Raw genomic sequence first — 72,089 nt, forward strand, 5'->3', positions numbered from 1 at the left:
AAACTGGCTCTAACGAGAATAGAAAGAGGAGTGGGAGGCCCCGGTGCACAACCGAGCAAGAGTACAAGTACATTAGAGTGTCTAGTTTGAGAAACAGACTCTTAACAAGTCCTCAACTGGCAGCTTCATTAAATAGTACCCGCAAAACACCAGTCTCAACGGCAGGCAGAGTTGCAAAGAAAAAGCCATATCTCAGACTGGCCAATAAAAATAAAAGATTAAGATGGACAAAAGAACACAGACACACAGTGGGGGAGAGGTTGTTGCTTCAGCATCACACTGCCAGGTCTCTGACATCCTCCCTGTAGGCTGACTCATCATCGCCAGTGATCAGGCCAACCACCGTCAAGTCATCAGCGAACTTGATAATGGTGTTGGAGTTGTGCGTGGCCACGCAGTCATGGGTGAACAGGGAGTACAGGAGGGGAGTAAGCACACACCCCTGTGGTGGCCTCTGTGTTAAGGGTAAGCGTGGCGGAGGTGATGTTGCCTACCCTTCCTACTTGGGGTCGGTCCGTCAAGATGTCCAGGGTCCAGTTGCAGAGGGAGGTGTTCAGACCCAGTCCTAAGCTTGGTGACAAGCTTGGAGGGGACAATGGTGTTGAACGCTGCGCTGTAGCTAATGGACAGCATTCTCACATAGGTATTCCTCTTATCTAGGTGGGCGAGGGCAGTGTGGAGAGCAATTGAGATTGCATCATCTATGTTGGGGTGGTATGCAAATTGGAGTGGGTCTGGGATGGTGGAGTTAATGTGTTGTCATAAACCAGCCTCTCAAAGCACTTCATGACTACAAAGGTGAGTGCTACAGGATGGTAGTCATTGTGGCATGAAACCTTAGAGTTCTTGGGAACAGAAATTATGGTAGTCAATTTATAACATGTGGGGATTACAGACTGGGAGTTGAAAATGACTGTGAATATGCATGCCAGCTGTTTTGCACCTACTCTGAGAATGTGCCCTGAAATCCGTCGGGGCCCTCGGCCTTGCCGGTGTTGACCTTATTAAAGACCCTTCTCACGTCGGCCTCGGAGAGTGAGATCACCCAATCCTCTGGGTCGGTGATGGCCCTCACACCGGCTTGATGTTGTTGTTTTCAAAGCATGCATAAAATGCGTTGAATTCGCCTGGGAGAGGCATTGTTAGGTAGATCACGGTTGGGTTTGTAAATCCATAATGGAATGTAGCCCCTGCCACATTTGGCGAGCGGTGGAGCCTGTGTAGTATGATTCCACCTTGTTACTATATTGTCCTTTTACTCGTTTGTTGACTCGGCAGCAGTCATAGCGGGACTTCTTGTACGTATTCCTGTCTTCGGGTCGTAGCCTTAGGGTTGTTTACAATAGTTCTGTGTGCGGTAGCCCTGTTCTTTAGTTTAGTGCCAATCTCTGTGTTAATCCAGGACTTCTGATTGGGGAAGCAGCGAACCCTCACCGTTGGGACAACGTAGCCGATACATTTTTTTAATGAAGTCGGTGACGGAGGTGGTTAGCTCGTCGATGTTATCGGGGGAGTCTCGAAACATATTCCAATCAACGCTAGCAAAGCAGTCCTGTAGCATAACCTCTGATTCTAGAGACCATTTCTAAATAGAGCTTATGCTTGTAAACAGGAAGCAAGAGTACTGAGTCATGATCTGATTTGCATCTGATTTGCTGAATGACGGACGAGGGAGGGCCTTGTATGCTTGCTTGTGGGCAGAATAGAAGTGGTCTAGGACTTTATCGCCCCCTAGTGGTGATGGAGACATGTTGATGGAAGTTGAGCATCAAGTGTCTTAGTGACGCCAAATTAAAATCACTGACAATCAGAAAGGCAGCCTCTGGATGTAGGTGTATCTTGTCCGAGAAAGCCGTGTTTCTGAAAAGCAAAGAATATTGCGGTTTTGAGAGTCCCGTTTGTAGCAGATCCCCGATCGGAAGTCATCCATCTTATTATCAAGGGACTTGGCCAGTAGAATGGAGGGAAGAGGTGACCGGTTTTCACCCTAATCTCACCAGGATCTTCCCTCTCTTGCCTCTGTAACGCCGACGTTTTTCTCTTGGGTTGGAATTTATAAAGATAGCCCAGGGCAGATGAGTGGAAGTCGAAGCCAGATTTCGGGGTTTAATAACTACCGATCTACTGATCAAAAGTTCTTGTTGGTTGTAAGAAAAATAATAGCATGAAAATAGAGTAACACTAAATGACCAAGTAATCATAAAGTTGGATCGGAGCAAAACGGCGACAAACCTTTTTTCCCATTTTCTTACGTTTACAACCTTATTCAAAAAATGGATTAAATCGTTTTTTTCTCTCTCATCAATCTACACACAATACCACATAATGACAAAGCAAAAACAGGTATTTAGACATTTTTGCAAATGTATGAAAAACTAAAAACTGAAATATCAAATTTACATAAGTATTCAGACCCTTTACTCAGTACTTTGTTGAAGCACCTTTGGCAGTGATTACAAGTCTTCTTGGGTATGACGCTACAAGCTTGGCACGCCTGTATTTGTGGAGTTTCTCCCATTCTTCTCTGCAGATCCTCTCAAGCTCTGTCAGGTTGGATGGGGAGCGTCGCTGCACAGCTATTTTCAGGTCTCTCCAGAGATGTTCGATCGGGTTCAAGTCCGGCCTCAAACAAAGCATTTGTGTTTCGTAAGTCCGCCAGATCAGAGGCAGTAGGGATGACCAGGGATGTTCTCTGTTTAGTGAGTCCTCCAGATCAGAGGCAGTAGGGATGACCAGGGATGTTCTCTGTTTAGTGAGTCCTCCAGATCAGAGGCAGTAGGGATGACCAGGGATGTTCTCTGTTTAGTGAGTCCTCCAGATCAGAGGCAGTAGGGATGACCAGGGATGTTCTCTGTTTAGTGAGTCCTCCAGATCAGAGGCAGTAGGGATGACCAGGGATGTTCTCTGTTTAGTGAGTCCTCCAGATCAGAGGCAGTAGGGATGACCAGGGATGTTCTCTGTTTAGTGAGTCCTCCAGATCAGAGGCAGTAGGGATGACCTTCTCTTGACAAGTGCCTGAATTGATCCATTTTCCTGTCCCGCTAAGCATTGAAAATGTAACTAGTACTTTGGGTTGTCAGGGAAAATGTATGTAATAAAAAGTACATTATTTTCTTTCGGGAATGTAGTGAAGTAAAAGTAAAAGTTGTCAAAAATATAATTAGTAAAGTAAAGTACAGATACTCCATTAAAACTACTTAAGTAGTACTTTAAAGTATTTTTTACTTAAGTACTTTACACCACTGAACATAGGTAACATCCAAAATGACGCCCTATCCACCTTAGTACTTCCTGGTTAAAAGTAGGGCACTCTAAAGGGAATAGGGTGGCATTGCAGACGCAACATTTATTTTTTTACTGTATGTATATTTCACTGTGACGTTATTTTGTATCTTTCTTTGTATTGATTTGAATGTACTGAATGTAACGATAAAAAACAAACAAAAAAATGACTAAATCAATTATTATTTTATTTTCTGTTCATATTTACCCGTTTAACAATCAATCGGGTGCAGGTGGAAAAGGTTTAACAATAATGTTCTGAGAGACGTGAGGAAACAAAAGGGTTAATATCAGAGCGATGTAGATTACCCTGGATGGTTGGTTGAATGTTTACATGCCATCATTCCATGCCCATAATTAGGAATATGGATAATGAAATCTGATCTGAAGGCAACATGTGCCTCAAAGGGAGAGATGGAGGATAACGTTCATAGCAGCTCGCTGGCTCCATCTAGTGGATGGACACGGTTATTTAATGGTTGTTTATTTAAAGGCAAACACATACACACACAGAGAGAGAGAGAGTGGTTAGGTTAGTATCTAATGCTTATGCAGAATAAAATATCCATATTAGAGGCGACTTTGCTGATAGCTACTTTGAGGGAAAATGTTTTTACTATGACTGATATGGTTGTTCCACCTAGCTATTACATTTACATTTTAGTAATTTAGCAGACGCTCTTATCCAGAGCAACTTACAGTAGAGTGTATACATTTTTATTACATTTTTACATACTGAGACAAGGATATCCCCTACCGGCCAAACCCTCCCTAACCCGGACGACGCTATGCCAATTGTGCGTCGCACCACGGACCTCCCGGTTGCGGCCGGCTGCGACAGAGCCTGGGCGCGAACCCAGAGACTCTGGTGGCGCAGCTAGCACTGCGATGTAGTGCCCTAGACCACTGCGCCACCCGGGAGCTATCGTAACATGAATGCACTGACTGTACGATGCTCTAGATAACAGCATCTATTAAATGACTAAAATATCAATGTAAAAATGGGTAGGTACAAGGTTCGAGAAATCTGATCCTAGATCTGTGGATAGGTTAGTATCTAACGCTAGTGACAGAGCGACAGATACAATATAGACAGCTACTGGAGATGCACCTTGCACAGTTCAATCGAGACCGCTGAATCTGGCATCGAGACCGCTGAACTGAAGCTGGCATCGAGACCGCTTAACCGAAGCTGGCATCGAGACCGCTTAACAGAAGCTGGCATCGAGACCGCTTAACAGAAGCTGGCATCGAGACCGCTTAACTGAAGCTGGCATCGAGACCGCTGAACCGAAGCTGGCATCGAGGCCGCTTAACCGAAGCTGGCATCGAGACCGCTGAACTGAAGCTGGCATCGAGACCGCTTAACTGAAGCTGGCATCGAGACCGCTTAACCGAAGCTGGCATCGAGACCGCTTAACCGAAGCTGGCATCGAGACCGCTTAACCGAAGCTGGCATCGAGACCGCTTAACTGAAGCTGGCATCGAGACCGCTTACCCGAAGCTGGCATCGAGACCGCTGAACCGAAGCTGGCATCGAGACCGCTGAACCGAAGCTGGCATCGAGACCGCTTAACCGAAGCTGGCATTGAGACCGCTTAACTGAAGCTGGCATCGAGACCGCTGAACTGAAGCTGGCATCGAGACCGCTGAACCGGAGCTGGCATCGAGACCGCTGAACCGAAGCTGGCATCGAGACCGCTTAACCGAAGCTGGCATCGAGACCGCTTAACCGAAGCTGGCATCGAGACCGCTTAACTGAAGCTGGCATCGAGACCGCTTAACTGAAGCTGGCATCGAGACCGCTTAACCGAAGCTGGCATCGAGACCGCTTAACTGAAGCTGGCATCGAGACCGCTTACCCGAAGCTGGCATCGAGAATGCTTACCCGAAGCTGGCATCGAGACCGCTGAACTGAAGCAGGCATCGAAACCGCTTAACCGAAGCTGGCATCGAGACCACTTAACCGAAGCTGGCATCGAGACCGCTTAACTGAAGCTGGCATCGAGACCACTGAACCGAAGCTGGCATCGAGACCGCTTAACTGAAGCTGGCATCGAGACCGCTTAACCGAAGCTGGCATCGAGACCGCTTAACTGAAGCTGGCATCGAGACCGCTGAACCGAAGCTGGCATCGAGACCGCTTAACAGAAGCTGGCATCGAGACCGCTTAACTGAAGCTGGCATCGAGACCGCTGAACTGGAGCTGGCATCGAGACCCCTTTGTCCTAAAAATGCTTTCCAGTTTCACTGACTCACCCAATGACGCGCAGCTCACTCGCTTGTGATGGCTGATGCGCCAAAAGCCTAACAAGGAACTTGTTCCCGACCGAAGGCTGTTCCTTGTTGTTGGGATACAATTCACAGCTACGCTATTTAAAAAAAAGCCTTATCGTGGTGTAGTAGGCTATTCTGAATTATTTCTGAACAGACAGCAGTAATTATATAACTTTGGCAAATGTATTTACATTTATCAGTGGTGATGCAGTTCCTTCAGAACCCTTCGCGCGATTATATAAGGAAATAAATGACGAAGTGCAACGCTGGAGAGATGAGAGTTGCAGGCTGATGTCTATCAGAGCAGAGAGATGAGAGTTGCAGGCTGATGTCTATCAGAGCAGAGAGATGAGAGTTGCAGGCTGATGGCTATCAGAGCAGAGAGAGGGAGAGAGATCATAGAAAAAGTGAATCTCATGTTTGTTATGTGAGAGATATTGGCGCGCTTGGTCTCACACATAAGTTACAATGTTGCGCAAACCAAATAGGCTCCGGAACAAAACAGTCCAAAACGGAGAGGATCCGGCTCAAATTAAGCACTGATGACGAGACTTCAGATGGTGGTGGTGGGGAGATTTTTAGTCGTCGGCAACTGTTGCTGTACCACAGCAAGTGAGCGAATGAGGGGTAAGTTGAAATAGATTTACATTTTAAGATGCATTGTTATAAAGAGAAGAAATGGATTATTGCAAAGAGTGCTAATGAACGAGTAATCGCTGCGTTGTTTGAATTTGGTCAGTAACCGAAAAGTTGCTGGATCGAATCCTCGAGCGCACAAAGTAAACATCTGTCGTCCTGCCCCACTGTTCACAATTTCCGTTTTATGGCATTTGTGTCATGTATTAAAGTCTCACCTTGGTTAAATGACCACATTTGGTTTTGTTTAAAAAGTGAATTTATGAAAGGCTGAACGTCAACGGAAGGCCTGCAAACGTCAATTATTCTATGATGAGAAATCACAACGTTGCGGACTACGCCTCTACCTTGATCTCAGAAAACGGCCACAACTTGAACAGTCTGTTTTAAAACAATTGATCGTGTTGTTTTTGCCCCTCCAATAGTGATATTATTGATCCTCAGATCTATTTGAACAGTTTTCACGATTCTTTACAGAAAATATAGACATATTGAATCCCAGATTGACAGTAGCCAACCCACACCAGTATTTCTGGTCAGGGGACACTTCAGGCAACTATTCCGAGATGTCCACTGCTTCCTTTTGCACGTTTGAGTCTCTCCTTGATAGTGTAGCTCACCATGAAGACCTCCTCCTGCCCCTTAGATGTGGTCCCTACTAGACTACTCAGAGGTTATGCCTACTGTTGGCCCCAACATTGTGTCTATTGTTAAAATCTCCCTGACCTCTGGTTCCTTTCCAGCCTATTTTAAAACTGCTCTGCTCCAACATCTTCTTAAAAAGCATAGACCCCCTACTCACTGAATAATTGACAGACCAAACTCTAAACTTCCTTTATTTTATCCAATAGTTCAGAAAAAAGTTGTTTTCGAACAATTGGTGCCTTTTTTGTTGTTGTTGTTGCTTATTTTTTTTAAATCGTCGGGCTTCCACTCACTTCACAGCACACAAACTGCTTCATTAAAAGTCAGTAATGACTGCTAATGCCTTGGAATGCTCTATCCTAGTTCTCTAACCTAGTTCTCTATCCTAGTTCTCTATCCTAGTTCTCTATCCTAGTTCTCTATCCTAGTTTTCTATCCTAGTTTTCTATCCTAGTTTTCTATCCTAGTTCTCTATCCTAGTTCTCTATCCTAGTTCTCTATCCTAGTTCTCTATCCTAGTTCTCTATCCTAGTTTTCTATCCTAGTTCTCTATCCTAGTTCTCTATCCTAGTTCTCTATCCTAGTTCTCTATCCTAGTTCTCTATCCTAGTTCTCTATCCTAGTTCTCTATCCTAGTTTTCTATCCTAGTTTCTATCCTAGTTCTCTATCCTGGTTTTCTATCCTAGTTCTCTATCCTAGTTCTCTATCCTAGTTTTCTATCCTAGTTTTCTATCCTAGTTCTCTATCCTAGTTCTCTATCCTAGTTCTCTATCCTGGTTTTTTATCCTAGTTCTCTATCCTAGTTCTCTATCCTAGTTTTCTATCCTAGTTTTCTATCCTAGTTCTCTATCCTAGTTCTCTATCCTAGTTCTTTTGGATTTCAGTGGTGTGTTTTGATACTATTTATCATAACATTCTTGTCGACTGGCTGGAGAGGTGGGTGGGAATCTCTGGCATTGCCATCGATTGGTTCAGGTCATGTTTATGTGGCAGACGATTCTCACTGAGCATGGGCGGATCAGTATCGTCCCCAGCACCTATTTTGGGCACCATAATTTTTTCCCTGTGTATGTTTCCCCTTGGTGACATCATCCTCAATCATGATTCCGTTTCACTGCTATGCGGATGACAAGCAGCTTTATTTACCAATCAGACCCCATGATCAAGCTAATTAAATCACATTTTATTGGTCACATACGCATGGTTAGCAGATGTTAATGTGAGTGCAGCGAAATGCCTTTGCTTCTAGTTCTGACAGTGCAGTAATATCTAACAAGTAATCTAACAATTGCACAACACCTACCTTATACATGTTTTTGTTTTATTATTTCACTGCCGTACTGTGTTGGATCTTGTATAGCCATCTTGTCTCAAGAGGACCACAATGGAAATAAGTCCCAGACTTTATTGTGTGTTATCCTTGATGATTTTATTCATGTGCATGTATGGCTTTTAAGTTTTATGTGTGCTTGTTTTTTTAAATGGTCGAATTAATAAACTAAACTAATAAACTAAACTAATACACACAAATCTAAGTAAAGGAATGGAATAAGAATATGTACATATAAGTATGCAGATGAGTAATGACAGAGCGGCCTAGGCAAGATGCAGTAGATGGTATAAAATACACTATATACATATGAGATGAGTAATGTAAGATATGTAAACATTATTAAAGTGACTAGTGATCCATTTATTAAAGTGGCCAATGATTTCAAGTCTGTATGTAGGCAGCAACCTCTCTGTGTTAGTGATGGCTGTTTAACAGTCTGATGGTCTTGAGATAGAAGCTGATTTTCAGTCTCTCGGTCCCTGCTTTGATGCACCTGTACTGACCTCGCCTTCTGGATGGTACAGGTGTGAACAGGCAGTGGCTCGGGTGGTTGATGTCCTTGATGATCTTTTTGGCCTTCCTGTGACATTGGGTGGTGTAGGTGTCCTGGAGGGCAGGTAGTTTGCACCCGGTGATGCGTTGTGCAGATCGCACCACCCTCTGGAGAGCCTTGCGATTGAGGAAGGTACAGTTGCTGTACCAGGCGGTGATACAGCCCGACAGGATGCTCTCAATTGTGCATCTGTAAAGGTTTGTGAGGGTTTTAGGTGACAAGCCACATTTCTTCAGCCTCCTCTGTGATGTATACGCCGAGGAACTTTCCACCTTCTCCACTGCTGTCCCGTCAATGTGGATAGGGGGATGCTCCTGTTTCCTGGAGTCCACGATCATCTCCTTTGTTTTGTTGACGTTGAGTGAGAGGTTGTTTTCCTGACACCACACTCCGAGGGCCCTCACCTCTTCCCTGTAGGCCGTCTCGTTGTTGTTGGTAATCAAGTCTACCACTGTAGTGTCGTCTGCAAACTTGATGATTGAGTTGGAGGCATTCATGGCCACGCAGTCGTGGGTGAACAGGGAGTACAGGAGAGGGCTGAGCACGCACCCTTGTGGGGCCCCTGTGTTGAGGATCAGCGAAGTGGAGATGTTTCCTACCTTCACCACCTGGGGTCGGCCCGTCAAAGTCCAGGACCCAATTTAGCTACAAGTGTCTTGCTGACATCAGCCTACCACCCTGCATCCCAATGCTGGCTGGCCTCTGAAGCTAAGCAGGGTTGGTCCTGGATGGGATACCAGATGATGCTGGAAGTGGTGTTGGAGGCACTCTTTCCTCTGGTATAGAAAAAATATCCCGATGCCCCAGGGCAGTGACATTTCCTTGTGTAGGGTGCCATCTTTCGAATGGGACGTTGAACTGGTGTCCTGACTCTCTGTGGTCACTAAAGATCCCAATTGAACTGGTGTCCTGACTCTCTGTGGTCACTAAAGATCCCAATTGCACTTATTGTTAGAATAGGGGTGTTAACCGCGTGTCCTGGCAACAAACAAAAAAAATCATGGCCACCGAATCATCCCCAGCTTCCAATTGGCTCATTCATCCCCCTTCCTCTCCCCTGTAACTATTCCCCAGGTGGTTGCTGTACATTCAAATGTGTTCTGAGTCACCTGGTAAAATAAGGGTTAAATAAACATCAAATATTGGATGTGTGACAACTTCGTCATTGATAAGAAATCAGAGGTTGTTTGTCCACCACCATGCAAGAGCCCAGGTTGAAATAACTTTGGTCCTTTGTCCACCAATGTAAAGCCTACGGCCAGAAACGTCTTCTTTGACCCTGACCTCAATGTCGAGCTGTAAAGAAGGTTGTCCAGGCCTGCTTTTATCCTCAAAGAAATATAGCTCAGGTCAAGTATTTTATTTAATTCACTGATTCACTGAGTGCCTTTGGAAATGTTTCAGACCCCTTGACTTTTTTCCCACATTTTGTTACAGAATTCTTCAGCAAACTAAACACAATACCCCATAATGACAAAGCGAAAAGTTTTTGAATTTTTTGCAAATTTAATACAGATTAAAAAAAAAAGAAAAAAAAGAAAAACCTTTATTTACATACAGTTGAAGTCGGATGTTTACATACACTAAGTAGACTGTGCCTTTAAACAGCTTGGACAATTCCAGAAAAGACGTCATGGCTTTAGAAGCTTCATGCTAATTATAAATACATTTGATTGAGTTCAGTAGAGAATCTCTATGGATAATGATTTTTAGCCCTGGGCTAGGTTTAGTCTGTGTCTGGGAAACTGGCTCTCGAGTGGTATAACTGTATCAGTACACCCTTAGCACTTATCTTTCTATCTAGAACCAAAAAGGGTTCTTCGTACGTGCTTCTACACCTGCATTGCTTGCTGTTTGGGGTTTTAGGCTGGGTTTCTGTACAGCACTTCGAGATATTAGCTGATGTACGAAGGGCTATATAAAATAAACTTGATTTGATTTGATTCAGCTGTCCCCATAGGAGAACCCTTTTGAAGAAACCCTTTTGGTTCCATGTAGAACCATTTCTGCAGAGAGTTCTACATGGAACCCAAAAGAGTGTAACCTGGGGAACAAAAAAGGGTTCACCTGTGTAGACTTTTGGAACACTTTAGAGGACAGAGTAGAGTGTAGAGGACAGAGTAGAGTGTAGAGGACAGAGTAGAGTGTAGAGGACAGAGTAGAGTGTAGAGGACAGAGTAGAGTGTAGAGGACAGAGTAGAGTGTAGAGGACAGAGTAGAGTGTAGAGGACAGAGTAGAGTGTAGAGGACAGAGTAGAGTGTAGAGGACAGAGTAGAGTGTAGAGGACAGAGTAGAGTGTAGAGGACAGAGTAGAGTGTAGAGGACAGAGTTCGGGAGTGCAGTTCACACAGACAGACACCAGGGGGAGACATTGTCCTGCTCTATTGGACGGAACACTGCAGGCTTTTGTTCCGGTCCAGCACTAACACACTTGATGCTAACATAACTAATTAAATTATCAGACAGACATTGGTTAGTTGAGGGGGGCTGGAACAAAAACCTAGTTAATAGAAGAAATAGGCTACGTACTGATATTCTACCCTTTTCAGAAGTGTACACTCATACACTCCCTCGGACTGGTGTGAGGAATATGGGGGAGGGTCTGTTTAGAAGTTAGTATGGGACTAGGGTGGAACCTCCCTCCAGCCATGCTTGTACCAATCCAATACTTTATGCCTGCTTGAGTAGAGTGAACAAGTGCATACTTCTGGAGAGAGGAAAGCTCGATGGAACATTTATTTGTACAGTGACGGGTATAGACCGTTACTGTAGATTATACTGTACATTCAACTGGGACCAGGTGATTTTCAGGAACATCAGTCAAAATGCCTAGAAGTGAGTACAATTGAAAAAGCAAGTCACTTAAAAGAAATAAGTACTTAGATGTCATTGGGTCTACATGTAGATATAAAAAGTGATGTGATTTAGTAGATAAGATGGTTAAGACTTGTGTAATGAGTTGGCGTTTTTTGTGTTTTTAAAATCTTTTTCATTTAATTGTATTTTGAAGAAGCGAACTCCCGTCGCGAACGCGCATGATTTAATTCCCCTTCTAAATGGCTTGGCGCGTTCATGTTTCCCCCCCCTATATGTAGTATTTAATTTCTACAAAATGTATATCTTGTTGTTGTTTAAACTCGTTCGCAAATATCGTCAGTATTTACTGTGAGCAAGGCTAATCAGGTGTCGAGGAAATGTTTGGTCCAGTCGTAATATGGTGCAATATGTGCCCTCTTGATTTAAAGGTTACCTAAGTTGGTTTCAACACTCTGAGATTAGGAAAAACTTTTGAAATATTTTCATTTTTTTTGTAATTACTGTTTGGTCCACAAGGAATCACAAAGAAATACACAGTGTGACACAATAAGGCGAATGTCAACTATGATGTAATGTTGCGTTTTTGAATGGCTTTATCACGCTATCGGCTCGGGGGCAGGAACATTTGTCATGAAAGTCTGGTTTGAGGCACGTTGTCACACTGATTTCGGGGGCATGTTGTCATGTGAAACCTATTGAAGCCTCTGTATATCCATCACATGGGACAGAAGGCTCACATTTTAACTAATGTGAAAACACTCATTTACACACACATACACATTTATGAATTAATGGCTAACATGTTCTTAAAGGCCGGTATATCCTTTATTTTCATCAGTATGTTGTTTTACTACATTTATTTATTTTTATTTAACCTCAGTTAAATAAAAAAAAGTCAGTTAAGAACAAATTCTTATTTACAATGACTGCCTACCAAAAGGCAAAAGACCTCCTGCGGGACGGAGTTGAGGTTAATTATTATTAAAAAATAATAATAACATACACGTAGGCTACACACACACACACACACACACACACACACACACACACACACACACACACACACACACACACACACACACACACACACACACAGCTTTTTAAATGATGAATGTTTTGTCAAACCAAAGTTTGTATTCTAATATGTTCTAATAAAGACCCGATGACGTTGTATAAGGATGTTACACAATCAAGTGCAATTTATCTCCAATAAGCATTGACATTTAGATATACTTACAATCTGCTTTAAATATATATATATATATAGTTGTCATGATAAATGTAAGCGAAACGTGTGACAACATGCCCTTTGTCTCCCCTACTGATGACAGATCAGCTCCTAGAGAGATATTACCGACTATGGCTGCAAGTATTTAGGCGGCCTGTTCTAATGCTTACCCCCCCCCCCCTCTCCCCCCGTTTCCTCCTCCTGCCTTCTCCCCGTTTCCTCCTCCCCCCCCGTCCCCCCCCCCGTTTCCTCCTCCTGCCTTCTCCCCGTTTCCTCCTCCCCCCCGCTCCCCCCCCCCCCCCGTTTCCTCCTCCTGCCTTCTCCCCGTTTCCTCTTCCTCCCTTCCCCATGGGCTAGGTCTGTCTTCTGTGCGTGACTCTGGCGGCCCATTCCGTGCCCTCTGCCCTCTGAACCTCCTCGCTTTCAGAGGATGTAGCTGGAGAACTGTGCACCACTCAGGAGCCATGACCAGTATGACCAATGTATATTGTCCTGCTAATAACAGGGTTAATAATATATCTGTGAGAATATCAAATGGGCGTTTTAATAATAATAATAATAATAATAATAATAATCGCTTTATAAAAAAATTAAAAATAAATAATATTTTGGAGATAAAATGAAGCGAGGGGGGAAAAAAGTCCATTCTTGAACATGGGGTGAGACATTGTTACTAATTTGTAAATAAAGCCGGTTTGTTATTTTTGGGTCTCCCAGTCCAGTCCGGCACGGGTATTGAACCAGCATCTGGGAAAACACAGCTTGCAGTGTCTTAGACCGTTGCACCACTCAGGCGCTGAATAACGTGACCGGTCGGGAGTGTCAGTAAGAGCAAAATAAAATAATAAAAACCGTTTTAGTAAGTAATACTGAAGTCATGCACAATTATCAGTTTCTATTTAGGTTTACGCCGCCCATTCATTGTCAGTTAGACACACAGTAGGACCCAAAAGCATAATCAGTGCTCTAACTCCCCCTTGTGGTGGTCTGGAGCAATGAAGTGGTGACGCAGGGCACCGTACTAAACCACAAATTACCTCGAAGTCCCGCAGCATAATCACAAAACTTTTTGTGGAGCAACCACTGTACCACTGTTGTGTCATCGGGCACACTTAATGATGGTGTTGGAGTCACGCTTGGCCATGCAGTACAGTAGGGGACTGAGCAAGCTCTCCTGAGGTGCCCCCGTGTTGAGGATCAGTGTGGCAGATGTGTTGTTACCTACCCTCACCACCTAGGGGCGGCCCATCAGGAAGTACAGGATCCAGTTGCAGAGGGAGGTGTTTAGTCCCAGGGTCCTTAGTGATGAGCTTTGAGGGCACTATGGTGTTGAACGCTGAGCTGTAGTCAATGAACAACATTCTCATGTAGGTGTTCCTTTTGTCCAGGTGGGAAAGGGCAGTGTGGAGTGCGATTGAGATTGCATCATCTGTTGGGGTAGTATGCAAATTGGAGTGGGTCTAGGGCAAGTGTGCCAAGACTTTAGTTACATTTTATACATAAATACTTTTCCACCTTCTTCCTAATGCGGTCTACCCCCCCCCCCCCCCCCCTGCCAATATTTCATGTATCCTTATTGATTGCATGATTTGCACTGCATGCTGTCAGCTAGCTTAGCATGGTCTGGGTTGTAGCTACTGATCGCTAGCCTCAAGCAGGTGTCCAGGTGATCCTCTGTTAGAGTGGACTGGTATTTTGACTTGATGATCTTCATGTCTGAAACTTGCAAAGGTAGGTAGATCCCCCCCCCCAAAAAAATGCTGTCAACTTTTCTCACGTTTTGGATATTTCTCCTCCACGACAAGGTTCAAAAAGTGTTCCCCTGATGAGGTCACTTTTGCCAGAGTCAAAGTTTAACTCTTGACGGGCTGATGTCTCCATGTGAAACAATGATGGGCAATAAACCCATTGACGCGGCCAGTAATGGCTGGTGCTCCATCTGTAGTTATGGACACACGTTTGTAAATGGGTAACTGAGTGCTATTATTAATAAAGTAATTGAATGCCACAAAAAATGTCCTCCCCTCGAGTTTTTCCTTTCAACAATATGATTGTGAGCAGTTCCTCTTTGGCAGTCATATCATCAAACACCATTCTGATGAAAATTGCACAACTGAGATCAAATCAGATGTTATTGGTCACAGACACATGGTTAGCAGATGTTATTGGTCACATACACATGGTTAGCAGATGTTATTGGTCACATACACATGGTTAGCAGATGTTAATGCGAGTGTAGCGAAATGCTTGTGCTTCTAGTTCCGACAATGCAGTAATATCCAACGAGTAATCTAACCTAACAATTTCACAACAATTACCTTATACACACACACAAGTGTAAAGGAATGAATAAGAATATGTACATTAAAAAAAATATATGAATGAGTGATGGTATAGAACAGCTGAGATGTCGATCACGTCTGTCGACTCGTCAAATTGAAGTGAAAAGAACACGCGCTCATTTGTCCTCATCCATCATTTTATGCCGTGTAACAGTATTTCTGGATAGCTGAACATCTTTAATAGCGGAAATGATTTCTGATTTATTTTTGAAATCATCAAACAATTATTCTGCTCCCCCTATAAAGGCCTCTTACAATTTCTCTGGAACGGTTTCTTGTGCTTTGCTAGGAATGATGTTGAGCTGGGCCTTGTAAAGGTCTGATTGTTGGGCAGCTAGTTGAGACTTCAACTCTTTTTTTACTTTTCACTTACGTAGTTCACTTTTAGCTGGAAAGTCACTTCCATATTTCTTGTGAACAGTTTTGAAATGTGCAGTTGTGCAGTTGCAAACCGTAGTCTGGCTTATTTATGGCGGTTTTGGAGCAGTGGCTTCTTCCTTGCTGAGCAGCCTTTCAGGTTATGTCGTAATATGACTCGGTTCAGTGTGGATATCGATACTTTTGTACCCGTTTCCTCCAGCATCTTCACAAGGTCCTTTTGCTGTTGTTTTGGGAATTACTTTTCACACTTTTCTCTCCAAAGTACGTTCATCTCTAGGAGACAGAATGCGTATCCTTCTTGAGCAGTTTGACGGCTGTCTGGTCCCATGGTGTTTATACTTGCATACTATAGTTTGTACATATGAACGTGGTACCGTCAGGCGTTTGGAAATTGCTCCCAAGGATGAACCAGACTTGTGGAGGTCTACATTTCTTTTCTGAGGTCTTGGCTGATTTCTTTTGATTTTCCCATGATGTCAAGCAAAGAGGCACATAGTTTGAAGGTAGGCCTTGAAATACATCCACAGGTACACCTCCAATTGACTCATGATGTCAATTAGCCTATCAGAAGCTTCTAAAGCCATCACATCATTTTCTGGAGTTTTCCAAGCTGTTTCATGGCACAGTCAACTTAGTGTATGTAAACTTCTCACCCACTGGAATTGTGATACTGTGAATTATAAGTGAAATAATCTGTCTGTAAACAGATAGCGATGTCATGCACAAAGTAGATGTCCTAACCGACTTGCCAAAACTATAGTTTGTTAACAAGAACTTTGTGGAGTGGTTGTAAAAACGGGTTTTAATGACTCCAACCTAAGTATATGTAAACTTCCGACTTCAACTGTATATAATTCTGTTTAAGAAATAAGGCAAAATTAGCAGATCTGTATCATGAATACAGTCACAGGTAAATGGCATTGTTTGGCCGGACTCGATAGTACTTTTAAATGCTTTTATAAAACTGTTACTAACATATTAAAAATAACAATGAATTACATATTTTCATTAAAATGTTATTTTGATAAGTAAATTCATACAATGTCATTCTTCCATCATTAGTCCGGACTCTAAAAATCAAGTTGTTAGTTCTTTTGGTCATGTTGCTACAGACAGACCCAGTCGTTAATATCATTTTGCATAGTTTCTGGTCGTCTGTTTTTAAATAAAATGGTTACTATGCAGGCTGGTTAACGTTCTTGTCACTTACTAGCTAACTTCAGTTAACTCAAGTCAGACATTGAACCTGGAATGACTAACTGCACTTTGTGTTTGTTAGAGCTTTTTTTTTCTATTGGCATTTACTTGGATATTTCCATGATAATGACAATGAAGTGTGTTTTTTTTGCCTGGCTCAGACAAAAGTTGCCTAGGCACCATTCACTCTACGTATGGTACAGAGATCAAAATTCAAAACTGAAACACTTTTTCTGAGGTTGAACACAGCGAAGCTCCCACACAGTATACCAAACATTAGGAACACCTTCCTAATATTGAGTTGCACCCCCCCCCCCCCCCCTTTTTGCCCTCAGAACATCCTCAGTTCGTTGGGGCAAGGACTCTACAAGAGTGGGGGGGGGGGACAAGGTCGAATCAGGATGACATCAGAGATCTTCAGGTCGTAGCTCTAGAAAGAGGCCCAAGTTCCCGACTTGGAATTCTGAGTTGGATGACCGTTCAAAACGTATTTTCCCTTCTGAGCTCGTTTTTTCCCCGAATTTCCAGTTTTGAACTCGCAGAAGTATAGATTTCCCAGATGTTTTGATCGCTGCAGAAGTCATGCTGGATTGACAGCATGGCCAATGTATTCATCCTTTTCTGGTCCATGGTGTTGCATGTAAATGGGAAAAGAGACCCTTAAACCCAGACTTGGACCACACACCCTCTCCACTGAATAGTAGGATAGTGATTGTTTTGAAATGCTTGCAGTTAGTCACTGATTCCTTTACAAACCAGTCATTGTTGAATTTGCAATTTCCAACGTATTGTGTAATGTTTATGCCCAATGGCCCGATGAGCACCGATACGTTTTTATCTATAGTTTCTCTTCATATGACAAAGGTTGAAAAGGATTTGTCAGTAAATTGTTGAATTTATTCATGACGATGACTGCTTGTCCTAGCTTGCTAGCTAAGATTTTGAAACTATGGTATTGACATGGTCCAATCAAATCAGTCCAATCAAAGATACTGTAGATATAACGTGATGTGACATCATTCTGTCTGTGACCAATGAACTTGAGCCTTCTTGGATGGGCACTTCTAATGTAACTCGATAACATCACCCAAGGGGCTTGAATGTTCGAGCTCTACCCGTAGATTTTGTGGTGACGTAGTGTCCCCATGAGTGACAGAACACTGAGCCGGGGAAAAAAAAACAATGTCAAAATAAAACATTACAAAAAAGTAAGTTTGAATGACACTGAGGGGCAGTGTTTTTACAGCTAATGCTGGTTTGCCTGAGGCTGATGCCGTGCAGGTGTTTGTACACATGCATATACACACACTCTCAAATGCTCATACACGGACACACACACATGTAAAAAGTGCCATACATGCACTCCAACATATTCAGTTGGCCTTGCTGTTATGATTTTTGTTTTCCTCGATGTCTATGTTAGTTATTGAAGAGACTTGGTTTGGGGCAAAGTCTGGCCCCATGACTTGGTTTGGGGCAAAGTCTGGCACCATGTTTACGCATATTTTTTTTTAATCATAAAGTTTAACTTTATGGGTCTTGTGACATGAGTTTGAAATTGTAATTCCGGTTGTTTTAATGTTTTACGGACTCCTGAAACAACCAGCAAACCAGGCTGTCGTCTTGTGTTACAGTGGATGTAAATAATCTAGCTAGCTAAGGCATTTACCTCAAATTTAATGTACATTTTGTATGCTTGCCTTGCTGGTATTTGCCATGACATGCAGCTGAAGTAATGTAGCTAGCTAACCATTTTCTTGATTATTGTGTAGTGGAGGATACAAATACCTGTATGCCTATGGATGTGTAGCTAGCTATGTAGCCGATCTGTGTATGGACCCAAACGTTTGGTATAAATATTAGTTCAGAACCTAGCTATGAACCTCAGCTATCATAGCCGGCTTTATCCACTGCAAAACAGTCTGAATGGCATTAATGAAGCCTACGGATGGAGTAGAATACAGTTTAACTTTATTGTGCTAAGGATTAGAAGGCATACAGTGGGGAGAACAAGTATTTGATACACTGACAATTTTGCAGGTTTTCCTACTTACAAAGCATGTAGAGGTCTGTCATTTTTATCATAGGTACACTTCAACTGTGAGAGAAGGAATCTAAAACAAAAATCCAGAAAATCACATTGTATGATTTTTAAGTAATTAATTTGCATTTTATTGCATGACATAAGTATTTGATACATCAGAAAAGCAGAACTGAATATTTGGTACAGAAACCTTTGTTTGCAATTACAGAGATCATACGTTTCCTGTAGTTCTTGACCAGGTTTGCACACACTGCAGCAGGGATTTTGGCCCACTCCTCCATACAGACCTTCTCCAGATCCTTCAGGTTTACGGGGCTGTCGCTGGGCAATACGGACTTTCGGCTCCCTCCAAAGATTTTCTATAGGGTTCAGGTCTGGAGACTGGCTAGGCCACTCCAGGACCTTGAGATGCTTCTTACGGAGCCACTCCTTAGTTGCCCTGGCTGTGTGTTTCGGGTCGTTGTCATGCTGGAAGACCCAGCCACGACCCATCTTCAATGCTCTTACTGAGGGAAGGAGGTTGTTGGTCAAGATCTCGCGATACATGGCCCCATCCATCCTCCCCTCAATACGGTGCAGTCGTCCTGTCCCCTTTGCAGAAAAGCATCCCCAAAGAATGATGTTTCCACCTCCATGCTTCACGGTTGGGATGGTGTTCTTGGGGTTGTACTCATCCTTCTATTCCTCCAAACACGGCGAGTGGAGTTTAGAGCAAAAAGCTCTATTTTTGTCTCATCAGACCACATGACCTTCTCCCATTCCTCCTCTGGATCATCCAGATGGTCATTGGCAAACTTCAGACGGGCCTGGACATGCGCTGGCTTGAGCAGGGGGACCTTGCGTGCGCTGCAGGATTTTAATCCATGACGGCGTAGTGTGTTACTAATGGTTTTCTTTGAGACTGTGGTCCCAGCTCTCTTCAGGTCATTGACCAGGTCCTGCCGTGTAGTTCTGGGCTGATCCCTCACATTCCTCATGATCATTGATGCCCCACGAGGTGAGATCTTGCATGGAGCCCCAGACCGAGGGTGATTGACCGTCATCTTGAACTTCTTCCATTTTCTAATAATTGTGCCAACAGTTGTTGCCTTCTCACCAAGCTGCTTGGCTATTGTCCTGTAGCCCATCCCAGCCTTGTACAGGTCTACAATTTATCCCTGATGTCCTTACACAGCTCTCTGGTCTTGGCCATTGTGGAGAGGTTGGAGTCTGTTTGATTGAGGTTGTGGACAGGTGTCTTTTATACAGGTAACGAGTTCAAACAGGTGCAGTTAATACAGGTAATGAGTGGAGAACAGGAGGGCTTCTTAAAGAAAAACTAACAGGTCTGTGAGAGCCGGAATTCTTACTGGTTGGTAGGTGATCAAATACTTATGTCATGCAATAAAATGCAAATTAATTACTTAAAAATCATACAATGTGATTTTCTGGATTTTTGTTTTAGATTCCGTCTCTCACAGTTGAAGTGTACCTATGATAAAAATGACAGACCTCTACATGCTTTGTAAGTAGGAAAACCTGCAAAATCGGCAGTGTATCAAATACTTGTTCTCCCCACTGTATATACATGAGATCCACACATTGTAGCCTGTACATTGAATATATTCACTGATCATGTGCTCTACCTTGGCAAGTAAAGGTGCGGTTCAGGTATGAATGTCTGTGACATTCTTTTGCAGTCATATCCAACAACAAGAGTATCAAACTCCAGTCTTTGAATGATGCTGTGTCTGCATGTATGTATACATACAATTATACACTTCAACAGTGTTTACCAATCCTGGTCCTGGGACATCTACGGTTACACATTGTAAATATGCAATAGACTAGAAACATGATTTTAACTAGTTAAAGGCTGATTTGTAATTCATATATACATAAATAGAATTTAAAAAACAGTACACTACATTTCCTATGCATTATGTAAAATACTCATCTGCATTGAGCTGATAAACACAGGATAGGTGTAGTATTTCATCAAATGAGACTTAATTTCAATCAGTGGAGAATGTGAAACGCTTTATTGAAAGAAGTTAATTATCCAGGTGTTATAAATACATAATACATGCATTATAAATATTATAATTGTAATATAAATAAAAGTTACATCTGTACTTCATTGGATATCTGGTGTGCATTATAAAAACAGGAAGAAAGAGGTGGGGAGAGAGGTGTGAGAGTGTAAAAGACAGGAAGTGGTAAGAACAGAGGAGCAGGGAAGACAGCATATGATTAATGAATTACAGTGCTACTTAACTTAATATTCTATCAGTTCATCACAGTTACATAATACTGTCTCTAGTCCCGTGTGGCTCAGTTGGTAGAGCATGGCGCTTGCAATGCCAGGGTTGTGGGTTCATTCCCCACGGGGGGACCAGGATGAATATGTATGAACTTTCCAATTTGTAAGTCGCTCTGGATAAAAGCGTCTGCTAAATGACTTAAATGTAATGTAAATGTAAATGTCTAGTTGTGTCTCCTAACCAGCCTTGGGCTCCCAGTTGGCCCAAATGGTATCTTAAGAGCGGGTGATGTGGCGATGACGGGAATGGGGGTTGGCATCCTCTCTCACATCAAAACAAAGCTGCAGATGAGACAGATGGAGAGATAGAGCATGTTTAAGCCTTGTCATTTTTTATTCTAACACTGTCAGTCATTATCAGGAGGTGAAATGCAAAAAATGACCAAGGATCATTACCTCTGGGACTACTAGTTATCTGTATTTCAATGTAAAGCATCTCTTTAATAATACTTCCTATTGACCTGACCATGTGACCTCTCACCTCTGATCATGCTGTGCCCTCTATGGAGCCAGTTCAGATGCAGGAGGGGTTCACCGACACAGCTGATAACCGACAAGATTTAGGGAGAAGGGGGAGAGAAGGATGAAGTGAAGAAAGAGACCGTTATTGAGAAAATAAGGTAGTTGAAGAGACGCTGTTCAACAGGAATCTGTGTGTGGCCTCACCTGGTGTCCACACTAAGTGGCTGCAGAGTACTTTATGCTGAAAAACATGCACAGACACACGAGGACAAACAATATAGCGTAGTTATATAAATAATGAAGTTTCCTCTTGCCTATTCTGATGAAGGTCAAAGGAGCCACAGTTATACATCTGAGCTTGCTTTTACTGCACAACACAATCCATCAAACATATTGATAAATGAATGTGTGGGTTATAAGGTGTCTAATTGTTTTAAATATGGGTGACTTAAAATAGCCTGTTTTGTTTTTGTACAGACATCACACCCTTAAACAGCACCTTCACCTGAGAAGTAGAAATCAAAGGGAGAGAAACTGGGAATTGAATAACTGCAGTTGACATTAGCTAAGTAAATGGAAGAATACTCTTAGAAAGAGGAGGATGGGAAGCGCTACTAAGGTCCACAATAGTACATTTAGGTAGACAGAAGGGGCTCTTTGGTAAAAGAGGTAAATTGTTCATCAAAAAGGAGGACCAAGGCACTCTTCATATAATGAATTCAAATTCCTTTATTTGTATGGCATGTTCAATAGAAACAAAGTTTTTTTTTTTTTAAATGCGAAGCGTTTTGGTTGCTGCCATGTTTCTATTGAACATGCCATACAAATAAAGGCATTTGAATTCATTATATGAAGAGTACCTGGGAAGAATACTCTTAGTGCAGTGTGGATGGCTCTTAAAGGAGCCTTTGGTTGCGCATAGTGTAGTCTATGGTGTTGCCAGGGAACAGCACCCTCTTAAAAGAGCCTTTGGTTGTGCATAGTGTAGTCTATGGTGTTGCCAGGGAACAGCACCCTCTTAAAAGAGCCTTTGGTTGTGCATAGTGTAGTCTATGGTGTTGCCAGGGAACAGCACCCTCTTAAAAGAGCCTTTGGTTGTTGTAACGACTCCTACCGAAGGTGGCTCCCCTTCCTGTTCGGGTGGCGCTCGGCGGTCGTCGTCACCGGCCTACTAGCTGCTACTGACTTTTCCTCCCCCTCCTTTTTTTTGTTTAGTGGTTACATCTGTTTGTGGTTAGGGTGATTAGTGGGGCTTTATTACCCAGCAGCCCGGCCTGCTGGGTGTGCGGGATTGTTTTGTGTACAGGTTGTACATGCTTGTGTGTCACGGTTCGTGTACGTTGTCTCATGGTATTTCGTGTTCTCCTTTAGGTGGTGGAGCATTCATTGTAGAGTGGCGTCGTGTTCCTCCTTTTTTTGTTTAGTGGTTACACCTGTTTGTGGAACTAAATTAGAACGCTACTCTGAACTCTCTGTCTCCTGCGTCTGACTCCTTCCTCCACTACACCCCGGGCATTACAGTTGTGCATAGTGTAGTCTATGGTGTTGCCAGGGAACAGCACCCTCTTAAAAGAGCCTTTGGTTGTGCATAGTGTAGTCTATGGTGTTGCCAGGGAACAGCACCCTCTTAAAAGAGCCTTTGGTTGTGCATAGTGTAGTCTATGGTGTTGCCAGGGAACAGCACCCTCTTAAAAGAGCCTTTGGTTGTGCATAGTTTAGTCTATGGTGTTGCCAGGGAACAGCACCCTCTTAAAAGAGCCTTTGGTTGTGCATAGTGTAGTCTATGGTGTTGCCAGGGAACAGCACCCTCTTAAAAGAGCCTTTGGTTGTGCATAGTGTAGTCTATGGTGTTGCCAGGGAACAGCACCCTCTTAAAAGAGCCTTTGGTTGTGCATAGTGTAGTCTATGGTGTTGCCAGGGAACAGCACCCTCTTAAAAGAGCCTTTGGTTGTGCATAGTGTAGTCTATGGTGTTGCCAGGGAACAGCACCCTCTTAAAAGAGCCTTTGGTTGTGCATAGTGTAGTCTATGGTGTTGCCAGGGAACAGCACCCTCTTAAAAGAGCCTTTGGTTGTGCATAGTGTAGTCTATGGTGTTGCCAGGGAACAGCACCCTCTTAAAAGAGCCTTTGGTTGTGCATAGTGTAGTCTATGGTGTTGCCAGGGAACAGCACCCTCTTAAAAGAGCCTTTGGTTGTGCATAGTGTAGTCTATGGTGTTGCCAGGGAACAGCACCCTCTTAAAAGAGCCTTTGGTTGTGCATAGTGTAGTCTATGGTGTTGCCAGGGAACAGCACCCTCTTAAAAGAGCCTTTGGTTGTGCATAGTGTAGTCTATGGTGTTGCCAGGGAACAGCACCCTCTTAAAAGAGCCTTTGGTTGTGCATAGTGTAGTCTATGGTGTTGCCAGGGAACAGCACCCTCTTAAAAGAGCCTTTGGTTGTGCATAGTGTAGTCTATGGTGTTGCCAGGGAACAGCACCCTCTTAAAAGAGCCTTTGGTTGTGCATAGTGTAGTCTATGGTGTTGCCAGGGAACAGCACCCTCTTAAAAGAGCCTTTGGTTGTGCATAGTGTAGTCTATGGTGTTGCCAGGGAACAGCACCCTCTTAAAAGAGCCTTTGGTTGTGCATAGTGTAGTCTATGGTGTTGCCAGGGAACAGCACCCTCTTAAAAGAGCCTTTGGTTGTGCATAGTGTAGTCTATGGTGTTGCCAGGGAACAGCACCCTCTTAAAAGAGCCTTTGGTTGTGCATAGTGTAGTCTATGGTGTTGCCAGGGAACAGCACCCTCTTAAAAGAGCCTTTGGTTGTGCATAGTGTAGTCTATGGTGTTGCCAGGGAACAGCACCCTCTTAAAAGAGCCTTTGGTTGTGCATAGTGTAGTCTATGGTGTTGCCAGGGAACAGCACCCTCTTAAAAGAGCCTTTGGTTGTGCATAGTGTAGTCTATGGTGTTGCCAGGGAACAGCACCCTCTTAAAAGAGCCTTTGGTTGTGCATAGTGTAGTCTATGGTGTTGCCAGGGAACAGCACCCTCTTAAAAGAGCCTTTGGTTGTGCATAGTGTAGTCTATGGTGTTGCCAGGGAACAGCACCCTCTTAAAAGAGCCTTTGGTTGTGCATAGTGTAGTCTATGGTGTTGCCAGGGAACAGCACCCTCTTAAAAGAGCCTTTGGTTGTGCATAGTGTAGTCTATGGTGTTGCCAGGGAACAGCACCCTCTTAAAAGAGCCTTTGGTTGTGCATAGTGTAGTCTATGGTGTTGCCAGGGAACAGCACCCTCTTAAAAGAGCCTTTGGTTGTGCATAGTGTAGTCTATGGTGTTGCCAGGGAACAGCACCCTCTTAAAAGAGCCTTTGGTTGTGCATAGTGTAGTCTATGGTGTTGCCAGGGAACAGCACCCTCTTAAAAGAGCCTTTGGTTGTGCATAGTGTAGTCTATGGTGTTGCCAGGGAACAGCACCCTCTTAAAAGAGCCTTTGGTTGTGCATAGTGTAGTCTATGGTGTTGCCAGGGAACAGCACCCTCTTAAAAGAGCCTTTGGTTGTGCATAGTGTAGTCTATGGTGTTGCCAGGGAACAGCACCCTCTTAAAAGAGCCTTTGGTTGTGCATAGTGTAGTCTATGGTGTTGCCAGGGAACAGCACCCTCTTAAAAGAGCCTTTGGTTGTGCATAGTGTAGTCTATGGTGTTGCCAGGGAACAGCACCCTCTTAAAAGAGCCTTTGGTTGTGCATAGTGTAGTCTATGGTGTTGCCAGGGAACAGCACCCTCTTAAAAGAGCCTTTGGTTGTGCATAGTGTAGTCTATGGTGTTGCCAGGGAACAGCACCCTCTTAAAAGAGCCTTTGGTTGTGCATAGTGTAGTCTATGGTGTTGCCAGGGAACAGCACCCTCTTAAAAGAGCCTTTGGTTGTGCATAGTGTAGTCTATGGTGTTGCCAGGGAACAGCACCCTCTTAAAAGAGCCTTTGGTTGTGCATAGTGTAGTCTATGGTGTTGCCAGGGAACAGCACCCTCTTAAAAGAGCCTTTGGTTGTGCATAGTGTAGTCTATGGTGTTGCCAGGGAACAGCACCCTCTTAAAAGAGCCTTTGGTTGTGCATAGTGTAGTCTATGGTGTTGCCAGGGAACAGCACCCTCTTAAAAGAGCCTTTGGTTGTGCATAGTGTAGTCTATGGTGTTGCCAGGGAACAGCACCCTCTTAAAAGAGCCTTTGGTTGTGCATAGTGTAGTCTATGGTGTTGCCAGGGAACAGCACCCTCTTAAAAGAGCCTTTGGTTGTGCATAGTGTAGTCTATGGTGTTGCCAGGGAACAGCACCCTCTTAAAAGAGCCTTTGGTTGTGCATAGTGTAGTCTATGGTGTTGCCAGGGAACAGCACCCTCTTAAAAGAGCCTTTGGTTGTGCATAGTGTAGTCTATGGTGTTGCCAGGGAACAGCACCCTCTTAAAAGAGCCTTTGGTTGTGCATAGTGTAGTCTATGGTGTTGCCAGGGAACAGCACCCTCTTAAAAGAGCCTTTGGTTGTGCATAGTGTAGTCTATGGTGTTGCCAGGGAACAGCACCCTCTTAAAAGAGCCTTTGGTTGTGCATAGTGTAGTCTATGGTGTTGCCAGGGAACAGCACCCTCTTAAAAGAGCCTTTGGTTGTGCATAGTGTAGTCTATGGTGTTGCCAGGGAACAGCACCCTCTTAAAAGAGCCTTTGGTTGTGCATAGTGTAGTCTATGGTGTTGCCAGGGAACAGCACCCTCTTAAAAGAGCCTTTGGTTGTGCATAGTGTAGTCTATGGTGTTGCCAGGGAACAGCACCCTCTTAAAAGAGCCTTTGGTTGTGCATAGTGTAGTCTATGGTGTTGCCAGGGAACAGCACCCTCTTAAAAGAGCCTTTGGTTGTGCATAGTGTAGTCTATGGTGTTGCCAGGGAACAGCACCCTCTTAAAAGAGCCTTTGGTTGTGCATAGTGTAGTCTATGGTGTTGCCAGGGAACAGCACCCTCTTAAAAGAGCCTTTGGTTGTGCATAGTGTAGTCTATGGTGTTGCCAGGGAACAGCACCCTCTTAAAAGAGCCTTTGGTTGTGCATAGTGTAGTCTATGGTGTTGCCAGGGAACAGCACCCTCTTAAAAGAGCCTTTGGTTGTGCATAGTGTAGTCTATGGTGTTGCCAGGGAACAGCACCCTCTTAAAAGAGCCTTTGGTTGTGCATAGTGTAGTCTATGGTGTTGCCAGGGAACAGCACCCTCTTAAAAGAGCCTTTGGTTGTGCATAGTGTAGTCTATGGTGTTGCCAGGGAACAGCACCCTCTTAAAAGAGCCTTTGGTTGTGCATAGTGTAGTCTATGGTGTTGCCAGGGAACAGCACCCTCTTAAAAGAGCCTTTGGTTGTGCATAGTGTAGTCTATGGTGTTGCCAGGGAACAGCACCCTCTTAAAAGAGCCTTTGGTTGTGCATAGTGTAGTCTATGGTGTTGCCAGGGAACAGCACCCTCTTAAAAGAGCCTTTGGTTGTGCATAGTGTAGTCTATGGTGTTGCCAGGGAACAGCACCCTCTTAAAAGAGCCTTTGGTTGTGCATAGTGTAGTCTATGGTGTTGCCAGGGAACAGCACCCTCTTAAAAGAGCCTTTGGTTGTGCATAGTGTAGTCTATGGTGTTGCCAGGGAACAGCACCCTCTTAAAAGAGCCTTTGGTTGTGCATAGTGTAGTCTATGGTGTTGCCAGGGAACAGCACCCTCTTAAAAGAGCCTTTGGTTGTGCATAGTGTAGTCTATGGTGTTGCCAGGGAACAGCACCCTCTTAAAAGAGCCTTTGGTTGTGCATAGTGTAGTCTATGGTGTTGCCAGGGAACAGCACCCTCTTAAAAGAGCCTTTGGTTGTGCATAGTGTAGTCTATGGTGTTGCCAGGGAACAGCACCCTCTTAAAAGAGCCTTTGGTTGTGCATAGTGTAGTCTATGGTGTTGCCAGGGAACAGCACCCTCTTAAAAGAGCCTTTGGTTGTGCATAGTGTAGTCTATGGTGTTGCCAGGGAACAGCACCCTCTTAAAAGAGCCTTTGGTTGTGCATAGTGTAGTCTATGGTGTTGCCAGGGAACAGCACCCTCTTAAAAGAGCCTTTGGTTGTGCATAGTGTAGTCTATGGTGTTGCCAGGGAACAGCACCCTCTTAAAAGAGCCTTTGGTTGTGCATAGTGTAGTCTATGGTGTTGCCAGGGAACAGCACCCTCTTAAAAGAGCCTTTGGTTGTGCATAGTGTAGTCTATGGTGTTGCCAGGGAACAGCACCCTCTTAAAAGAGCCTTTGGTTGTGCATAGTGTAGTCTATGGTGTTGCCAGGGAACAGCACCCTCTTAAAAGAGCCTTTGGTTGTGCATAGTGTAGTCTATGGTGTTGCCAGGGAACAGCACCCTCTTAAAAGAGCCTTTGGTTGTGCATAGTGTAGTCTATGGTGTTGCCAGGGAACAGCACCCTCTTAAAAGAGCCTTTGGTTGTGCATAGTGTAGTCTATGGTGTTGCCAGGGAACAGCACCCTCTTAAAAGAGCCTTTGGTTGTGCATAGTGTAGTCTATGGTGTTGCCAGGGAACAGCACCCTCTTAAAAGAGCCTTTGGTTGTGCATAGTGTAGTCTATGGTGTTGCCAGGGAACAGCACCCTCTTAAAAGAGCCTTTGGTTGTGCATAGTGTAGTCTATGGTGTTGCCAGGGAACAGCACCCTCTTAAAAGAGCCTTTGGTTGTGCATAGTGTAGTCTATGGTGTTGCCAGGGAACAGCACCCTCTTAAAAGAGCCTTTGGTTGTGCATAGTGTAGTCTATGGTGTTGCCAGGGAACAGCACCCTCTTAAAAGAGCCTTTGGTTGTGCATAGTGTAGTCTATGGTGTTGCCAGGGAACAGCACCCTCTTAAAAGAGCCTTTGGTTGTGCATAGTGTAGTCTATGGTGTTGCCAGGGAACAGCACCCTCTTAAAAGAGCCTTTGGTTGTGCATAGTGTAGTCTATGGTGTTGCCAGGGAACAGCACCCTCTTAAAAGAGCCTTTGGTTGTGCATAGTGTAGTCTATGGTGTTGCCAGGGAACAGCACCCTCTTAAAAGAGCCTTTGGTTGTGCATAGTGTAGTCTATGGTGTTGCCAGGGAACAGCACCCTCTTAAAAGAGCCTTTGGTTGTGCATAGTGTAGTCTATGGTGTTGCCAGGGAACAGCACCCTCTTAAAAGAGCCTTTGGTTGTGCATAGTGTAGTCTATGGTGTTGCCAGGGAACAGCACCCTCTTAAAAGAGCCTTTGGTTGTGCATAGTGTAGTCTATGGTGTTGCCAGGGAACAGCACCCTCTTAAAAGAGCCTTTGGTTGTGCATAGTGTAGTCTATGGTGTTGCCAGGGAACAGCACCCTCTTAAAAGAGCCTTTGGTTGTGCATAGTGTAGTCTATGGTGTTGCCAGGGAACAGCACCCTCTTAAAAGAGCCTTTGGTTGTGCATAGTGTAGTCTATGGTGTTGCCAGGGAACAGCACCCTCTTAAAAGAGCCTTTGGTTGTGCATAGTGTAGTCTATGGTGTTGCCAGGGAACAGCACCCTCTTAAAAGAGCCTTTGGTTGTGCATAGTGTAGTCTATGGTGTTGCCAGGGAACAGCACCCTCTTAAAAGAGCCTTTGGTTGTGCATAGTGTAGTCTATGGTGTTGCCAGGGAACAGCACCCTCTTAAAAGAGCCTTTGGTTGTGCATAGTGTAGTCTATGGTGTTGCCAGGGAACAGCACCCTCTTAAAAGAGCCTTTGGTTGTGCATAGTGTAGTCTATGGTGTTGCCAGGGAACAGCACCCTCTTAAAAGAGCCTTTGGTTGTGCATAGTGTAGTCTATGGTGTTGCCAGGGAACAGCACCCTCTTAAAAGAGCCTTTGGTTGTGCATAGTGTAGTCTATGGTGTTGCCAGGGAACAGCACCCTGTTAAAAGAGCCTTTGGTTGTGCATAGTGTAGTCTATGGTGTTGCCAGGGAACAGCACCCTCTTAAAAGAGCCTTTGGTTGTGCATAGTGTAGTCTATGGTGTTGCCAGGGAACAGCACCCTCTTAAAAGAGCCTTTGGTTGTGCATAGTGTAGTCTATGGTGTTGCCAGGGAACAGCACCCTCTTAAAAGAGCCTTTGGTTGTGCATAGTGTAGTCTATGGTGTTGCCAGGGAACAGCACCCTCTTAAAAGAGCCTTTGGTTGTGCATAGTGTAGTCTATGGTGTTGCCAGGGAACAGCACCCTCTTAAAAGAGCCTTTGGTTGTGCATAGTGTAGTCTATGGTGTTGCCAGGGAACAGCACCCTGTTAAAAGAGCCTTTGGTTGTGCATAGTGTAGTCTATGGTGTTGCCAGGGAACAGCACCCTCTGAAAAGAGCCTTTGGTTGTGCATAGTGTAGTCTATGGTGTTGCCAGGGAACAGCACCCTCTGAAAAGAGCCTTTGGTTGTGCATAGTGTAGTCTATGGTGTTGCCAGGGAACAGCACCCTCTTAAAAGAGCCTTTGGTTGTGCATAGTGTAGTCTATGGTGTTGCCAGGGAACAGCACCCTCTTAAAAGAGCCTTTGGTTGTGCATAGTGTAGTCTATGGTGTTGCCAGGAAACAGCACCCTCTTAAAAGAGCCTTTGGTTGTGCATAGTGTAGTCTATGGTGTTGCCAGGGAACAGCACCCTCTTAAAAGAGCCTTTGGTTGTGCATAGTGTAGTCTATGGTGTTGCCAGGGAACAGCACCCTCTTAAAAGAGCCTTTGGTTGTGCATAGTGTAGTCTATGGTGTTGCCAGGGAACAGCACCCTCTTAAAAGAGCCTTTGGTTGTGCATAGTGTAGTCTATGGTGTTGCCAGGGAACAGCACCCTCTTAAAAGAGCCTTTGGTTGTGCATAGTGTAGTCTATGGTGTTGCCAGGGAACAGCACCCTCTTAAAAGAGCCTTTGGTTGTGCATAGTGTAGTCTATGGTGTTGCCAGGGAACAGCACCCTCTTCGAAGAAGTATGAGGTGAAGATCTCCCACACACGGATTGCCTCTCTTGCTGCGTTGTTGGACCCCCATCCTTGAAACATCTTGACACCGTATTGACGCAATAGTAGCCTTGGTGTGCAGGCCTTCAATGGTGGCAGGGTGGGCACATCCATTGTAAGGCAGGATTATCTCTGTGTTGATGGTAGATGGTGATGATACACCGGCACAGGTGGTGTGGTACCAACTGGAGCACTCCCTCTGTGAAAGTACATGTCAATTAGGCCATTGATTCCATGATATGATGTCACATTTTAAAGGATTGCTCAGCAATCCACGATTTTGGTTTTGTTTAACTAACCACTGCCATTCAATTCTAGGTGAAATCATTGACCGACAATCCATGCAAGAGATGATTTGGCCATAAATGTGGCAAAGAGGGGAGATTGACAGTTTGGTGAAGAAATGGCAATTAGCATTTGTTGGCAGTGGCTAGTTAAACCTGAATATTAATCACTACCTGCTATAAATGTAAAGAAACAGATTAAACGAATGAAATTACTAATCCACCCCTTTTAAGGTTATAGACATAGAATTACTACAAAAGTCAACACCTCTCAGACCACAGCAAATTGCCTAGACTCCGACCATTGTTCATAGAGCAACGGACATGTTTGGGCCCCGTTCAAACATCGAAAGATTAAAGTTCTTATGGAATTGTCACGTCAACTGTGTGACATGGAGTTGGCATGCAAACTGACAGGCACTCAGATTTGCTTTTGCCTGTGTAAAATAATTATCACCCAGCCCCCCTCCCCTAATCTGTTGCATAGAAACGGCAATAGAGTTTCCTGTCAAGTTCTGAAAGAAAAGAATAAGCATGTCAGCTATATCACATGATGTCTTAAGATGATATACTATATACAGTTCTGGCCAAATATATGGTCACCCTTACAATATTCTTGAATAATTCCCCCCCCCCAAATGTTTTAAGTGTGTTTTGAGAAGTTCTGTCGGTCTTTGTGTCTCTTTCAACAGTGGGGTCTTTCTATATTTACCAACAACCAAATGAATCATTCAAAGAAAATGACAACTTCCCTACGATCAAACATGAGGGAGGTTATGTTAGGTTATAAGGCTACTTAGGATTTCTAATGTAGTCGGTCAGCTACTTTGACCTCCATGTAGGCTGAAACTACAGCAAAACGTTGCCAACCTCAAACATGGCAAGTTAAACAATAGTGCCATCAAAACACTATCAATAGTCTATATAAAGATTTCTAATGTAGTCGAGAGAGAGAGCATGTTTAAGCCTTGTCTTGTTTTATTCTAACACTGTCAGTCATCGTCAGGAGGTGAAATGCAAAACAGACCTTGGATCATTAACTCTGGGACTAATACATCGCTATCTGTATTTCAAATCATCTCTTTAATAATACTTCCTGTTGACCCGATCAAGTGACCTCTCACCTCTGATCATGCTGTGCCCTCCTAAGTAGCCAGTTCAGATACGGGAGGGGTTCACAGACACAGCTGATATAACCTAGAGGATTTATTGCACCTAGAGGTGCATATTGTTACAAAGCCGATTTAACTAGCCTGTTTAATATTGATACTAGGGGTGGGAACGTTTGATACCAGGGTTAAACGTTCACACCACTATTATCAATATTAGCAGGCTAGTTAAATCGGTTTTGTAACAATATGCAAAAGGTGAAAGTCTCATATTTTTATTGTTGTTAGATTTATTACGTGTCTGCACATCGGATGCATTCAAATACACAGATATGATGATATTTTCATACACTAATCTATAGTACTTGTTATTTTACAGAAATAACTTTTTCATATGACTTTTCCTTTTTTTTTTTCAGGACGTGATCATTTTCTACTTTCTTTAGTAATGGCGGGGGGAATCTGCTGGTAAGGACGTCTGAGAAGCTGCAGCCAAAATGTGGGATCTTTTTTTGAGTTTTATATTATTGTCTTTAAAAAAAAAAAATTGTTGTTATTGATTTTATATAATTGTATATTCTCCTCTCAACTAAGGTTTGTCTTCTCGTACTGTGCATCCGTGTTTCTCAAGTAAGAAAACATTGTCTCATGCTGGTTGAAAGCTGTACTGTACGGTGTGGCTAAGGCTGGGTTAAAGGGGAAACTGGCTTGATGCTGTGTTTTTATGTCTTATTTGTGTAGTGAACAGGATAAACTGGTGTTTTTTTCTGGCCTCTTCCCAGAATTCTGTGTTTGGTTTTCACAACGCCATTGTTTGGCAGGTGGTGAATTATTGGATGACGTGAAAGGTGATCCTGTGGTTTGACGAATGACTATGAATAGGCCCAATTGTCACCCGATTCCTTATGTACTACACTCCTTTACAAAATAGGGACAAGATGGTATTTGGGACACTACTTAGTGGTGCACCTGTGTGGCTGAGTTGCTCTGGAATGCGGTAACACCCAAAGAGGCCCATCCTCAGTAGAACACACACAGATGAGCATTCTAACAACCCCTTTATTCTATTGCATAAAACAACAGTTTTATTCAATAATAGCATTATAACAATATTGTAATTTCCACTATAATGCGTGACTAAATTGCTTTGGATAAACGTGTCTGCTAAATGTCTTTTATATATCACATAAGACCAGTAGATAATACCGAGATGGCTTAACTACGAACTGGATACTCCACTCAGGTGTTTCTGCTTGGACAGGTGCTTTGACAGGTATCAAATGTAAGATAATTATCTCTGTTACATCTCACTCTTTTCCTTCTCATCTGTCAGCCAGGTGCATCACCGGGTTGTGCTGAATCACAGGTGAGCGAGTACGTGTGGGTATCCGTACTATACTGGTGTGGCAGCCCCCCGCACCTCTCCAAAACCTCCATGTAAACTATATATACAAAAAAATGTGGAAAACCCTTAAAAATGAGTGGATTCAGCTATTGCACACAGCCATGCAATCTCCATAGTCGAACATTGGCAGTAGAATGGCCTTACTGAAGAGCCCAGTGACCTTCAACGTGACACCGTCATATGATGCCACCTTTCCAACAAGTCAGTTCGTCAACTTAATACCCTGCTAGAATTTCCCCGGTCAACTGTAAGTGCTGTTATTGTGAAGTGGAAACGTCTAGGAGCAACAACGGTTCAGCTGCAAAGTGGTAGGCCACATAATCTCACAGAACGGGACCGCCGAGTGCTGAACCGCGTAACACGTAAAAAAATCGTCTGTCCTCGATTGCAACACTCACTACCGAGTTTCAAACTGTCTCTAGAAGCAACATCAGCACAAGAAGTGTTTGTCAGGACCTTCATGAAATAGGTCTCCATGGCTGAGCAGCTGCACACAAGCCTAAGATCACCATGTGCAATGCCAAGCGTCGGCTGGAGTGGTGTAAAGCTCGCTGTCATTGGACTCTGGAGCAGTGGAAACGCGTTCTCTGGAGTGATGAATCGCGCTTCACCATCTGGCAGGCAGACGAAACTGGGTTTGGCGGATGCCAGGAAAACGCCATCTGCCCGAATGTAGTGCCAACTGTAAAGTTTGGTGGAGGAGGAATAATGGTATGGAGTTGTTTTTCATGGTTCCGGCTAGGCCCCTTAGTTCCAGTGAAGGGAAATCTACAGCATACAATGACATTCTAGATGATTCTGTGCTTCCAACTTTGTGGCAACAGTTTGGGGAAGTCCCTTTTCTATTTCAGTATGACAATGCCTCCGTGCACAAAGTGAGGTCCATACAGAAATGGTTTGTCTAGATTGGTGTGGAAGAACTTGACTGGCCTGCACATTGCCCTGACTTCAACCCCATTGAACACCTTTGGGATGAATTGGAATGCCGACTGCAAGCCAGGCTTAATCGCCCAACAACAGTGTCCGACCTCAATAATGCTCTTGTGGCTGAACGGAAGCAAGTCCCCGCAGCAATGTTCCAACATCGAGTGGAGGCTGTTATAGCAGCAAAGGGGGAACCAACTCCATATTAATGGCCATGATTTTGGAATGAGATGTTCGACGAGCTTATGTATGTGCGTTCTTTCGAGGGGTTGGGTTAAAAGTGGAAGTCAAAATTTTGGTGGACCTTGTGTGCAATTGACCAATAAAGTGATCTTATCTTTTACTATTGATATCTATTTTTTAAAATAATGACTCAACCAAGTGTAGCCTGGTCCCAGATCAGTTTGTGCCACCATGCCACCACCTTTTGATTCCAAACAGGAAGGAGTGACATGATGTCACAAACAAACTGGGTAACCCAAGCAAGTCTTAGCCTTGAACAAAATACATCATTATCTCAGTATCAGTCTGTTTCTGCTGAAAGTTAACCTGCTCCCACTGTTTTTCAGATTACAACGCAAGCAAGCCAAACTGATGGAACCAGTGTAAGTGGCAGCAAAATGCAGATAACAGAATTTCAATAGAGGTTTATTCTATTATTCTACTCTGTATTCTATTATACCATTATGGTAAACACGTTCTATGAGGTACATACCTATATCTCAGTGTTTACCACTAATGGCTGTTTATCTTGATTACCTTGATGATTATCTAGCGGATTCTTGATGATTATGTTCTGAAAATAAAAATGTGCGTTATTATTTATTATAATTATTATTATTCGGGAGGACTGAAGTCCCGACTCCGTGGCTGGTAAAAAAAAGTTGTTCTTCCTTTCTCCTCCTCCTTCTTCCCTTCTCCTTTCTCGCACTTCCTTTCTCGTACCACCTTCTCCCTTTATCCTTCTCCTTTCTCGTACCACCTTCTCCCTTTATCCTTCTCCTTTCTCGTACCACCTTCTCCCTTTATCCTTCTCCTTTCTCGTACCACCTTCTCCCTTTATCCTTCTCCTTTCTCGTACCACCTTCTCCCTTTATCCTTCTCCTTTCTCGTACCACCTTCTCCCTTTATCCTTCTCCTTTCTCGTACCACCTTCTCCCTTTATCCTTCTCCTTTCTCGTACCACCTTCTCCCTTTATCCTTCTCCTTTCTCGCACCACCTTCTCCCTTTATCCTTCTCCTTTCTCGCACCACCTTCTCCCTTTATCCTTCTCCTTTCTCGCACCACCTTCTCCCTTTATCCTTCTCCTTTCTCGCACCACCTTCTCCCTTTATCCTTCTCCTTTCTCGCACCACCTTCTCCCTTTATCCTTCTCCTTTCTCGTACCACCTTCTCCCTTTATCCTTCTCCTTTCTCGCACCACCTTCTCCCTTTATCCTTCTCCTTTCTCGTACCACCTTCTCCCTTTATCCTTCTCCTTTCTCGTACCACCTTCTCCCTTTATCCTTCTCCTTTCTCGTACCACCTTCTCCCTTTATCCTTCTCCTTTCTCGCACCACCTTCTCCTTTCCTTTCTCGTACCACCTTCTCCCTTTATCCTTCTCCTTTCTCGTACCACCTTCTCCCTTTATCCTTCTCCTTTCTCGTACCACCTTCTCCCTTTATCCTTCTCCTTTCTCGTACCACCTTCTCCCTTTATCCTTCTCCTTTCTCGTACCACCTTCTCCCTTTATCCTTCTCCTTTCTCGCACCACCTTCTCCCTTTATCCTTCTCCTTTCTCGCACCACCTTCTCCCTTTATCCTTCTCCTTTCTCGCACTTCCATCTCTTTATTTGTTCTTCTTTCTTCCTTCTTCTTCCCTTTCTACTTCTCCTTCTTCCTTTGTCCTTCTTCCTTCCTTCTTCAGGAGGACTGACGTGCTGACTGTAACCCCGTGGCTGGCTCCTATAGTCTGGGAGGGGACCTTTGACCCCGAGGTCATAGACGAGGCCTTTATGTCCCAAAACCTCACCATCGCTACCACTGTGTTCGCCGTAGGGAAGTAAGTCACAGACTCCATGTGTAGTAACCTGTTGCAAAGGCAGTGGTTTACACCACGTCCTGTGGTTTACACCACTTCCTGTGGTTTACACCACTTCCTGTGTGCATGTGCTGCCTTTTATGCACATTTTGCGGCCCCAAAAGAAATGTCTGCGTTATTCAAAACCTTATCACGGGGGGACTATTTTTGTGTCTCAACTGGTGTTAAGGATGTCTTGCTGCTTGGTTAATGAGTATCGGTCCCCCACTGATTTGGCTCATAGCGAGGCTCGAACTCAGAACCTCTGCCTCACAAACACACGAGACCACCCTACGGCAGGTAGCCTAGTGGTTAGCGCGCTGGGCCAGTAACTGAAAGGTTGCTGGATCGAATCCCCGAGCTGACAAGGTAAAATTATGTCATTCTGAGCAAGGCGATTAACCCACTGTTTACCCGGCGCCGAAGAAGTGGATGTCGATTAAGGCAGCCCTCCCTCCTCCACACCTCTCTGATTCAGAGGGGTTGGGTTAAATGCGGAAGACACATTTCAGTTGAATACATTCAGTTGTACAACTGACTAGGTATCTCCCCTTCCTTTTACTGAAGCGTCTGAGTCCGTCGCGCCACTGAAAGCTAGCTATTCGGCAGCGCAAGTGGGGGACCCGTCGGGCTGAGCAGTGAGTTTCACAGATAACCATATGCTACACTGGGCACCTTGTTTCTGTATAGTCCACTACTTTACTCTACCTCATAGGGGCCCTGGTTAAAAGTAGTTGTCTATAGTAGGTAATAAGGTGCCATTTAGGATTCACACTATAGCCTTATATCAATCCTTTTGCGTCATATTTCCGGATTTAATGCAATCTCATGTTTAATTCAGATTTGTCTTGTCAAACTGTCTTATACGTAAACATTTTCACTTGCTTGTGCTATACCTGAACATTTCACATTCTTCTTTTCTCCAGATCCCTGTAATTAATACATATCTGAATCTGTCACAGATGATGCATCTCATTTTTTTCCCCCTATCCATCGTTGGAAGATGTAATGCCTGTTTTAGTTCTGTCGTTTCACATACTTGTTTTTCGTCTCTCTTCGTCCTTGCAGATACACTCGTTTTCTCCGGGACTTCTTAGAGTCAGCTGAGAAGCACTTCATGGTGAGAATCCGGAACTGTCTATCAAATGGATCGACCGTTATAGTCTAAAGAAGGTCCAGGGATTACTCATTAAAGGAACATTCTGGGGCCCGTATTTATGAAAGGATTACTCATTAAAGGAACATTCTGGGGCCCGTATTTATGAAGGGATTACTCATTAAAGGAACATTCTGGGCCCGTATTTATGAAGGGATTACTCATTAAAGGAATATTCTGGGCTTGTATTTATAAAGGGATTACTCATTTAAAGGAACATTCTGGGCCCGTATTTATGAAGGGATTACTCATTTAGAGGAACATTCTGGGGCCCGTATTTATGAAAGGATTACTCATTTAAAGGAACATTCTGGGCCCGTATTTATGAAGGGATTACTCATTAAAGGAACATTCTGGGCCCGTATTTATGAAGGGATTACTCATTAAAGGAATATTCTGGGCTTGTATTTATGAAGGGATTACTCATTTAGAGGAACATTCTGGGCCCGTATTTATGAAGGGATTACTCATTAAAGGAATATTCTGGGCTTGTATTTATGAAGGGATTACTCATTAAAGGAACATTCTGGGCCCGTATTTATGAAGGGATTACTCATTAAAGGAATATTCTGGGCTTGTATTTATGAAGGGATTACTCATTAAAGGAACATTCTGGGCCCGTATTTATGAAGGGATTACTCATTAAAGGAACATTCTGGGCCCGTATTTATGAAGGGATTACTCATTAAAGGAACATTCTGGGCCCGTATTTATAAAGACTACTCTAGGACTAGGTCCACCCTGCCCATGTGATCTTATTCATTGGTCCAAATACTTAATTCAATTTGGTTTAAATCAGTTCATATGATTCCTTTTAATTCAAACCGATAGAAAGTCCATTCAATTTGTTTTAAATCCTTTTAAATTCAAATCGATAAAGTCCATCCCATTTGATTCCAGGTGGGGCTGGACGTGCATTACTACGTGTTCACCGACCTGCCCGGCGACGTGCCCGACAACGTGACTCTGGGTGTCGGCAGACTGCTCAGCATTGTGAGGGTGCCGAAGTTCGACCGCTGGCAGGAGATATCCCTCCGCCGCATGGAGCTCATCCAGGTTATTATAAATAATATATTACATCGTTATCACATTTGAATTAAAGTTTATTTTCAGGATACAGCATACTGTACATAGTAGAATGAAATGCTTACTAACAAGCTCTTCTATCAGTACAGTAGCTATAGAAATACTATACATGATCTACACATGCTCCAAACTGTCGACAAACTATCAGTTGTAACGGTTAGGCAACGGTTAGGGATAGGGTTAGGGTTAGGGATATGTTTAGTTTAGTTTAGGGTTAGGGATAGGGTTAGGGTTAGGGTTAGGGATATGTTTAGTTTAGTTTAGGGTTAGGGATAGGGTTAGGGTTAGGGATATGTTTAGTTTAGTTTAGGGTTAGGGATAGGGTTAGGGTTAGGGATATGTTTAGTTTAGGTTAGGGTTAGGGATATGTTTAGTTTAGTTTAGGGTTAGGGATAGGGTTAGGGTTAGGGATATGTTTAGTTTAGTTTAGGGTTAGGGATAGGTTAGGATGGTATGCCTATTGGGTTAGGGTTAGGTTTAGGGTTAGGGATATGTTAGGTTTAGTTAAGGGATAGGGTTAGGGATAGGGTTAGGGATAGGGTTAGGGTTAGGGATAGGGATAGGGATAGGGTTAGGGATAGGGATAGAGATAGGGTTAGGGATAGGGATAGGGATAGGGATAAGGATAGGGTTAGGGATAGGGTTAGGGATAGGGTTAGGGTTATGGATAGGGTTAGGGTTAGGGTTAGGGTTAGGATGGTATGCCTATTGGGTTAGGTTTAGGGATAGGGTTAGGGATATGTTAGGTTTAGTTAAGGGATAGGGTTAGTTTAGGGTTAGGGTTAGGGATAGGGATAGGGTTAGGGATATGTTAGGTTTAGTTAAGGGATAGGTTTAGTTTAGGGTTAGGGTTAGGGATAGGTTAGGATGGTATGCCTATTGGGGTGGTGATAGGGTTAGGTTTAGTTTAGGGATAGGGTTAGGTTTAAGGTTAATTTAGGATGATATGCATATTGGGTTAGTGATAAGGTTAGGTTTAGATTAGGGATAGATTTAGGGATAGGGTTAGGTTTAGGTTAATTTAGGATGATATGCATATTGGGTTAGTGATAAGGTTAGGTTTAGATTAGGGATAGATTTAGGGATAGGGTTAGGTTTAGGTTAGGTTTAGTTTATGGATAGGGTTAGGTTTAAGGTTAAGTTAGGATGATATGCCTAGTGATAGGGTTAGGTTTAGGGTTAGGCTTAGAGATAGGTTTGGGTAGGTTTAGTTTAGGTTTAGGGTTAGGTTTAAGGTTAAGTTAGGATGATATACATATTGGGTTAGTGATAGGGTTAGGTTTAGATTAGGTTTAGGGTTAGGTTTAAGGTTAAGTTAGGATGATATGCATATTGGGTTAGTGATAGGGTTAGGTTTAGATTAGGTTTAGGGTTAGGTTTAAGGTTAAGTTAGGATGATATACATATTGGGTTAGTGCATACTAGATAGTTGAAATGTTGTTGACAGTAGACTTTATGGACTTTGTGTATTTTTATCATGTTAGCCCTGCCCTACAAACAACATTTCCATCTGAGGACAAAGTTTTATTTGATTGATTGATTTAATATCTACTGAACATCCCACCAATCATGTATTTGGGAGCAGACTGCCATTAAGGATCACATCCACCGGGGGGCGAACTACATATTCTGCCTGGACGTAGACATGAGGTTCCACGGCCGTGTGGGGCCCGAAGCTCTGGGGAGACTGGTGGCCGCCATCCACCCCTGGTAATACTTACTTACTTAAAGGGCCAGCGTCCACCCCTGGTAATACTTACTTACTTAAAGGGCCAGCATCCACCCCTGGTAATACTTACTTACTTAAAGGGCCAGCGTCCACCCCTGGTAATACTTACTCATTTAAAACTCTGATGGAGGAAAATGTTGTTGACAACTCTTTTATTGTATACGCCTACATGCTGACTACTTCCTGTTGACCTCTTGTCAGGTCTACTTCGCAAAGATGGTTTCTAACCTCAAGGGTCTTTTTTTTGTTGTTAAAAAAGGTGAAGTAACAATACAAAACTGTCTTGTGTTTTTGAAGGTTCTACATGGACCCCCGGAGCCAGTACCCCTACGAACGGAGGACCATCTCCACAGCCTACATACCCTTGGACCAGGGAGACTTCTACTACCAGGCCAACATATTCGGAGGAGCGTTAGAGGATATTCACCGGCTGACCAAGACGTGCAGGGAGCACCTGGAGGTAGGTAGTTACGCACGCAGGCATACGGTTAGTCACTCACGTACAGTACTCACCCCACCCCATCCCTTCCTCTACCCCCTTCCTCCCTCTAGGTGGATAAGTCAGTGGGTGTGGAGGCTGTGTGGCAGGAAGAGAGTCACCTGAATTGGTACCTGTTGAGGAACAAGCCCACCAAGCTCCTGTCACCGGAGTATGTTTGGGACGACGCTAAAGGACAGGATGCCAAGGAGATAAAACTGGTCCGCTTCTCCTCTGTCATTAAGAACAAGGCAGAGGTCAGGGAGAACCTCTGAGAGGAGAGAAAGAATATTTGTCTTTGACACAAGCTGCAGGGAAGAGCGGAGAAACATGGAGAGGATGAAAGGAGGAGTGGATGGAAGGAGGAGAGGATGGAAGGAGGAGAGGATGGAAGGAGAAGAAAGAGAGAAGGAGGAGAAGAAAGAGAGAAGGAGGAGAGGAAAGAGGGAAGGAGGAGAGGAGAGAGAACACTTATCTTTAATACAGACCGTTACTTTACCTGGTTTTATTTTATATTTTTGCACACTGCACTTTTGGTTCAGTGAAATATGGGTTTGTTCTTGTTTAGTGTCTTTGTGACATAGGCTATGCTCGAAACGACACCCTAGCACTCCTGGTTAAGAAGTGCACTATTTAGGGTGCCAACTCAGACTTAGCTGTCTTTACTTTATGTACAGTGGGGTCCATCAGTTTTGCCATGTTTGATAAAGATGAGAAAAAATACTGTATAAAATAAATAATACTATATTGTAAGCCTGTGCTCAAAAAAATTGGGTAATTATATTATAATTATACAATTGCTCAGAGAAAGAGATTTTGTTAAACAATTAATAATTTAAAAAAAGAAAATAGATATGGGTTAAAATGATCAGAACCCCTGTTTCCAGTACTCCAGCACCCTACCCTTGTGAGGATAACGACGCTGAGCCTTTGATAAAGGTCACGCGGTAACAGTCACACTCCCCACTTTAAAAACGGCCATATCTTTCTTACAATCAGGGGCCAAGTGTATGTTTTTGTAGGTATCTGTTCGTGCTTGAATGCAATACAAACAAGTTATTGTTTAAATGTTCCTTTCATGCAACAAAATCTCTAATTTGTGCTTGTAGCAGAGTCACAGCCAGTCAAGATCTTACATAACATGAGGTTCTTTAGTGATAATCCATTAATGTAACATATTATCTGATAAATTACTTAGGTGACTATATCAACACTATATCATCACTATATCAACACTATATCATCACTATATCAACACTATATCATCACTATATCAACACTACATCACTATATCAACACTACATCATCACTATATCAACACTATATCATCACTATATCAACACTACATCACTATATCGACACTACATCACTATATCAACACTATATCATCACTATATCAACACTACATCACTATATCAACACTACATCACTATATCAACACTACATCATCACTATATCATCACTATATCAACACTACATCACTATATCAACACTACATCACTATATCAACACTATATCATCACTTTATCAACACTATATCAACACTATATCATCACTATATCAACACTATATCATCACTATATCAACACTACATCACTATATCAACACTATATCATCACTATATCAACACTTTATCATCACTATATCAACACTACATAACTATATCAACACTACATCACTATATCAAGACTACATCACTATATCAACACTACATCACTACATCAACACTACATCATCACTATATCAACACTATATCATCACTATATCAACACTACATCACTATATCGACACTACATCATCACTATATCAACACTACATCACTATATCATCACTATATCATCACTATATCAACACTACATCACTATATCAACACTACATCACTATATCAACACTATATCATCACTTTATCAACACTATATCAACACTATATCATCACTATATCAACACTATATCATCACTATATCAACACTACATCACTATATCAACACTATATCATCACTATATCAACACTTTATCATCACTATATCAACACTACATAACTATATCAACACTACATCACTATATCAAGACTACATCACTATATCAACACTACATCACTACATCAACACTACATCATCACTATATCAACACTATATCATCACTATATCAACACTACATCACTATATCGACACTACATCATCACTATATCAACACTACATCACTATATCAACACTATATCAACACTACATCATCACTATATCAACACTACATCAACACTACATCACTATATCAACACTATATCAACACTATATCATCACTATATCAACACTACATCACTATATCAACACTACATCAACACTACATCACTATATCAACACTATATCATCACTATATTAACACTACATCACTATATCGACACTACATCATCACTATATCAACACTACATCACTATATCAACACTACATCAACACTATATCAACACTACATCACTATATCAACACTACATCAACACTATATCAACACTAAATCACTACATCAACACTACATCAACACTACATCACTATATCAACACTACATCACTACATCAACACTATATCAACACTACATCACTATATCAACACTACATCAATACTACATCACTATATCAACACTACATCACTATATCAACACTACATCACTACATCAACACTATATCAACACTACATCACTATATCAACACTACATCAACACTACATCACTATATCAACACTACATCAACACTATATCAACACTACTTCACTATATCAACACTACATCAACATTATATCAACACTACATCACTATATCAACACTATATCATCACTATATCACTATATCAACACTACATCACTATATCAACACTACATCACTATATCAACACTACATCATCACTATATCAACACTACATCAACACTACATCACTATATCAACACTACATCACTACTTCAACACTATATCAACACTACATCACTATATCAACACTACATCACTATATCAACACTACATCACTATATCAACACTACATCACTACATCAACACTATATCAACACTACATCACTATATCAACACTACATCAACACTATATCAACACTACATCACTATATCAACACTACATCACTATATCAACACTATATCAACACTATATCACTATATCAACACTACATCACTATATCAACACTACATCACTATATCAACACTATATCACTATATCACTATATCAACACTACATCACTATATCAACACTACATCAACACTATATCAACACTACATCACTATATCAACACTACATCACTATATCAACACTACATCACTATATCACTATATCAACACTACATTACTATATCAATTCTACATCACTATATCACTATATCAACACTATATCACTATATCAACAATACATCACTATATCAACACTACATCAACACTATATGAACACTACATCACTATATCAACACTACATCAACACTATGTCAACACTACATCACTACATCAACACTACATCAACACTACATCACTATATCAACACTACATCACTATATCAACACTACATCACTACATCAACACTACATCACTATATCAACACTACATCAACACTACATCACTATATCAACACTACATCAACACTATATCACTACACTACATCACTATATCAACACTACATCAACACTATATCAACACTACATCAACACTATATCAACACTATATCAACACTACATCACTATATCAACACTACATCAACACTACATCACTATATCAACACTACATCAACACTATATCAACACTACATCAACACTATATCACTATATCAACACTATATCACTATATCAACACTACATCACTACATCAACACTACATCAACACTACATCAACACTACATCAACACTACAACACTATCAACACTACATCAACACTACATCAACACTACATCAACACTATATCAACACTACATCACTATATCAACACTACATCAACACTATATCAACACTACATCACTATATCAACACTACATCAACACTACATCAACACTAAATCACTATATCAACACTACATCACTATATCAACACTACATCACTACATCAACACTACATCACTGTATCAACACTACATCACTACTTCAACACTACATAAATATATCAACACTACATCAACACTACATCATCACTATATCAACACTACATCAACACTACATCACTATATCAACACTACATCACTACATCAACACTACATCATTATATCAACACTAAATCACTATATCAACACTACATCAACACTATATCACTACACTACATCACTATATCAACACTACATCAACACTATATCAACACTACATAACTATATCACTATATCAACACTACATCACTATATCAACACTACATCACTACATCAACACTATATCAACACTACATCACTATATCAACACTACATCAATACTACATCACTATATCAACACTACATCACTATATCAACACTACATCACTACATCAACACTATATCAACACTACATCACTATATCAACACTACATCAACACTACATCACTATATCAACACTACATCAACACTATATCAACACTACATCACTATATCAACACTACATCAACATTATATCAACACTACATCACTATATCAACACTATATCATCACTATATCACTATATCAACACTACATCAACACTATATCAACACTACATCACTATATCAACACTACATCAACATTATATCAACATTACATCACTATATCAACACTATATCATCACTATATCACTATATCAACACTACATCACTATATCAACACTACATCACTATATCAACACTACATCATCACTATATCAACACTACATCAACACTACATCACTATATCAACACTACATCACTATATCAACACTACATCACTACATCAACACTATATCAACACTACATCACTATATCAACACTACATCACTATATCAACACTACATCACTATATCAACACTACATCACTACATCAACACTATATCAACACTACATCACTATATCAACACTACATCAACACTATATCAACACTACATCACTATATCAACACTACATCACTATATCAACACTATATCAACACTATATCACTATATCAACACTACATCACTATATCAACACTACATCACTACATCAACACTACATCACTATATCAACACTACATCAACACTACATCACTATATCAACACTACATCAACACTATATCACTACACTACATCACTATATCAACACTACATCAACACTATATCAACACTACATCAACACTATATCACTACACTACATCACTATATCAACACTACATCAACACTACATCAACACTACATCAACACTATATCAACACTACATCACTATATCAACACTACATCAACACTATATATCAACACTACATCACTATATCAACACTACATCAACACTACATCAACACTAAATCACTATATCAACACTACATCACTATATCAACACTACATCACTACATCAACACTACATCACTGTATCAACACTACATCACTACTTCAACACTACATAAATATATCAACACTACATCAACACTACATCATCACTATATCAACACTACATCAACACTACATCACTATATCAACACTACATCACTACATCAACACTACATCACTATATCAACACTACATCAACACTACATCACTATATCAACACTACATCAACACTACATCAACACTATATCACTACACTACATCACTATATCAACACTACATCAACACTATATCAACACTACATAACTATATCACTATATCAACACTACATCACTATATCACTATATCAACACTACATCACTACATCAACACTATATCAACACTACATCACTATATCAACACTACATCAATACTACATCACTATATCAACACTACATCACTATATCAACACATCAACACTATATCAACACTACATCACTATATCAACACTACATCAACACTACATCACTATATCAACACTACATCAACAATATATCAACACTACATCACTATATCAACACTACATCAACATTATATCAACACTACATCACTATATCAACACTATATCATCACTATATCACTATATCAACACTACATCAACACTATATCAACACTACATCACTATATCAACACTACATCAACATTATATCAACACTACATCACTATATCAACACTATATCATCACTATATCACTATATCAACACTACATCACTATATCAACACTACATCACTATATCAACACTACATCATCACTATATCAACACTACATCAACACTACATCACTATATCAACACTACATCACTATATCAACACTACATCACTACATCAACACTATATCAACACTACATCACTATATCAACACTACATCACTATATCAACACTACATCACTATATCAACACTACATCACAACATCAACACTATATCAACACTACATCACTATATCAACACTACATCAACACTATATCAACATTACATCACTATATCAACACTACATCACTATATCAACACTATATCAACACTATATCACTATATCAACACTACATCACTATATCAACACTACATCACTATATCAACACTATATCACTATATCACTATATCAACACTACATCACTATATCAACACTACATCAACACTATATCACTACACTACATCACTATATCAACACTACATCAACACTATATCAACACTACATCACTATATCAACACTACATCACTATATCAACACTACATCACTATATCACTATATCAACACTACATTACTATATCAACACTACATCACTATATCACTATATCAACACTATATCACTATATCACTATATCAACAATACATCACTATATCAACACTACATCAACACTATATGAACACTACATCACTATATCAACACTACATCAACACTATATCAACACTACATCACTACATCAACACTACATCAACACTACATCACTATATCAACACTACATCACTATATCAACACTACATCAACACTACATCACTATATCAACACTACATCACTATATCAACACTACATCACTACATCAACACTACATCACTATATCAACACTACATCAACACTACATCACTATATCAACACTACATCAACACTATATCACTACACTACATCACTATATCAACACTACATCAACACTATATCAATACTACATCAACACTATATCAACACTATATCAACACTACATCACTATATCAACACTACATCAACACTACATCACTATATCAACACTACATCAACACTACATCACTATATCAACACTACATCAACACTATATCACTATATCAACACTATATCACTATATCAACACTACATCACTACATCAACACTACATCAACACTACATCAACACTACATCAACACTACAACACTATCAACACAACATCAACACTACATCAACACTATATCAACACTACATCACTATATCAACACTACATCAACACTATATCAACACTACATCACTATATCAACACTACATCAACACTACATCAACACTAAATCACTATATCAACACTACATCACTATATCAACACTACATCAACACTACATCACTATATCAACACTAAATCAACACTACATCACTATATCAACACTACATCAACACTATATCACTATATCAACACTATATCACTATCAACACTACATCAACACTACATCAACACTACATCAACACTATATCAACACTACATCACTATATCAACACTATCAACACTACATCAACACTACATCAACACTACATCAACACTATATCAACACTACATCACTATATCAACACTATATCAACACTATATCAACACTACATCACTATATCAACACTACATCAACACTACATCACTATATCAACACTACATCAACACTACATCACTATATCAACACTATATCACTATATCAACACTACATCACTACATCAACACTACATCACTGTATCAACACTACATCACTACTTCAACACTACATAAATATATCAACACTACATCAACACTACATCATCACTATATCAACACTACATCAACACTACATCACTATATCAACACTACATCAACACTACATCACTATATCAACACTACATCAACACTACATCACTATATCAACACTACAACACTATCAACACAACATCAACACTACATCAACACTATATCAACACTACATCACTATATCAACACTACATCAACACTATATCAACACTACATCACTATATCAACACTACATCAACACTAAATCACTATATCAACACTACATCACTATATCAACACTACATCAACACTACATCAACACTACATCACTATATCAACACTAAATCAACACTACATCACTATATCAACACTACATCAACACTATATCACTATATCAACGCTATATCACTATATCAACACTACATCACTACATCAACACTACATCAACACTACATCAACACTACAACACTATCAACACTACATCAACACTACATCAACACTACATCAACACTATATCAACACTACATCACTATATCAACACTATATCAACACTATATCAACACTACATCACTATATCAACACTACATCAACACTACATCACTATATCAACACTACATCAACACTACATCACTATATCAACACTACATCAACACTATATCACTATATCAACACTAAATCACTATATCAACACTACATCACTACATCTAACACTACATCACTGTATCAACACTACATCACTACTTCAACACTACATAAATATATCAACACTACATCAACACTACATCATCACTATATCAACACTACATCAACACTACATCACTATATCAACACTACATCACTACATCAACACTACATCACTATATCAACACTACATCAACACTACATCACTATATCAACACTATATCAACACTACATCAACACTATATCACTACACTACATCACTATATCAACACTACATCAACACTATATCAACACTACATAACTATATCACTATATCAACACTACATCACTCTATCACTATATCAACACTACATCACTATATCACTATATCAACACTACATCACTATATCAACACTACATCACTATATCACTATATCAACACTATATCACTATATCACTATATCACTATATCAACAATACATCACTATATCAACACTACATCAACACTATATCAACACTACATCAACACTATATCAACACTACATCACTATATCAACACTACATCATCACTATATCGACACTACATCAACACTACATCACTATATCAACACTATATCACTATATCAACACTACATCAACACTATATCAACACTACATCACTATATCAACACTACATCAACACTATATCAACACTACATCACTACATCAACACTACATCAACACTACATCACTATATCAACACTACATCACTATATCAACACTACATCACTACATCAACACTATATCAACACTATATCACTATATCAACACTACATCACTATATCAACACTACATCAACACTATATCAACACTACATCACTATATCAACACTATCATCACTATATCACTATATCAACACTACATCACTATATCAACACCACATCACTATATCAACACTACATAACTATATCAACACTACATCACTATATCAACACTACATTACTATATCAACACTACATCATCACTATATCAACACTACATCAACACTACATCACTATATCAACACTACATCAACACTACATCAACACTATATAACTATATCAACACTACATCACTATATCAACACTACATCACTATATCAACACTACATCACTATATCAACACTATATCACTATATCACTATATCAACACTACATCACTATATCAACACTACATCAACACTATATCACTACACTACATCACTATATCAACACTACATCAACACTATATCAACACTACATCACTATATCACTATATCAACACTATATCACTATATCACTATATCACTATATCAACAATACATCACTACATCAACACTACATCAACACTATATCAACACTACATCACTACATCAACACTACATCACTATATCAACACTACATCACTATATCAACACTACATCACTACATCAACACTATATCAACACTACATCTCTATATCAACACTACATCAACACTATATCAACACTACATCACTATATCAAAACTACATCAACACTACATCACTATATCAACACTACATCAACACTACATCACTATATCAACACTACATCAACACTACATCACTATATCAACACTACATCAACACTACATCACTATATCAACACTACATCAACACTATATCACTATATCAACACTACATCACTACATCAACACTACATCAACACTACATCAACACTACAACACTATATCAACACTACATCAACACTACATCAACACTACATCAACACTATATCCACACTACATCACTATATCAACACTACATCAACACTATATCAACACTACATCACTATATCAACACTACATCAACACTATATCAACACTACATCAACACTACATCAACACTACATCAACACTACATCACTACATCAACACTACATCACTATATCAACACTACATCACTACATCAACACTACATAAATATATCAACACTACATCACTACATCAACACTACATCAACACTACATCAACACTACATCAACACTATATCAACACTACATCACTATATCAACACTACATCAACACTATATCAACACTACATCACTATATCAACACTACATCAACACTATATCAACACTACATCAACACTACATCAACACTACATCACTACATCAACACTACATAAATATATCAACACTACATCATCACTATATCAACACTATATCAACACTATATCAACACTACATCACTACATCAACACTACATCAACACTACATCAACACTATATCAACACTACATCAACACTATATCACTATATCAACACTACATCAACACTATATCACTATATCAACACTACATCACTACATCAACACTACATCAACACTATATCAACACTACATCAACACTATATCACTATATCAACACTATATTAATGCTTTTGTTGATTTTCGGTAATGGCGATGAATTAAATCAGCAAACAAATTAGTTTTACACATGAAACGTTTTAAAATAATGTCCAATCATTAACCTAAAAAGGATAATAATGTTTATTTAACTTCTTATGGCTGCAGGGGCAGTATTGAGTAGCTTGGATGAAAGGTGCCCAGAGGTGCCCAGAGTAAACGGCCTACTCCTCTGTCATAGTTGCTAATATTTGCATATTATTATTAGTATTGGATAGAAAACACTCTGAAGTTTCTAAAATTGTTTGAATTATGTCTGTGAGTATAACAGAACTCATTTGGCAGGCAAAAACCTGAGAAGTTTCACTTCCTGTTTGAATTTTTTCTGAGGGTGGCAGATTTTCAACCAAGCTCTCATTGAAATTACAGCGAGATATTGATGTGTTTTACGGCTTCCACTAGATGTCAACAGTCAATAGAACTTTGTCTGATGACTCTAATGTGAAGGGGGGCCGAAGGAGATAGGAATTAGTCACCACTGCCACGAGCTGACCATGCTTTGACCATGCGCGTTCACGTGATAGGCAGCTGCGTTCCATCTCTCAACTGAAGTCAATGTAATTCTCCGGTTGGAACGTTATTCAAGACGTTTGTTAACAAAATTCTAAAGATTGATTCAGTACATCGTTTGACATGTTTCTACTGACTGTAATGGAACGTTTGGACATTTCGTCACGTTATAGTGGTCGCGCTTGGAGACTTTGGAATTGTTTACCAAACGCGCTAACCAAAGTAGCTAATTGGACATAAATAACGGACATTATCAAACAAATCAAGCATTTATTGTGGACCTGGGATTCCTAATACAGCATTCTGATGAAGTTCATCAAAGGTAAGGAAACATTTATCATGTAATTTCTGGTTTCTGTTGAGTCCAACATGGCGGCTAATTTGGCTATTGTTCTGAGCTCCGTCTCAGATTATTGCATGGTTTGCTTTTTCCGTAAAAAAAAAAAAAAACTGACACAGCGGTTGCATTAAGGAGAGGTATATCTATAATTCCATGCGTATAACTTGTATTATCATCTACATTTATGATGAGTATTTCTGTTGAAACGATGTGGCTATACACTATCACTTGATGTTTTTGGAACTAGTGAATGTAACGTGCCAATGTAAACTCAGCTTTTTATATATAAATATGAACTTTATCAAACAAAACATGCTATTATTGTGTAACATGAAGACCTATGAGTGTCATCTGATGAAGATCATCAAAGGTTAGTGATACATTTTATGTCTTTCTGCTTTTTGTGACTGCTATATTTCGCTGGAAAAATGGCTGTGTTTATTGTGGTTTGGTGGTGACCTAACATAATCGTTTGTGGTGCTTTCGCTGAAAAGTATATTTGAAATCGGACACTTTGGTGGGATTAACAACAAGATTACCTTTAAAATGAAATAAGATACATGTATGTTTGAGGAATTTTAATTATGAGATTTCTGTTGTTTGAATTTGGCGCCCTGCACTTTCACTGGCTGTTGTCCTATCGATCCCGTTAGCGGGATTGCAGCCATAAGAAGTTTTAACTAGGCAAGTCAGCTAAGAACAAATTCTTATTTACAATGACGGCCTACCGGGGAACAGTGGGTCAACTGCCTTGTTCAGGGGCAGGAAGACATATTTTTACATTACTCGGAGATTCGATCGGAGATTCGATCTAGCAACCTTTCGGTTACTGGCCCAACGCTCTAACCACTAGGCTACCTGCCGCCCCTACACTCTAACCACTAGGCTACCTGCCGCCCCTACGCTCTAACCACTAGGCTACCTGCCGCCCCTACGCTCTAACCACTAGGCTACCTGCCGCCCCTACGCTCTAACCAGTAGGCTACCTGCCGCCCCTACACTCTAACCACTAGGCTACCTGCCGTCCCTACACTCTAACCACTAGGCTACCTGCCGCCCCTACACTCTAACCACTAGGCTACCTGCAGCCCCTACACTCTAACCACTAGGCTACCTGCCGCCCCTACACTCTAACCACTAGGCTACCTGCCGCCCCTACACTCTAACCACTAGGCTACCTGCCGCCCCTACGCTCTAACCACTAGGCTACCTGCCGCCCCTACACTCTAACCACTAGGCTACCTGCCGTCCCTACACTCTAACCACTAGACTACCTACCGCCTCTACACTCTAACCACTAGACTACCTGCCGTCCCTAATGCTTTTACTGGAGATATCATTTGCTGTAGAATAAAGGGGAGAAGTTGCAAGTCACGCTTGTTTAAACCATCATAACTTCTGATGGAGTCTAGTTAGAAACATTATGAAGTGTACTCAATAAACTATAAAAAGCCATTTCTCATTGTGTGTGTGTATATATATATATATATAGCATCAAGTGACTCTGAATTACATGTATGTTATGTAGATGCTAACCATGGCGTGACCTTTGACACTTGGATTGGAACTGATGCTATGGTCAGATGACATGAAAATATAGCTGCAGCCTATCTGCCGAAGGCTGCACTTAATGTAACTCATCCAAGGAATCTCCTGGATGAGCCTTCTTTTTATAGGAAGTATTTCAGAAGGGAACGCGTTTGATGATAATGTCCAGGCCTACCGGGGAACAGTAGGTTAACTGCCTTGTTCAGGGGCAGTTTCCCAATCCTGGAGATATCAGTTAATGCATTAACACACTAAGCCCTTTGATTAGTGGAAATAGGTGTGTTTTTTTGTTGTGTTTTGTTGTGTTTTGATGTGTTTTAGGTGTGTTTTGATGTGTTTTAGGTGTGTTTTAGGTGTGTTTTGATGTGTTTTAGGTGTGTTTTGATGTGTTTTAGGTGTGTTTTAGGTGTGTTTTAGGTGTGTTTTGATGTGTTTTAGGTGTGTTTTAGGTGTGTTTTAGATGTGTTTTAGGTGTGTTTTGATGTGTTTTAGGTGTGTTTTAGGTGTGTTTAGGTGTGTTTTGGTGTGTTTTAGGTGTGTTTTAGGTGTGTTAGGACAGTTTTTTTGTTGTTGTTGCCCTGGCACTGCACAGCTGATTCAAATGATCAAAGCTTGATGAGTTGATTATTTGAATCAGCTGTGTAGTGCTGGTGTAACGGATGTGAAATGGCTAGCTAGTTAGCGGTGGTGCGCGCTAATAGCGTTTCAATTGGTTACGCCACTCGCGTTGAGACCTTGAAGTAGTGGTTCCCCTTGCTCGGCAAGGGCCGCGGCCTTTGTGGAGCGATGGGTAATGATGCTTCGTGGGTGTCAGTTGTTGATGTGTGCAGAGGGTCCCTGGTTCGCGCCTGGGTCGGGGCGAGGGGACGGACGTAACGTTAAAACTGTTACACTAGGGAAAAACAACAAAATGTACACCCCTTGAGGTACCCAGGTCTGAGTTATGGGAAACGTTGGGGAATCTACTTTAAAAATAAAGTCGACTAAGCTACTAATTACTTCACACTGGAAGAACTAAAGCTACATTAATTCTACCCTTTAATGTAGTTTATTTAACTAAAGCTACATTAATTCTACCCTTTTAATATAGTTTATTTAACTAAAGCTACATTACTTCTACCCTTTAATATAGTTTATTTGACTAAAGCTACATTACTTCTACCGTTTAATATAGTTTATTTAACTAAAGCTACATTAATTCTACCCTTTAATATAGTTTATTTAACTAAAGCTACATTAATTCTACCCTTTAACATAGTTTATTTAACTAAAGCTACATTACTTCTACCCTTTTAATATAGTTTATTTAACTAAAGCTACATTAATTCTACCCTTTAATATAGTTTATTTAACTAAAGCTACATTAATTCTACCCTTTAATATAGTTTATTTAACTAAAGCCACATTACTTCTACCCTTTAATATAGTTTATTTTACTAAAGCTACATTAATTCTACCCTTTTAATATAGTTTATTTAACTAAAGCTACATTAATTCTACCCTTTTAATATAGTTTATTTAACTAAAGCTACATTACTTCTACCCTTTAATATAGTTTATTTGACTAAAGCTACATTACTTCTACCCTTTAATATAGTTTATTTAACTAAAGCTACATTAATTCTACCCTTTAATATAGTTTATTTGACTAAAGCTACATTAATTCTACCCTTTTAATATAGTTTATTTAAATAAAGCTACATTAATTCTACCCTTTAATATAGTTTATTTAACTAAAGCTACATTAATTCTACCCTTTAATATAGTTTATTTAACTAAAGCTACATTAATTCTACCCTTTAACATAGTTTATTTAACTAAAGCTACATTACTTCTACCCTTTTAATATAGTTTATTTAACTAAAGGTACTTGGGTAAAGTAGTTCACTACATCCAAACTACGTCATGATAAATGATCAGATCTAAACCTGAAATATCATAGACTCTAAATAGCAAGAACAGATCAGTCTGGAGTCCGATGTTAAATAGCAAGAACAGATCAGTCTGGAGTCAGATGTTAAATTGCAAGAACAGATCAGTCTGGAGTCAGATGTTAAATAGCAAGAACAGATCAGTCTGGAGTCAGATGTTAAATTGCAAGAACAGATCAGTCTGGAGTCAGATGTTAAATTGCAAGAACAGATCAGTCTGGAGTCAGATGTTAAATTGCAAGACAGATCAGTCTGGAGTCAGATGTTAAATAGCAAGAACAGATCAGTCTGGAGTCCGATGTTAAATAGCAAGAACAGATCAGTCTGGAGTCCGATGTTAAATTGCAAGAACAGATCAGTCTGGAGTCCGATGTTAAATAGCAAGAACAGATCAGTCTGGAGTCCGATGTTAACAGAATGTGTAATTTAGCCTATTAAATACACAAATTATGTTTGAAGTGAGAATTAGAAAGGAAATTCTTGCCTACTTCCCCCATGGATTATTTAATTTTTTGCAAAAAACAAAAGTGGTGTGTAATTCCAGTAGTAATGAACTCCTGAAAACACTACCAAGTTTAGAATTCAATTCAACTACCACCAAGCTACTGTAAAAATGTAGTTCAATTACTAGTTGAATTACATGTAGTTCACTACTCCCCACCACTGGGTTAGGAAATTCTGATCCTAGATCTGTGGTTAGGTTAGTATCTAATGCCTAGGGTTAGGAATAGGGTTAGGGAATTCTGATCCTAGGTCTGTGGTTGGAGCAACATGTACCTTCACAGGGAGAGAAATGTTCATAGCAGCTCACTGGCTCCATCTAGTGGATAGACACTGTCATTTATTTTAGGAATACACACACACACACTGTGGTTAGGTTAGTATTTAATGCTTAGGAAATAGGGTTAAGGAAATATGATCTTAGGTCTGTGGTAATGTACCTCAACTGTTCACAGCATAGAGGTAGTTACAGGATACACCTTAGTATCTGTCCCATTATGGTGTCTGTGAGAGCATGGGCAGAGTCATTTTCATCTGGTCCATTTTCTTCTTCCACTACTTGTATGAGTTGGTAAACAACCCGAGGGGGTGCATACTGCCACCTGGAGGGTGTTGTTTGAATAGGAATAAAAGCAGAGGTTCACTATTTTCTGCCACCTGCAGCTGTGGAATGTTTTGCTCACAAGTGTAATTCATTAACTGATTCCTCCTAATGACCTGGATGGAAGTATGTGATCCTTCCTTTACCCATAAGAAGTCCCACCCAGTGGTGAAAGTCCTCAATGGTGCTACCCATACCTAAAACGGGCTTCTGGGCACTAGAGTCCTCTATTGATCTCTATGGTTCACAGGGAGAGGGGAGTGGATGGCTAGAGGCTGAACACGGTCGTAATGTATACACGAATGTTTATGTTGTTTACGGTTGCATATCTAGTAAGTGTTATGGTTGAGGTCTACCACGTGAAACCAGTGTTTCAACCATTCATGCCAAGAAAATAATTCCCTCTTAGACTGAGGGTGAGGTCGCAGGCAGGGCTACCTCATCACAAGAGCGTGAGTTGGACTAACCTCTGCTATATAGGCCTAATCAAGGTTAAATACATGAAGATCACAATTCTATTCAAAATGAGTCATAGTCCTGTACACGTGTCATTGAATCCCGTCTTAGGGTTTACTCCAAGTAAAACCTCTCTCTCTCTCACACACCCACACACACACACACACACACACACACACACACACACACACACACACACACACACACACACACACACACACACACACACACACACACACACACACACACACGCACACACACACACACATGTGTGAGAGGAACTATAAGTGAGGCAGCTGTGAGAGGAACTCGTCTATCCTATTGAAAAGAAGTGTGACACAAAGTGGAATGTTCAGCGACACCTGGCTTACTTGTAAATGCCTTTACAGCACATTACTGTAAAGCTTATTTCCAATGCTCAATGCTTATAAAACCGTGGGCCTAAAGCATGTGAGGCGAACCAGATAACCCCTACACTACAGGAACAACATGTCCTGCAACAGTTCACATTAGCTACTAGATTAATAACGTACAGCGTTTCATTATTACAGAGCGGTATAGCAACAAGAGAAAAGAAAAGCAAGGAGATATATTTTCTTTAAAGACCAAAACAGATTCTGGAATGTGGCTGATGGAGTAAAATGGCAGCCAAATCCTGGTCCCAGATGACCTGTCCTTCAGAGATCCAGTCCTCTTGTTGTGTGGACACAGCTTCTGTAAAAAACTCTGTCTAGAGAGAATCTGGGAATCCAAGGAATCTTCTGGATGTCCACTTTATAAGCTAATATCCTTAATGGATCCTTTACTTGGCTTTGAGGAACCTGTGTGAGATCTTCTTACAGGACAGAGAACAGTCATTTTCAGACTCCCCTTGCCTCAGCAGTGCCTGAGGTGGTCTGCATGGAGAGAAACTCAAGCTCATCTGTCTAGGCGACGGTGTCTATATAGAATTGGTATTTGTTGTCTTGGCTACAGGACCTTTTAAGGAACACCATTATTTTTGTCTTACCGAGAATCACTTTCAGGACCCAGGTCTGGCAGAATCTGTGCAGAAGATCTAGGTGCTGCTGTAGGCCCTCCTTGGTTGGTGATAGAAGCACCAGATCATCAGCAAACAGTAGACATTTGACTTCAGATTCTAGTAGGGTGAGGCCGGGTGCTGCAGACTGTTCTAGTGCCCTCGCCAATTCATTGATATATATGTTGATGAGGTTGGGGCTTAAGCTGCATCCCTGTCTCACGCAATGACCCTGAGAAAATAAATCTGTGTGTTTATTGCCAATTTTAATTTTGAAAGCTCACTTGTTGTTTGTCTACATGGATTTTATAATGCTTTCCCCCTAACACCGCGTTCCATCCATTTGTATAGCAGACCCTCATGCCAAATTGAGTCAAAAGCTTTTTTGAAATCAACAAAGCTTGAGAAGACTTTGACTTTGTTTTGTTTAGTTTGTTTGTCACTAAGGGTGTGCAACTGCTAGAAATAAGCCATTTTCTCTGTAGTAATGGTGGAAACATAACGTTCACGAATCTGTCCTCAATGTATTATCTATGACACTCAGAGGCTGCCATACAGCCTATAATCACAATATTATCTCAGTGATGTTTTTTTTAGGTCACACAGCTAGATATCTACGAGCAATTTAGAGCAGATTAAAAATGTGCTTGCTAGCTAGCAAACGTTAGCCAGCTATCTAGCTAGGTTAACAACACTATATCAACTCTATACATCAACTTGTGCTTGCTAGCTAGCAAACGTTAGCCAGCTATCTAGCTAGGTTAGCTAAGGAAACATGCAGTAAGTCAACGTTGTGCTTGCTAGCTAGCAAACATTAGCCAGCTATCTAGCTGGCCACGGGGAGAAATGATGGTGCCTGTAAGTGTGACATACTCTATTTTTTTCTCTATTTTATATATTCTATTTTTCTTTAGAATTTGACTAGAATTAGAATCTTGCTTATTGACCATGTTTGTTGTGTCCATGTGCAGAAATAATATAATTTACAGTAGACATTGCCCCTGTATTTGTCACACCCTGATCTGTTTCACCTTTTGCCTGACCCTGTTCGATTAATAAACTGTTGTTACTTCGACGTTGTCTGCATCTGGGTCTTACCTTGAAACGTGATAATATCAGTGTGAATGCTATTGAAGCCATGCAATTACTTAGAACAATGTGGACGGCAATTATTATATATATTTTTTAAACCTTTATTTAACCAGGAAGGGCTCATTGAGATTTCAAATATCTTTTTCAAAAGCGTCCTGGCCAAGATAGGCAGCACCAAGTCATTACAAAAATTACAGATAGACAACATGAAAAACTACAAGTAATCTAGTAAAAACCATAGAATTCACAATGAGTGTGAGTTCAAGTTAATGTATTTAGCAAAGATACGTGTACATTTTGTTATTTCATTTTAGTAAGCCATTTAACAAACTACAACTAACTTTGGAGTTGATTCCAAGGCAACACATAAAAGACCGTAAATACATAAATTAAAGCATCCACATTGAGCACGTTCTGATTGGCCAGTGAGGGGCCAAGCCTTGACACACTCACAACTTGTTTATTCATCAAAACCCAGCCCTTCGGCTCCAACACCAGCAAGTCCACCGATAATTGTGAAAGTGAAAACAGCAAAAATATTTCTGAAACGCCACTGAACCTATAACGCTACCAACTGCCCTTAGATTTACCATTACGCTAGGTTAGTTAAAATAGAGCCCTTAGATTTACCATTACGCTAGGTTAGTTAAAATAGAGCCCTTAGATTTACCATTACGCTAGGTTAGTTAAAATAGAGCCCTTAGATTTACCATTACGCTAGGTTAGTTAAAATAGAGCCCTTAGATTTACCATTGTGTCAGGTTAGTTAAAATAGGGCCCTTAGATGTACCATTGTCAGGCTAGTTAAAATAGGGCCCTTAGATTTACCATTGTGTCAGGTTAGTTAAAATAGGGCCCTTAGATTTACCATTGTGTCAGGTTAGTTAAAATAGAGCCCTTAGGTTTACCATTGTGTCAGTTTAGTTAAAATAGGGCCCTTAGATGTACCATTGTGTCAGGTTAGTTAAAATAGGGCCCTTAGATGTACCATTGTGTCAGGTTAGTTAAAATAGAGCCCTTAGGTTTACCATTGTGTCAGGTTAGTTAAAATAGAGCCCAATGTTTTCAAACACAGAATCGTGTAATAAGTTTTGTTTAATTTCCAGAAGAAACTCAAGTCTGCACAGCATGGCTTACAGGTGAAGCTGAATGCCTTTTAGTGAAGGCGTAGTCACTAGTGATCAAACAGCAGAGAATACATAGTAAGGTAAGAAAGCTGAGTGAGCCATGGAGGACAAGATCTGCCAGAGTTATAGAAGTAAAACACTTTTTATTTATTTATCCAGACCCAGCACACAGAAAGGAAGATTAAGGATACGTTTGAGAAGCTTCACAATCAAACCGCAGTAGGCCTTTTGTCTCTTGGTAGGCCATCATTGCAAATATAAATGTGTTCTTAACTGACTTGCATAGTTAAATAAAGGTTAAATAAACATTTGAAATGAAAAAGGTGGCCCTTGAGCTGGGGTCAAAAAAACACACATTTTAGAGTGGTCTTTTAATCACACAACACAATGTCTAACATTTTGAGGGAGCATACAATCGACATGCTGACTGCAGGAATGTCCACCGGAGCGGTTGCCAGAGAATGTAATGTTTATTTCTCCACTATAAGCTGCCTCCAAGTCTTGTTAGAGAATTTGGCAGTATGTCCAACCGGCCTCACAACCACAGACCATGTGTAACCACGCCAGCCCAGGACCTCCACGTCTGGTTTCATATCAGCTGCGGGATGGTCTGAGACCAGCCACTCGGATAGCTGATGAAAGTGAGGATTGTTTATTTCTGTAATAAATCCCCTTTTGTGGGAAAAATGAGATGTGATTGGCTTGGCCTGGCTCCAAGGTGGGTAGAACTATGTCCCTGCCCAGTCATGTGAAATCCATAGATTAGGGCCTAATGAATTAATTCCAATTGACGGATTTCCTTATATGAACTTTAACTCAGTAAAATATTTGAAATTTTTCCATGTTGCGTTTATATTTTTGTTCAGTATAATAAGATTGGCTGTAATAAAACTAAACGAAAAACAAGCAATCTATTTTTTTTTTTAAAACAACAACAATAAATACATGTAAAATGGGTTTCGAACATATGAAACGGAAAAGAAGCTATTGTTACAGGTTACAGATAACTTCTAAATACAAGGTTCACCGCTATTCACCAAGGTTCTCATCTCTTGTTCATGATGGGCATGACCACGCAGGCCTACACCATGGAGGGGTTTTTACGCACGTCCAAAACGGGACATGCATGGCTAAAATAATGTGGGCATGCCCACAATGCATCTGACAGATGGGTTGCAAATCCTCTAGATCAGTGGTTCCCAAACTTTTTATAGTCCCGTACCCCTTCAACCACCAACAGCGTACCCCCTCTAGCACCAGGGTCAGCACACTCTCAAATGTTTTTTTTTGTTGCCATCATTGTATGCCTGCCACACACACACACACACTACACGATACATTTATTAAACATAAGAATGAGTGAGTTTCTGTCACAACCCGGCTCGTGGGAAGTGACAAAGAGCTCCAATAGGACCAGGGCATAATAATATAATAATAATCAATAATGTTGCTCTTTATTTAGCCATCTTACATATAAAACCTTATTTATTCATCATAAATTGTGAATAACTGTAACGGCTGTCTAATTCCTCCTCCTCGGATGAGGAGAACGAGTAAGGGTCGGACCAAAACGCAGAGTGGTTAGTGTTCATTATTTAATGAAAGTCAACAAAACACTTCAAAATACAAAACAACCAACAAACGTGACAAAACCAAAACAGTCCTGTGTGGCACAAACACTGACACAGGAACAAACACCCACAAAACACACGTGAAACCCCGGCTGCCTTAGTATGATTCTCAATCAGGGACAACGATTGACAGCTGCCTCTGATTGAGAATCATACCCGGCCGAACACAAACATCCCAACATAGAAAATCACACATAGACAAACCCACCCAACTCACGCCCTGACCAACTAAATAAATACAAGACAAAAGAAAACAGGTCAGGAACGTGACAATAACTCACCACAGGTTAATGAGAAGGGTGTGCTTGAAATGATGCACATAACTCTGCAATGTTGGGTTGCTTTGGAGAGAGTCTTAAATCATTTCCCACACACAGTCTGTGCTTGTGTAAGTGTAAGGTCCGATGCTGGAGTAGAGAAGCAGGTACGGGGAGTCAAACATTTAATCAGGAACAAGCATGGAACAAGACAGGAACAGTGTCAGCACACGGGTATACAAGGACATATGACAATCAATGCTGAAGCCCGGGAAACAGAGCGGGGGAACAGACAGATATAGGGGAGGTAATGACAGAGCTGTTTGAGTCCAGGTGAGTCCAATAATCGCTGATGTGCGTAACGAGGGAAAGGCAGGAGTGCGTAATGCTGGGGAGCCTGGCACCCTCGAACGCCAGGGGGGAAGAGCGGGAGCAGGCGTGACAATCAGTGTCTTATCAGCACGATTTGTCAAGGCAGGAAACTCTGAGCGCATTCAGAGATCTGGCAGTGGCTCTGATTAAATTATATTTTCACAGAACCGCTTGTTGCAATTTCGATGAGGCTCTCTTGTTCAGATATGAGTAAGTGGACTGGAGGCAGGGCATGAAAGGGATAATGAATCCAGTTGTTTGTGTCATCCGTTTCGGGAAAGTACCTGCGTAATTGTGCACCCAGCTCACTCAGGTGCTTCGCTATATCACATTTGACATTGTACGTAAGCTTGAGTTCATTTGCACACAAAAAATAATGCAATGATGGAAAGACCTGTGTGTTGTCCTTGTTAATGCAGACAGAGAAGAGCTCCAACTTATTAATCATAGCCTCAATTTTGTCCCGCACATTGAAAATAGTTGCGGAGAGTCCCTGTAATCCTAGATTCAGATCATTCAGGCGAGAAAAAACTTCACCCAGATAGACCAGTTGTGTGAGAAACTTGTCATCATGCAAGCGGTCAGACGAGTGAAAATTATGGTCAGGAAAGAAATCTTTAAGCTCGTCTCTCAATTCAAAAAAACATGTCAATACCTTGCCCCTTGATAACCAGCACACTTCTGTATGTTGTAAAAGCGTTACATGGTCGCTGCCCATATCATTGCATAATGCAGAAAATACACGAGAGTTCAGGGGCCTTGCTTTAACAAAGTTAACCATTTTCACTGTAGTGTCCAAAACGTCTTTCAAGCCGTCAGGCATTCCCTTGGCAGCAAGAGCCTCTCGGTGGATGCTGCAGTGTACCCAAGTGACGTCGGGAACAACTGCTTGTACACGCGTTACCACTCCACTATGTCTCCCTGTCATGGCTTTTGCTCCATCAGTACAGATACCAACATGAGCAGCAGCTACGTTTGGCTCCATACGGACCGTTTAGTGGAATTCCTGCGAGAGAGTGACGGTTAATGTGATTGGATGTTAATTATTTGACTAGGCTACCTGTATTTGACATTGTGTTGTTATTTCGCTGAACACTAGATGGTTTAATTTCATTTTTTGGCAGTGAAACGAGGCTATTCAGGCGAGGAAAAAAAAACTCACCCAAATGTATAGCCCCGTTGGAAAATATAAATGTTTGAAAATGTGAAGAAAATAAATGTATTATTATTATATATTTTTTTTAATTCAAATGTGAATTACATTTTTTAGTTGGCATACCCCCGACGGAATACGCGTACCCGTACCCCAGTTTGAGAATACCTAGAGCACGCAAAGAATTACACAATTTTTTAAACCTCGGTCTTAACATCAACACCACAGGTTAAAACCTATTGGTTCTGAGGTCTGGGGTCAAGTCACCAACCAAGAATTCACAAATCATCCAATTGAGACTTTGCATGCAGAATTCTGCTAAAATATACTTGGTGTACAACGTAAAACTCCAAAACAAAACATGCAGAGCAGAGCAGAATTAGGAACCACTAGTTATCAACATCCAGAAAAAGAGATGTTCAATTCTACAACCACCTAAAGGTAGCAATGCCCACACGTTTCACCACAAAGCCCTCACCTACAGAGAGAAGAACCTGGAGAAGAGTGCCCTCAGCCAGCTAGTTCTGGGGCTCTGTTCACAAACAGAACCCACAGAGTCCCAGGACAGAAACACAATTAGACGTAACCAAATTATGAGAAAGCAAAAAAGATACTATTTGACACACGGGAAAGAATCAACCAAAAAACAGAGTAAACTAGAATGCTATTTGGCTCTAAGACAGTGGCATAATACCTGACCACTGTGACTGACCCTAAAATAAAAAAAATCCTTGACTATGTACAGACTCAGTGAGCATAGCCTTGCTATTTAAAGGCCACCATAGGCAGACCCTGGCTCTCGAGAGATGACAGGATATGTGCACACTGCCCACAAAATGAGGTGGAAACTGAGCTGCAATTTCTAACCTCCTACTAAATGTATAACCACATTAGAGACACATATTTCCCTCTAATCACACAGACCCACAAATAATTTAAAAAACAAACAAATCAAACATTGATAAACTCCCACTGGGTGAAATACCACAGCGTGCCGTCACAGCAGGATGATTTGTGACCTCTTACCACAAGAAAAGGACAACCAGTGGAGCACAAACAGCATTGTAAATACAACCTATATTTATCTGTTTATTTATTTTCCCTTTCATACTTTAACTACTAGCACATTGTTACAACACTGTACATAACCAATAATATAACATTTGAAATGTCTCTATTATTTTACAGATTTTGTGAGTGTAATGTTTACTAATGTTTCCCTTGTTTATTTCCCTTTTATTTATTGTCTATTCCATAGAATATTGCTTTGGCAATGTAAACATGTGTTTCCCATGTCAATAAATCCCTTTGAATTGAATTGAATTGAGAGAGGGACAGGGGGATGGGGGGCAGAGAGAAGGAATGGAAAAGAGAGAGAGAGAGAGAGGTTGTTAAAAATAATTAGTCCAATACTGAACACAAATCGCTGTAAATCAAACCAATGTACTTCACTCATACACAGTGCCTACGGTCTTGTCTGTAGCCTGTAGCTTGTAGCATGTAGCCTGTAGCATGTAGCCTGTAGCATGTAGCCTATGGTACACATACTATACGGTCTTGCATGTAGCCTGTAGCATGTAACCTATGGTACAAATACTATACGGTGTTGTCTGTAGCATGTAGCCTGTAGCATGTAGCCTATGGTACAAATACTATACGGTCTTGCCTGTAGCCTGTAGCTTGTAGCCTGTAGCATGTAGCCTGTAGCATGTAGCCTATGGTACAAATACTATACGGTCTTGCCTGTAGCCTGTAGCTTGTAGCATGTAGCCTGTAGTATGTAGCCTGTAGCATGTAGCCTATGGTACAAATACTATACGGTCTTGCCTGTAGCCTGTAGCATGTAGCCTGTAGCATGTAGCCTATGGTACAAATACTATACACTGTTGTCTGTAGCCTACAGGCCGCAGTTGACATCACATTTATGACAATGTCATGACAGACACTCTTTTACATCATGCACGTTTCTCCGATCAAATAGCTTAACCTAAATTCCACCCGGTCAAATAAAACATTTGCTTTTGTGGCACTTTAACAAACATCACATCCTAAAAACAGGACAGGTTAACAGGAAAGTCAACAGGACAGGTCAACAGGACAGGACAAACGTGAAATGGCCAATATGAAATGGAAAATCAGGCTACTCACACCTGCTGTCTAGGAGTTTCACCGCGTGGGCTAAACTGTCATGATATTCAGTGTTTTCAAGTTGGTATCCATTAAAAAAAAATTACGAGATGATCATAGCGGGAAAAAAAATGTATACTTCTACATTTCACGCACATTGATTGTCATTGCCAATAGGATAACTCCTGATAAAGTTGGGTAGCCTGATATTCAGAGCTAAAACAAAATAAACAAAATGATTAGTCACAGGAATCAGAACTAATAAAAGACAATACAACTGGCTGTTTTAGAAATGGTACCACTTGGATGGGCATTCAGAACATTGCATTGGCCGACGTCTTTTTGTTGTTGTTGGTGCGGGTCGGATCGGCCTTGATTTTCAACATCCACGCACCGGACCAAATGTGAACCAATCATAGACGTCTATGTCCGGATAGGCCTATATATTTAACCCAAATATAGACATCTATGTCCGGATAGGCCTATATATTTAACCCAAATATAGACGTCTATGATTGGTTTAGATTTGGTCCGGTTCGGACCGGCCTTGACTTGGCCCAAACATTTGACTGGACCAAATCTGAACCAATCATAGACGTCTATATTTCACAAGGAAGTAAATCACAGCAGAGTGCAGTACATAAAAGTACAATACAATACAGTAGAACACAGTACAGTAAAGTATAGTTTAGTATAATGTACTGTATTGTACCCTACTTTACTCTAATGTACTCCAAAAGTCTTTTCACTTTTCATTCAGAACCTAAAATGAACCTAACTTCAATATTTGGAAAAATATGTATTATAGTGTCACGATCATCATAGTAAGTGGACCAAAGCGCAGCGTGATCTGGGTTCCACATCTTTATTTACTAAGTGAAACTCACAGCAAAACAAAACAATAAATCTCAAACGAAACGTGAAGCTAACAATAGTTCTAACAGGCAACTATTCATAGACAAGATCCCACCAAGCACAAAGGGGAAATGGCTGCCTAAATATGATCCCCAATCAGAGACAACGATAAACAGCTGCCTCTGATTGGGAACCATATCAGGCCAACATAGAAATAGAATTCACCTAGATAACCCACCCTTAATCACACCCCTACCTAACCAACAGAGAATAAAAACTCTTTATGGTCAGGGCGTGACACATTGATGTCTTTTTCAACATAATTTTGCCTCTTAGGGCGGCAAAAAAATGGCCAGGACCGGGCTTATGTGTGTGTGTGTGTGTGTGGGAACTCATGTATCCATTGGTGATTATTGGCCCCTTAATTAACTTGATCCCTAGCCACATAAATGACAGGAGAGAGGGAAGTAGGTAGGAAGAGAGGGAGTGAAAGGAGGAAGTAGATAACCTTGACAGAAAACGAACGTGAAGCAACTCTCCTTTCCTCTTCGAAACGTTGTTCGACAAGAATTTGCCCTCGTCTCCCTTCCTTATCTCACACACACACACACACACACACACACACACACACACACACACACACACACACACACACACACACACACACACACACACACACACACACACACAGACACAGACACAGACACAGACACACACACACACTTCTATCTATGGAGCTTACAATCCAGTGACCCAGTTATCCAAATAGGGTGGGGGACATGGCCACTCACAGCTCAGCCTCGATGCCTCCTACTCAGCTGTGAGTTGGCCCTCTGTCCCTGGAAGGAGAGGTAGATAATGGCCAAGAAAACACATATGACACAAGCGTCAGCTGTGTGTGTGTGCATGTGCGTGTGCATGTGTGCCTTCATATGACAGAACAGAGAACACAGCTGTCAGTCAACTGCCCTCAGAACCCTCTCTGTCTCTGAGTTTTGAAGAGAAGCGAAGATACAGATAGATGTGGGGAGGAGGAAGAGAGAGAGGGGTGAGGAGGTAGAGAGAGAGGGGTGAGGATGGAGAGAGAGAGGGGTGAGGAGGGAGAGAGAGAGAGGGGTGAGGAGGGAGAGAGAGAGGGGTGAGGAGGGAGAGAGAGAGAGGGGTGGGGAGGAGGAAGAGAGAGAGGGGTGAGGAGGGAGAGAGAGAGGGGTGAGGAGGGAGAGAGAGAGGGGTGAGGAGGGAGAGAGAGAGAGGGGTGGGGAGGAGGAAGAGAGAGAGAGAGGGGTGGTTAGGAGGAAGAGAGAGAGAGGGGTGGGGAGGAGGAAGAGAGAGAGTGGTGAGGAGGGAGAGAGAGCGAAGGTGGGGAGGAGAAAGTGAGAGAGAGGGGTGGGGAGGAGGGAGAGAGAGAGGGGTGAGGAGGAGGAGAGAGAGAGGGGTGAGGAGGGAGAGAGAGCGAAGGTGGGGACGAGGAAGTGAGAGAGAGGGGTGGGGAGGAGGAGAGAGAGAGAGAGGGGCTGGGGAGGAAGAGACACAGAGTGGTGGGGAGGGAGAGAAAGATAGGGGTGGGGAGGAAGAGAAAGATAGGGGTGGGGAGGAAGAGAGAGAGAGAGGGGTGGGGAGGAAGAGAAAGATAGGGGTGGGGAGGAAGAGAGAGAGAGAGGGGTGGGGAGTAAGAGAAAGATAGGGGTGGGGAGGGAAGAGAGAGAGAGAGGGGTGGGGAGGAAGAGAAAGATAGGGGTGGGGAGGAAGAGAGAGAGAGAGGGGTGGGGAGGAAGAGAAAGATAGGGGTGGGGAGGGAAGAGAGAGAGAGAGGGGTGGGGAGGAAGAGAAAGATAGGGGTGGGGAGGGAAGAGAGAGAGATAGAGAGGGGGGGGGAGGGAAGAGAGAGAGATAGAGAGGGGGGGGGGAGCAGGCTCTGGCACAGATCGAGGGAGATTTGGTGAATATATAGAAAGGAAAGAGATGTGAGATGAGGGGAGAGCGGAGAAGTTACATGAAAGGGGGAAGAGGAGGGATTTAGCTTAATTAGCAACCTCAAATCATTCTCATTAGCTGCTATCAGAGAGAGAGAGAAAGAGGGAGAGCGAAATGGAGGAGAGTGATGCAGAGAGACAGAGAGTCGAGGGTTAATTAAGAGAGCGAGTGTATAAGGGTATGCAGAGTACAGAAAATACAACGATTTGAAATTGTTTTCATTTCTAAGTTTGACTTGTTATGGTTATTATGGTTGTTTTAGTTGTTATGAATGTTATAGTTGCTATGGTTGTTATATATGTTATACTGTATGTTTTTTTATAGTTGTTCTGGTTGTTATAGTTGTTTTAATTGTTATAGTTTTTATGGTTGTTTTAGTTGTTATGGTTGTTATAGTTGTTATGGTTGTTATATATATGTTATACTGTATGGTTTGTATGGTTGTTATAGTTGTTATATATATATTATACTGTATGTTTTTTTTTATAGTTGTTCTGGTTGTTATAGTTGTTATAGTTGTTATGGTTGTTATAGTTGTTATAGTTGTTATGGTTGTTATAGTTGTTATAGTTGTTATAGTTGTTATAGTTGTTATGGTTGTTATGGTTGTTATGGTTGTTATGGTTGTTATGGTTGTTATGGTTGTTATGGTTGTTTTAGTTGTTATGGTTGTTATAGTTGTTATAGTTGTTATAGTTGTTATGGTTGTTATGGTTGTTATGGTTGTTTTAGTTGTTTTAGTTGTTATGGTTGTTATAGTTGTTATAGTTGTTATGGTTGTTATGGTTGTTATTGTTGTTATAGTTGTTATGGTTGTTATAGTTGTTATAGTTGTTATGGTTGTTATGGTTGTTATGGTTGTTATGGTTGTTTTAGTTGTTTTAGTTGTTATGGTTGTTATGGTTGTTATAGTTGTTATAGTTGTTATGGTTGTTATGGTTGTTATAGTTGTTATGGTTGTTATAGTTGTTATGGTTATTATAGTTGTTATGGTTGTTATGGTTGTTATAGTTGTTATGGTTGTTATGGTTGTTATAGTTGTTATGGTTGTTATGGTTGTTATAGTTGTTATGGTTGTTATAGTTGTTATGGTTGTTATAGTTGTTATAGTTGTTATAGTTGTTATAGTTGTTATGGTTGTTATTATGGTTGTTTTAGTTGTTATGGTTGTTATAGTTGTTATAGTTGTTATGGTTGTTATAGTTGTTATAGTTGTTATAGTTGTTATGGTTGTTATAGTTATTATAGTTGTTATGGTTGTTATAGTTGTTATAGTTGTTATAGTTGTTATGGTTGTTATGGTTGTTATGGATGTTATAGTTGTTATGGTTGTTATTATGGTTGTTTTAGTTGTTATGGTTGTTATAGTTGTTATAGTTGTTATAGTTGTTATAGTTGTTATGGTTGTTATAGTTGTTATGGTTGTTATAGTTGTTATAGTTGTTATGGTTATTATAGTTGTTATGGTTGTTATAGTTGTTATAGTTGTTATAGTTGTTATGGTTGTTATAGTTGTTATAGTTGTTATGGTTGTTATAGTTGTTATGGTTGTTATAGTTGTTATGGTTGTTATAGTTGTTATAGTTGTTATGGTTGTTATAGTTGTTATGGTTGTTATAGTTGTTATAGTTGTTATGGTTGTTATGGTTATTATAGTTGTTATGGTTGTTATAGTTGTTATAGTTGTTATAGTTGTTATAGTTGTTATGGTTGTTATGGTTGTTATGGTTGTTATGGTTATTATAGTTGTTATGGTTGTTATAGTTGTTATAGTTGTTATAGTTGTTATGGTTGTTATGGTTGTTATGGTTATTATAGTTGTTATGGTTGTTATAGCTGTTATAGTTGTTATAGTTGTTATAGTTGTTATGGTTGTTATGGTTGTTATAGTTGTTATAGTTGTTATGGTTGTTATAGTTGTTATGGTTATTATAGTTGTTATGGTTGTTATAGTTGTTATAGTTGTTATAGTTGTTATAGTTGTTATGGTTGTTATGGTTGTTATGGTTGTTATAGTTGTTATGGTTGTTATCGTTGTTATGGTTGTTATGGTTGTTATAGTTGTTATGGTTGTTATGGTTGTTATGGTTGTTATGGTTGTTATGGTTGTTATAGTTGTTATGGTTGTTATGGTTGTTATGGTTGTTATAGTTGTTATGGTTGTTATGGTTGTTATGGTTGTTATAGTTGTTATGGTTGTTATGGTTGTTATAGTTGTTATAGTTGTTATGGTTATTATAGTTGTTATGGTTGTTATAGTTGTTATAGTTGTTATGGTTGTTATAGTTGTTATAGTTGTTATGGTTGTTATAGTTGTTATAGTTGTTATAGTTGTTATAGTTGTTATAGTTGTTATAGTTGTTATAGTTGTTATGGTTGTTATAGTTGTTATGGTTGTTATGGTTGTTATAGTTGTTATAGTTATTATAGTTGTTATGGTTGTTATAGTTGTTATGGTTGTTATAGTTGTTATAGTTGTTATAGTTGTTATAGTTGTTATAGTTGTTATAGTTGTTATGGTTGTTATAGTTGTTATAGTTGTTATAGTTGTTATAGTTGTTATGGTTGTTATAGTTGTTATAGTTGTTATAGTTGTTATGGTTGTTATAGTTGTTATGGTTGTTATGGTTGTTATGGTTGTTATGGTTGTTATGGTTGTTATGGTTGTTATAGTTGTTATGGTTGTTATAGTTGTTATAGTTGTTATAGTTGTTATAGTTGTTATGGTTGTTTTAGTTGTTATGGTTGTTATGGTTATTATAGTTGTTATGGTTGTTATAGTTGTTATGGTTGTTATAGTTGTTATGGTTGTTATGGTTGTTATGGTTGTTATAGTTGTCATGGTTGTT

General features: G+C 40.8%; 1 protein-coding gene across 4 annotated transcripts; it reads left to right on the forward strand.

Moving 5' to 3' along the window:
* Window positions 1-5,635: 5,635 nt before the first annotated feature.
* On the forward strand, window positions 5,636-41,792 carry LOC139537917 (globoside alpha-1,3-N-acetylgalactosaminyltransferase 1-like). Of its 4 annotated transcripts, none has more exons than XM_071339808.1 (11): window positions 5,636-6,186; window positions 32,300-32,348; window positions 32,475-32,510; window positions 33,214-33,246; window positions 34,779-34,814; window positions 36,118-36,252; window positions 37,339-37,390; window positions 38,327-38,482; window positions 40,098-40,222; window positions 40,539-40,701; window positions 40,794-41,792. In XM_071339808.1, exons 1-11 carry the CDS (start codon window positions 6,102-6,104, stop codon window positions 40,992-40,994), a joined length of 1,071 nt encoding a protein of 356 aa, XP_071195909.1. In that variant the 5' UTR covers window positions 5,636-6,101; the 3' UTR covers window positions 40,995-41,792. The 4 variants fall into 4 exon arrangements, with proteins under 4 accessions (XP_071195909.1, XP_071195910.1, XP_071195911.1 ...); XM_071339809.1 differs by having other exon boundaries at window positions 5,645-6,186; window positions 33,218-33,246; XM_071339807.1 differs by lacking the exon at window positions 5,636-6,186 and adding an exon at window positions 11,367-11,563.
* Window positions 41,793-72,089: the final 30,297 nt, after the last annotated feature.

This window comes from Salvelinus alpinus, chromosome 13 (genome assembly GCF_045679555.1).
Source record: "Salvelinus alpinus chromosome 13, SLU_Salpinus.1, whole genome shotgun sequence".
Classification (NCBI taxonomy): Eukaryota; Metazoa; Chordata; class Actinopteri; order Salmoniformes; family Salmonidae; genus Salvelinus; species Salvelinus alpinus.

What these genes read in the sequence shown, in the direction of transcription:
- LOC139537917 (XM_071339808.1), top strand. Translation starts at nt 6,102, where the DNA reads ATGACGAGACTTCAGATGGTGGTGGTGGGGAGATTTTTAGTCGTCGGC. An exon ending in TGTGCATCCGTGTTTCTCAA is followed by an intron (nt 32,511 to 33,213) that starts GTAAGAAAACAT and finishes CTCATCTGTCAG; the next exon opens with CCAGGTGCATCACCGGGTTG. An exon ending in CGTGCAGGGAGCACCTGGAG is followed by an intron (nt 40,702 to 40,793) that starts GTAGGTAGTTAC and finishes TCCTCCCTCTAG; the next exon opens with GTGGATAAGTCAGTGGGTGT.